General features: G+C 57.6%; 3 protein-coding genes and 1 pseudogene across 3 annotated transcripts; 2 read left to right on the top strand and 2 right to left on the bottom strand.

The window, feature by feature from the left end:
- The first annotated feature begins 6,987 nt into the window (after nt 1-6,987).
- Nucleotides 6,988-10,620, top strand: LOC138099862 (serine/threonine-protein kinase pim-1-like). Its single transcript, XM_068997455.1, has 6 exons — nt 6,988-7,050; nt 8,572-8,739; nt 8,857-8,907; nt 9,113-9,479; nt 10,128-10,240; nt 10,561-10,620. The coding sequence occupies exons 1-6, from the start codon at nt 6,988-6,990 to the stop codon at nt 10,618-10,620; spliced, it is 822 nt and encodes a 273-aa protein (XP_068853556.1).
- Nucleotides 10,621-22,457: 11,837 nt separating this feature from the next.
- Nucleotides 22,458-26,095, top strand: LOC138099861 (serine/threonine-protein kinase pim-1-like). The gene is made up of 6 exons (XM_068997454.1): nt 22,458-22,520; nt 24,047-24,214; nt 24,332-24,382; nt 24,588-24,954; nt 25,603-25,715; nt 26,036-26,095. The coding sequence occupies exons 1-6, from the start codon at nt 22,458-22,460 to the stop codon at nt 26,093-26,095; spliced, it is 822 nt and encodes a 273-aa protein (XP_068853555.1).
- Nucleotides 26,096-41,954: 15,859 nt separating this feature from the next.
- Nucleotides 41,955-51,718, bottom strand: LOC138099860 (zinc finger protein 34-like; annotated as a pseudogene).
- A 7,624-nt stretch (nt 51,719-59,342) lies between these two features.
- On the bottom strand, nt 59,343-61,856 carry LOC138099814 (zinc finger protein 70-like). The gene is made up of 3 exons (XM_068997331.1): nt 61,820-61,856; nt 60,954-61,032; nt 59,343-60,767 (listed from the first exon to the last, which is right to left on the bottom strand). The coding sequence occupies exons 1-3, from the start codon at nt 61,826-61,828 to the stop codon at nt 59,845-59,847; spliced, it is 1,011 nt and encodes a 336-aa protein (XP_068853432.1). The 5' UTR covers nt 61,829-61,856; the 3' UTR covers nt 59,343-59,844.
- Nucleotides 61,857-68,295: the final 6,439 nt, after the last annotated feature.

Below are 68,295 nucleotides of genomic sequence, written 5' to 3'. Positions count from 1 at the left end.
CTTTTTGACCAAAGTAATGCTGCTAACATGGACCTGGCTGAATCCTGGAATTACAGAATCCTTTCTGTTGGAAAAGACCTCTGAGCTCATCAAGTCCAACTGTTAATCCAGCACTGTCAAGCCCAGTACTAAACCACATCCCTGAAGTGCCAAGGCCTGGACAAGAGGCCTGACTGAGGCCTGAACAACAGGCCCTGAGCCAAAGGTGACCTCTGGATGAACCTTCCAACCAAAGGTTCTTTGTATCTCCTCATTACTGAAATTTGCATGATCATTAGCGCTGTGATTGATGTATCCCCTCATTAGTGAAACATGTATTGACCTTTCTGTGTTTAGAAGCCAGACAAGGCCATGAAATCCAACATCTGGCCTTGTTTGGGGCTGTATGGTCAAAGTCAGCTCCCTTGGCTCCTCCTTGAGCCCTGGCCAGGCTTAGGAGGAAGCCAAGAGGAGGATGAAAGCAGATGTTCCCGCACTAGAAGTGCTGTCAGTTTGTTTCTCCAGCACTGTCAAAGCTGGGCCCTCTCCCAGCGGGGTTGGAGCCTCAGCTGTGGCTGGAGGCAGCTGCAGGAATTCCCAGTGTCCGGGAGTGGCTCTCCAGTCCTTGGCTGGGACAGCTTCCCCCAGCTGATGGGTGGCTCTGGGGGATGGTAAAGTCTGAGGGTCACTGGGGCTGGATCTTGGTTAATCACTGCAGGCAATCTTTGGCACTGATGATTGGGGGCATTGCTGAGCTGCTCCTGCTGTGATTCTTTGCTAATGATTATGTTCTTTGCTGAGCTTATGCTTCTGTGACTTTTTGCAGATTTGCATTTTATAAATTGCACAGTTCCTTCAGTTGGTGTCTGTGTCTTTGGTGCTGACCCTGCCCACCAGCAAATCAGGGCCCTGTCCTGCCTGAGTGTTACCTGGGAAGACAAAAACCCTCACTCCAAATGTCCCCCCTTCCTCCTTGTTCCCCCCACTTTATACACTGAGCATGGTGTCCTGTGGTCTGGGATATCCCTGGGGTCAGTTGGAGTCACCTGTCCTGGCTGTGACCCCTGCCAAGCTCCCCCGCACCCCCAGCCCCTCCCCAGCGTGGCCGAACGAGGGGCAGGAAAGGCCTTGGCTCTGTGCAAGCTCAGCAAGAACAAAACCATCTCTGTGTGAGCAACGCTGTGCTCAGCACAGAGCCAAACACAGCCCCAGAGAAAGGCCTGGCAAGGAAATTCCCTCTGCCCCAGCCCACAGCAGCACCCCATGGCCACCCACCATCACCACGGCTCCACGGGTTCCTTTCCATGGCCCCGGCCCTGGCCATGGGACGTTGGGCTGGTGGCCACGGCAGCCGACTGTGGCCCAGGGCTCCATGCCCGTGTCCATGGCAGCAGTGCCCGGCCACGGGCCCTGAGTGCAGGTGACCGTGCCAATCCCCATGGCAGCGGGGCCAAGCGTTGGTGTCGGTGGCACCAAAGTGAGGAACGGGTCCCTGTGGCCGCTGCCGTGGCACCTGAGGGCATCAGCGAGTGTCAGTGCAATTGTAGCTGGCACCAGCCCCGGCACCGCTCTGTCCTGAGGGCTGCCATGGCAGCCGAGGGCAGCCACAGGTCTGCGGGCAAGTGGCCACGGACCCTGAGTGCAGCAGTGGGTCCTGGGGGGGTTTCCAAGGGAACTGGAACTGATGAGGGTTGCCATGGCATCCAACCCCCTGGGATGTCACACAGCCACCCTGGGATGTCACACAGCCAACCTGTGATGTCACAACTCATTCTGTGATGTCACATAGACGACACTCTGTGATGTCACAGCTGACTCTATGATGTTGTACAGCTCCCCTGTGATGTCACACAAGCACCCCATGATGTCACAGTCCTATCTGTGATGTCACACCAGCACCCTGTGATGTCACAGCCGTCTCTGTGATGTCATAGTCTGCCCTGTGTTCAGAGCCCAATCCCAGGCACAGAGGTGTTACCAAAACTTCAGTGAAACAAAACCTCCTCAGCACCAGCGCAGCACGAAGCAGCAGCATTCTTTATTGGGCCGGATGCACAAGGGGAGAGCCCCTCCCAAGGTCGTGTGTGCCGAGTTCAGGAATGTTCCTGTTTGCAGACTGTGTTTCACACACACATTCCCAGATTGTCCCACAAGAAACACACACACGATAATAATTTCCCCAAAATCATTGCATATTTCCCCCACCCCTTTGCACATCCATTCTTCTGCCCTGGGGGTCTCTTTGGGGGTCCCTGGTGGTCGGTGACCCCAAAGCCAGCCCTGACTGCCCGGTGAACTGGTGAAAGTTGGCACACCTGGGCTGGTTGCTGCCTACAGAATCAGCCTTGTGCGGTTCCATGGCCAGTGGCTTTTGGAGAAGAAGCATTGTATGAACCCACCAGGTGCAAACGGTTTTTCATCTGGCAAATTTCCCCCCCTTGGAGGGTTGGGAAGCTTCTCTTCCCTTCAAGCCTTCGTAAGCCGCACTCTGCTCCTTTACTCACATCCCGCGAGTTCCTCAGCTGCTTTCACAACCATGTTCTTTACACAGCTCAAAGCAAGTGTCATAAGCACAAGTATTGCTGTGATCCCAGTTAGACTTTGCAAAAGTCAGGCCAACCATCAGTCAGAGAAAATCCAAGTCCTTGAAATATTTTATCCAGTTACTGTCTAACCCTCCCCTTAAATCCCTGCTGGATGCAGCAACTGATTTTATCCTCGCTCCCTGATCACCCAATCCAGCATCACATTTGGAATGTGCACACAACAAGTGTTGCTGTTCCAGTTCAAGAATCCACATACTCCCTGTCCATGTCACAGCAATAGGGCTAAAGCCAATCTGCTCTGTAAGGTCATTTTAGCTGTGGCTGGCAATTGTTCCTTTATTTCAGCAAACCCCAAAGGAGCTGCATTCCCTCAAGTTTCCATCTGCAGAGCCCAATGGTGTGTGGCTGGTCTGTTCCTAAAGGCAGATCTTTGCGGAGCAGAGATGGATTCTAAAATCCATCCCGCTGTAGTTCCCGCACTGGGATGTTTCCAAGTTCCATCCCCTTTAACCTTTCCCCACAGTCGGGTTCCCGGTAGTGACTCCTTGCACGAGGGACGGAACGTTAATACCCCCAGTGTCCATGGTGCTCCTGATTCTCCCAGGGCCAAAAGTGTGCTCCAAATTCCATCACTTCCCACCCATCCTGGGGCTCCTAAGGATCTGACCGCATCCTGCTGACACTCTGTGCCTCTCCAAGGCTCGTTGGTTGTTGGCTGAGCCCAGGTGTCACTGAGAAAGGCAGAATCATTTCTACAAACACAGCCCAGCCTCAGAGCCTGGGCCACAGCCAGGAGCCGCTGGACCTCAGGATTCCAAACAGCTCAAGTGTCTGTCCCAGGGCAATCCCGCTTTTCCTTTGTCCTGGGATCCTTTGGCCTTGACCTTGTTAAATCAGGATATTTTATACCCACCTGTAAGGGGTCCCGTGGAAGGCCTGGGCTCCCTTCCCAGCCCAGACACCCCTGAACTGGCTGGAAACATTCCCATTGTCCTGTCTGAGGGTGATTCCATACTGCTGGAATTTGACAGCCCCAGGGGGTATCAGTGCAATCTGTCAGCTGATCAATATTCCCTGAGGTAATTTCCAGATCCAGTTTGGAAATGTTACAATTCTCAGCAGTATCGTTCTTATGTGCCCATGGTAAGGAATATTCTCCTTCCATCCCTGTCCAGGTGCCCTGGGTGCTATTTCCTTCCCACAAGTGTTCCCAGATTTTTGTCAAATTGCTGACTGAAGCTCCCCACGGAACTGGATTTTCTGCACAGGTTGGTGTTGGCAAACAAGCTGTTACAGGGGTCACATTCTGTCATCTGCCAACATCTTGCACTGACTTTGAAAACCGCATTTCCCTTCCCAGAAGTCAGGAACATCGTTTCTATTTTTATTATAGATACACAATTATTGATCATCTTCATCTAGATCCAATAAATAGTATCCCCTTAGAAAATCCTATTCAATACCTAAAACAATAGGATTGATGTAAAACCCCAAACCCCACGGTGTCAGTCTTGTTTCTGCTGTGTTTCATGTGTACTCGCTGGTTTTACCCGCATGTGATGAACCCTGAGTTTGATTCCTTCTACCTTGAGTGCAGGGTAGGTTACCAGGAGGACTTGAGATGGTCCCTTCCACTTTGGCTGGATTGTTCCAAAATTCCAGGTTCTGATGCACACCGCATCTCCTGGTTGGAAAGGATGTACAGGCGAGTCCAGCCCCAATGATCTGTTGAGAACCATGCACCTTTTAAGGCTTACAAGAGTTAGTCCCAGTGCTATTAAATATTCATTGCAGCAAAACTTCTGAGCCTTCCCTTGTCTTGTTGGTGCCACATGGGAAAGCTTCTGGCCATCCAGAAAAAGTATCCACCAATGCCAAAATGTACCAGTCCCCCTTCTGCCTGGGCAGTTCTGCAAAATCAGTTGGCCAAGATCACCTGGTGATTCCCATGTAACGAGCCCTGGAGGCAGCCTTCTTCCTTCAAAACCAATCACATCTTTCTCAACAACTGATCTATTATTTTTTGCCATTTTTGTGCTTACAAGATGCCTTTGTAAACTGGCCACCATATTCTCCATTTCCTAATGTGTTTCCTGATGGTTTAGTTCCATTATACATTAATTGTGGAGCTACAATTACCTGCCCACACGGGGTTACCGATCACCTGCTGGGATTTTCCGTAGCTGCTGCTGATGGGGCTGACTGCCTGTCCTGATCACTGGAATCTGGCTTTTGTTGCAGAACATTCCAGTTTTTGCTAGGTATTAGTGCAAGGAGAGCTTTTTCAGCACCCTCTTGAGCTGTTTGGTCAGCCAATGGATTCCCTGGATTAACTGGGGAGTCTCCAAACCCATGGGCTTTACAAGGGCATCAGGGCCACTTCTTTTGGCTTTGGCACACTCTGCAGTAGGTGACTGATTTCTTTTTGTACTCACTGGAGACCTCTGTGTCCTTTCCTTCCATGTGGCTCCCTAGGCGTCTATTATTCCAAACCCAGATTTCAAATCAGTCCATATGTTCACCCTTTTTCCTTCAGTGATTTCTAGGAAAGGTCATTCATTCTGCTTTTTGTGCTGCTGTGTTCAAAGCTAAAGCCTGGGCTTCTATGACCTGGGTTGAGGTTCCCACTGCACACCCAGCTGCCCGTTTTCCACCCGTACCACGCTGCTCCCACCAGGGTGCAGGTCCAGTGCTGGCTCCTGGATGGGATTGCTGTGGAGGTCCCAGAGTCTGCCAGAACACACTTGTTCCATGGATCCCAGGCAGTCATAGCACAAAGACTCCAACCCTTCTCTTAGAAGGGACTCGAACACTTCCCTGTTCCAACCTTGGGTACCTTGAACCAAACCCTGCAAAGCTTTTGCTGCACCTTACAGGCAGGTCAACAGTTTACACCGGGAAAGGAAAAGGTGCCTTTATCTTACCAGGGGTCTTTCTCTGCCCTCTGTGCACAAGGACCCCCAGCCCGGGGCGGCCGTGCCAGCACCCCCAGGAACACCCAGATCTGGCAGCACTTTGCTCAGCTGCCCTTTCCAGAAACGGAACCATCTCCTTCCCGAGACAATTCAACCTCTACCTCTACCCAAGATCATTTTCTACACACTGCTGATCAGAAATGTTCCTCTGCACTTCCTCCACCACAAACATCCCCACAGCCCTGGAAGAGATAGCAGGGGCATCATTAAAGCCTCCACAAACACTGCACAGGCACCCAGCATCATCAGCTTTCCTTCTTTGGCATTCAGGCTCCGTGCACTGCTCCTGTTCATGTCCTCCTCCTCTCTCCAGAACGGTGGCAACCGCAGAGCTCCCAGGCAATCCCAAGGCCAGTGCCTTCCATGGCTTGTTGGACACGCGCATGGCTGATGGCCCTGTTGTTCCCAGGGAAGCTGCAGAGTGCCAGAGGGGGCCATGAAGTTGCTGAGGGCACTGGAGCACCTCCCTTGTGGGGAAAGGCTGAGCAAGTTGGGGCTGTTGAGGCTGGAGAAGAGAAGCTTGTGTGGAGAGCTCAGAGCCCCTTCCCAGTGTGTGAGGGGGCTACAGGGAAGCGGGAGAGCGACTCTTCCTCGGGAGCTGTAGGGACAGGACAAGGAGTAATGGGATGAAAATGAAAGAGACTTGGAATAGATTTGATGATGGGAAGAAGTTCTTTACTGCCAGGGTGGTGGTCCCTGGCACGGGCTGTGCAGAGAGGCTGAGGACGCCCCATCCCTGGGAACATCCAAGGCCAGGCTGGACAAGCTCCGCAGCAACCTGCTCAGCTGGGAGGTTGTTCAGCTTGGAAGCAGATGATCTTGAGGGTCACTTCCAAGCCAAACCATTCAAGGATTGGATCACTCTATGATCCCCATGTCCCACCATGGAGTGGCCCTGAAACTTCTGCGACATCACAGACTGTTCCAGATGGAACATGCAGGACCTGGAAACGAACACAGTGGACAATGCACCCGCTGCCAGTGGTCAGTTCTCACTCGCTCTTCGCTACATCTGTCGGTGCTGAGCTGTTCCCGCTGCCTGGACTTCTCCTGCCTGCACTGAAGCACCAATCGCAGCAGGATGTCCACTCCTGTCCCAGCCAAGGTACAGTGCCATTCCAGGGAGGTGGACACGCCCTGAGCGAGTGGGTGGACTGCAGCCCTGTGGGGATGGGGTGGGACAGGGAGCCCACTGAGAGCTTGTGCTCCCTGATGCAGCGTGCCAGAGACACCGTAGAGGACATGGAAGTGGCCATGGTGGTGGATAGGGAAGAAATGATGGAGGTGGATGTGGAAGAGTCTATTGAGGATATGGAGGTGGATGTGGAGGACGTCATCGAGAATATGGAGGTTGATGTGGAGGATGAAATTGAGGACATGGACGTTGATGTGGAGGACAACATCGAGGACATGGACATTGATGTGAAGGACAACATCAAGGATGCGGAGGTCAATGAGAAAGAGAAGGAGCAGCCCATGATCCTGCGATGAAAATGGACCCTCCAGCAGCCGGACAGGCAGATGTTGGCCATGCCCTGCCCACAGGCAGAGTGGGTCCCCTGCCGCCAGGCTGGGGCTGGGCTGGCCGGCCCCGCTCAGGAACACACCAGCCCTATGCCAGTGCTTGGGGCCCAGCTCCCAGCCCCAGCCAGGCTCAGTGCTCAGGGGAGTCCTGCTCTGCCAGCGTGTGCCAGCCTGGGGACACAGGCAACAGCCCGCAGTGACCATGCTGCTTCCTTTTTACCAGGACTGACAGAGACTATGGCCACAGCTCTGTAAATACGTTCTGGATGTTAGCAAATAGTAAAGGCTAGAAAACAAGGGATACTGCTCAAGCCAAATGATCTCTAAAAAAAGGAATCGGGATGTATTGTTATGGACGTATTGTGATGTTGACTTTTCACATGTTACTTAATGTGAGATAAACTTCACCTGGATTCTGTAATGTAATACATGACATCGAATGTATATTGTTTATGTCGTCAATTAAGAAAAGATAGGCAGAGAATGTCTTCACTCTCCTTGTGTATCCTATAAGAGAAGAAGAAAACCAGAAACCAGAGAGAAGAATTCATGGAGAGAGCAGAGACATAGTGGAGCCAAGGAGGAAGATAAGGCTGATGGGATGATACATAGAAAAGCCGAAGAATTTATGAATCATGCATGACTGTAATGAATATGCAATAAGAGATGTACTTTTAAAGACGATCTTTTGGATGTAGAGGTGTGCCTTTGGCTCTCTACCAAAGCACCCGGCCGTAATACCCTTTTTGCTATTGTCTCCTAATTGTCCCTTTTATTTATTTATTTTTTTTTTTAAATTTTTACAAAGAGTGAACCTCGTTTTTCACAGTGACTCCGGTTCAGCCCCGGAGCGGAGCGGCCCGTGCTGCCCCGGGGCGCGCGGGGCTCGGCCGTGGGGCGCGCGGGGGGGAACGGACACACGGGCACCGGACACACGGACACGCGGACAAACGCTCCCAGCGCCTCAGCGGCAGCAGCGGCAGCAGCAGCAGCAGCGGCAGCAGCGGCAGCAGCGCAAAAGCAGCGAGTCCACGAACCCTCTGCGTCCCTTCTCCTGCTCCTCCTCTCCCTCTCCCAGTGTCTCGCACCCTCTCCCGCTCTCCCTTTCGTCCCCCAACCCCCCCTCCCGCGGCCTCCCTCTCCCCAGGCCCGGCCGGGCCATGCCCCCGGCCCGCCCCCGGCCCCGGGCGGGGCTGCCCCCTCCCCGCCCCCGGCCGTCCCGCCGCGGTCCCGCCTCCGCCCGGCTCTCGCCGTCCTGGCTGTGGCGCTGCTGGGCGGGCATCAGTGCCTGGCTCCTGGGCAGCATCGCCAGCCCCTGGCTCCGGCTGGCCCGACCCCTACCCCGGCCCCGGTCCCGGTCCCGGTCCCGGCCTCGGCTCCTCCCGGGGCCCGCCGGGGACACAGGCGGCGCGGCCGCTCCCGCCGCCTCCGCAGCGTCTTCCCCGCTCCGAGCTCCGCCGCTCTTGAGCGCGGCCGCCGGCCCCGAGCCGCCGGTGGCCCTTCCAAAAGAGCCCCCATGTGGGGATGGCCGGCCCGGGGCGGTTGAGCGGCGCTCGGGGGCCGTTCCTGGCCCCGGGCCGAGCGCTGACGGCCGCGTCTCGCCGGCAGGGAATGCGCTGCAGGGCCTGAAGGAGCCGTACCGGCTGGGTTCGCTGCTGGGGCGCGGCGGCTTCGGCAGCGTCTTCGCGGCCACGCGGCTCTCGGACGGCGCCCCGGTGAGTGGCGGGGCCGGCGGCGGGCGCAGGAGGCGGGGGGCAAAGGAGGAGGAGAAGGAGCATGGGGCTCGGCACGGCGGGCGGCGAGCTCAGCCCGCTGCTCCCCTTGCCTTGCAGGTGGCCATCAAACGGGTGCCGCGGAACCGCATCGGCCATTGGGGCGAGCTGGTGAGTGAGCGAGGGGCAGCGGGAGAAGCCGGGGCGCGACGGGCGGGGATGAGCCGAGGCCCGGCAGGGTGGAAGCCGCCAGAACGCCTCGAGGGAGAGCGGCCGTGGGGCCAGCGGAGGGCGCCGAGCGTCCCCGGCTGGCTGAGGACTTCCCGAGGTCTGGCACGGCATCAGCCCCACTGACGGCATCGTGCTCCTCCCGCAGCCCGACGGCACCAGCGCACCACTCGAGGTCGTGCTGCTGCACAAGGTGTCCACCGGCTTCCCTGGCATCGTCCAGCTCCTCGAGTGGCTTGAGCTCCCCAACAACGTGGTGCTGGTGCTGGAGCGTCCGGAGCGGTCCCAGGACCTCCTTCATTTCATTCGGGCACGGGGCTTCCTGTGCGAGGAGGTGGCGCGGCACCTGTTCCGCCAGGTGCTGGAGGCCGTGCGGCACTGCACCAGCTGCGGGGTCCTGCACCGGGACATCAAACCAGAGAACATCCTGGTTGACCTGGCCACCGGGCAGGCCAAACTCATTGACTTTGGCTGTGGCACCTACCTGCAAGCTGCAGCCTACACCAGCTTTGCAGGTGAGCCCACACAGGGGGAGGCTCCTGGTGGCAGCGTCTCGCGGTCCAACATCTCGCAGCCGAACCTGGCTGTGGCAGCAGGGATTCTCCCTTTTGCTGCCTGTTCTGGCAGTCTGAGTCTTCAGCCAAGTTGCTTGTGAGCTGGGGTGGCTGGGGGGCCATATTCCAGCCCTGCTGGCAGCCTTCGCCAGCCCCTCTGCCCAGGACTGGTGCTGGGGCAGCCAGCATGACAAAAACACGCCGGGTGGGCGTAGCAGAGAAGGGGGGGCCAGAACCTGTGCAGCAGCTGGTTTGGTGTGCAGGAAAGAAAGGGCTTGGACTGCTCCGCTCGCCTTGTTTGCCTTGGCTTAAGAACGTTTTCTGGGGCAGTGCAGGCAGGGAGGACGAAGGCATGGGTTTTCCCCAGCATGGAGTGGGTTTTCCCTTTGCATGGAATGCTGGGGTCTTTTTCAGGGCTTCCGCTGCCCTCTTGCAACACCAGTGGTTTCTTTTCCAACCCCCAGTTTGTACACAAGTCACAGGCGCTGGCGAGAGGGCAGCGGGTCACACCGCGTGCCGCTGCTGCGGCCCCCGCATGCCCAGGGATGCTGGGGCGAGGCTCTGGGAGCAGGCAGCGTCCCCCTGAAGAACTCCATCTCTATTCCATAGGAACACCGTCCTACAGCCCCCCGGAATGGACCCTGTTAGGCTGGTACCACGGCGAGGCAGCGACCGTCTGGTCCCTGGGCATCGTGCTGCACCAGATGGTCTGCGGGGAGCACCCTTTCCGGAGGGGCTGGCACAGCACCTGGGGCCGGCTCTCGCTCCCACGACGGCTCTCTCCAGGTGGATCCTCGTCTCTGCAGCACGGGGGGAATAGCAGTGCTGGGAGGCAGCAGCGGGCTCAGGAGCATCCCGCACTGGCAGCTGCTGAGGAGGTGGCAATGTCCTGCTCTCCTGCTCTCCTCCAAAAGAAAGAATTGATGGCAAAGTTTAGGCACAGCCCTGAGCACACGCAGCATGGCCTGGCCATGGCAAGAGTGGGGCAAAGCGGACAGGAGCCTTCTGCAACTGACTGGCGCTTTCTGCTTTCTCTCCGCAGAGTGCCAGAATCTCATCCAACGATGTTTATCTGTGCTCTCCTCGGAAAGGCCCTCATTAGAAGACCTGTTGTGTGATCCTTGGATGCATGATATCCATGTGCCATAGGAGAAGGGAGAGAGCCACACGCACGCTTTGACCCAGGGAGCCGGTAAGTTCCAGCTGCACACGCGCCTTGGCAGGAAGCAGCAAAGAAGGGCAGAGATTTTGTCCTGCCTGAATCGCTGCGCAGGGCTCCTCAGCTGGGCACGCTCAGCCCTGCTGCTGGAACTGAGCTGCTCTTCCCAGCACTGGTGGCCCCCATGCCAGCTGCTTTTGCTTGTTCTGCTTCAGCGACAGCCGGGGCCCTGGGCAGAGCACTGACAGCCTGCTCCAGCCCCAGGGAAGAAGGAGCCCCTGGAGAAGCTGTGCCAGGTGCGGCTCCTGCTGCCGGAGACATGGAGGGTGACATCAAGGATGACAAGCTCTTCCTCCACCTGGCAAGCTGAAGATGATGGACTTCAATTGTGGCACCTTCTCCAAAGCCAGGCTCCACAGCGAATTTGCAGATGAGTCCACACGCAGGGGGATGCTCCCAGATTTGTGCATTGCACAGCCTGGCCGGGAAGCAAAGGTTTCCCCCTTTGCTGGGGCGGATGCAACCAATTCTTCAGTCGGCTGCCAAGCTGCTTTTCGGCACAGCTGGCGGGAGGGGCTGGGGTGGTTCCGAAATGGGAGTTGGCTCCTGGCCCTGCCAACAGCCCCGAGCACCCAGCGTGCCGCAGGCTGGGGCTGGGGCAGCCAGCCCGACATAAACAAAGCCCCATGGCGAGCACAGGTGGGACTCCAGAGGCTGTACACACCTTGCTCTGCAGGCAAGGAGGGGCTTGGGCTGCTCCACTGCCCTTGTTGGCTTTGGGCTCAGCATGACTTTTGGGGGGCAGTGCAGGGGGGAAGGGAGAAAGCGTGGGCTTCTCTGGCCCATGGGTGGGTTATTCCTCAGCATGTAGGGCTTGGGCCTTCCTCATACCCCTGATGGAGAGGAGATTTTTTTACATTTTTCCTTGTTTCCCCTTTTTGTCTGTAATCTCTTTTCATTGATGTGTTGTTTGTTTTGTTAAAGGAAGCGTTCTAGGTGGTGTCCGGTCTGGATGGGGAAGCGCTTGGGAGCAGCTGCAGCATGGGTGGGACGTGCCCTTGGAGAAGGCTGAGGATAGCGTTTGGGAGCAGCTTTTCTTCCAGTGGCAGGTGGCGTGAGGTGGGTGCCCGTCCTCTTGGCACGGCTGGGATAAGGGCTTTTGGGAGGTGGCAGCGAGCGCAGCGGCATCCTGCTCTGGGCAGCTGCTGAGGAGGTGGCTGTGCCACGGCCGGCTGCAGGCTGGGCACGTGTCCTGCCCTCCTGCTCTCCTGCCAGAGGCAGCAATGCTGGGCAGCTTTGGGCAGCGCTCTGAGCGCGGCCAGCACGGCCTGGGCACCGCGGGCGGCTGGGACAAGGGGGACGGGAGCCTTCAGCTGACGGGCGCTTTCTGCTTTCTCTCCTTGCAGCCGGGCTCTGTGGATGCTGAGGCTGCTCTGGGCTCTGCCAGGGCTCTGCTGCGGCTCAGCCCCGGGGCCACGAGAAGCCAAAGAAGAAACGCCGTGACCTGCAGCAGAGACGTGCTTGAGCATTCTGGCAGTGCAGCTCAAGTTTGCAGAGCGTGCACCTCCAGGGGAACACATGCCACCCCCAAAAAATAAACTTGTTCAGTAACTTCTGAAATGAAATCAGTCTGGGATGACCCCCAATGCCATTTTTCAGCTTGCTCAAGCTGAAGCTCAGCTCTTCTCTGAACAGTTCTCTCCCCCACCTGCCTTTTGCTCCACAAGTGCTCCCTCTTTCCCCCAGTGAGTTCCCAGCTCACCGCAGTCCCCATTGCACTGTAGCCTTTCTTGATGCCCGTGGCCACGAGGAAGAGTGAGCCCCAGGTTTAGGGACTCATGCTGTCACTGGCTGAAGAACAGCAATGTCTCAGAGGTCTGCTGAGATTTGGGGGTCATTCAGAGCTGCTCTCCAGGCCTCAGCTCTGCTCACTGCTGGGTTCCCACTTCCTTTTCCTCGTTCTTCACAGAGCAGGATGAGCTCTGGGAATGCCCTTGACCCTCGCCACTCTTCCCAGCCCAGCCACCCAGCCCAGTTAGGCTTAAGCTGGAGCTTCTCTGTCTCCTCTGGCACCCCAGTGCAGTCCCCTCTGCGGGGAGCAGCAGCCCCAGAGCACAGCACACAACAGTGCAGGCCGCAGCCGGAGCAGCTCCCCTGCAGCCATGGCTTGGCTCTTTGTGGCAACCAAATGCTCCCTGTGTGCAGCTGTCCCTGGAGGATGGCCCCAGGGCAGAGCCCAGCCGGGCTCCCAGTGCATCCCCTGAAGCTTGGTGCAGCGCTCCCAGAGCTGAGCTTAACGCTGAGCACCCAGAGCTGTGGCTCGCAGTCGGTGTTTGCAAGCGTTGTGTTCTCATCTCCTGCAACCTGTGGGCAAAAGGAGCTGTGCGGCCGGGCCAGCACCGCCCCTCTGGCCAGTGACACGGCTGAAGGTCTTTGCTGTTGCAGAGGAGCCGGCATTAAGCCTTAGCAGGGCCTGGCACCTGTGGAGCCGGATCTCGCTCGCTGTCCGGGACTCGCTGCCCACCAACCGCCCCCACCCGCCGCGCTCCGTTCTGCAGGGACAGAAGGCTCTGGCTGTTCCAGGCTTTCCATCACGTCTGTGTACCCGTGGATGTGGAATGCACATGGAGAGGGAAAGTGTCAGTCCCGGTGCTTGTGCACTCCTTCTTCAGATACCAGACACATCTATGGGCAGCCCCTATGTGCACAGATGGATTAAAAGGATGGGCATGGATAGAGATTTCCCACAGAGCTCTTGCTTTGGCGGAACTCACCTTGTAAGCTGGCGGCCAGGGGATGTTTTTTCCCAGCTCTGTGTCAGTAGGTGTCCAAGAGCTGAAGGGAGCAGCATTTAGAAGCAGTTTCCAGACTTCTAAGGCAGGAAGCAGAGCTGACAAACATCCGTGGAACTCGCTGTATTCATCGGGAGGGGCTGCTGCTTCTTTAGGAATATGGCACAAGGGAGACATGAGACTAGGAGAAATCCCAGCTCTCTGTGGATTTGTGCAAAGGGGGAGCAGCAGAAACACTTTGTGTCTGCTTTTGGGGACACAAGGTCCAAGGAGCTGCGGTGGCAGAGGGTGACCTGGGCTGGTGGCCAGTGAGGTCCTGTTTCAGGACATCCTGGAGGGGCACAGGACAAAGCTCCAAGCACCCACAGCCACACTGCTGAAGTCTCTGGGATGCTGCACATCCTCCAGGAAAAGCTGCTGTCACACATCCCACTGGGGTTGATAATCTCTATTTGTGAGATTTTAGGTCCATGTTACAAACTGCAATAGTTTTACCCTCAAGACACAAGTCATGCCCAATTCATATTTCAATTTCCTATTGCTTCAGCCACAATTTAAATTTACAATATTGGAAACAAACCTCATAATCTTTAAAAAAGGCTGAAGAGCTCAGTTAGATGGATCCACACCATCAGCACATTTGCAAAGTAAATACCTCAGTTCTCTTTGTAAAAAGACCTCTTAATCCAGAGTTACAGAAGATTTTCCACTACACATTTGGGGTTTGATTTTATCTTTTTCTTTTATTTATTTAGTTTTTTCCCCATTATTTTAAACGGAAAACATGTCCTAAAAAAGGAGTATCCTTTACTCCTTGTTCCCGTGTGGAGCAGCTCCCTTCCCGCTGGCTGAGCTGCTCAGGCAGAGCCCGGCAGCTCCTGACCCTGCAGGGTTGAGGCTTTTCCCCGTTGCTGTGCACAGAGTGATGGAGCAGCACTGCTGAACACGAGGCCACACAGAGGGACCAGAAGCAGCTGCCTTTGTCCCCCTGCAGCTCCAAGGCCCAATCTCAGAGCAGACACGGCTGGCAGAGACTCGCAGGCTCCCTGTTTGCTGTGCTGCCCCACTTGTGAGCGGCCCAGCTTTGCGTGAGGCACAGGGAGAACAAGGGGCAGCTCCCTGCCAGCCCCGCAGCCCAGGCACCCCTCGGGCCCCGGGGCTTGGGGCACTGTCAGCACCCGCTGCTCCAGCGCCCGCTCCTGCTGGCACTGACAGCAACACCCAAACTGTGGCTGATCCCGAGGGAGCAGCAGCAGGGCCTGGAGCTGATCCCTGACTCTGGGGCAGGGCTGGACAAATGACCCCCACAGCAGCAGCAGCAGCAGCAGCAAATGGAGCTGACTTTCAGCACAGCCCCTGCCGCTGTTCCCTCCCGTTGGCAGCGGTGTCACAGCAGCCTGGGGCACCTGGGAGCCCTCAGTGCCAGCAGGGACTGGAGATGGCAGCCCTGGGCTCCTGGAGGGTGTGCAAGGAGCAGAGGTGGGCACTCCCTGTCCATGTGGAGCTTGCAGGTGGAAAAGGCTGCTGTGAGCAGGCAGCTCGGAGGGCAGGGAAAGGAGGGTCTCGAGCACTGGAGCTGTGCCAGTGCCACAGCCCTGGGCAGCAGCCACCGAGCCCCGGGGCCACAGAGGGCACAGCAAGAGGGACAAAAGCAGTCAAGGGCACAGACTGGGAAGGGCGAGAGCTGGGAGCAGGAACAGCTGCTTCATTGCACTCTTGGAGAAAGCTCTTGGCTGTTTCAAAGCGCTGAAAGGCGTGAAGAGCACAGAGGAGGCCACAGCAAACAATGCTTCTGTTTTCACAGCCTCCCCTCTCCGTGTGCCAGAAGGAATTGGATGAACTGTATTCTTGTCTCCGAGTCGTCTCGTTCAGCATGAGCAGCTCAGCACCAGGAGCTGAAGGAGCTGAAGCCTTAGGCCACAAGCTGAAGCCTTAGGCCACAAGCCTTAGGCTGAGCAAGAGGAGCCTTTTTGACCAAAGTAATGCTGCTAACATGGACCTGGCTGAATCCTGGAATTACAGAATCCTTTCTGTTGGAAAAGACCTCTGAGCTCATCAAGTCCAACTGTTAATCCAGCACTGTCAAGCCCAGTACTAAACCACATCCCTGAAGTGCCAAGGCCTGGACAAGAGGCCTGACTGAGGCCTGAACAACAGGCCCTGAGCCAAAGGTGACCTCTGGATGAACCTTCCAACCAAAGGTTCTTTGTATCTCCTCATTACTGAAATTTGCATGATCATTAGCGCTGTGATTGATGTATCCCCTCATTAGTGAAACATGTATTGACCTTTCTGTGTTTAGAAGCCAGACAAGGCCATGAAATCCAACATCTGGCCTTGTTTGGGGCTGTATGGTCAAAGTCAGCTCCCTTGGCTCCTCCTTGAGCCCTGGCCAGGCTTAGGAGGAAGCCAAGAGGAGGATGAAAGCAGATGTTCCCGCACTAGAAGTGCTGTCAGTTTGTTTCTCCAGCACTGTCAAAGCTGGGCCCTCTCCCAGCGGGGTTGGAGCCTCAGCTGTGGCTGGAGGCAGCTGCAGGAATTCCCAGTGTCCGGGAGTGGCTCTCCAGTCCTTGGCTGGGACAGCTTCCCCCAGCTGATGGGTGGCTCTGGGGGATGGTAAAGTCTGAGGGTCACTGGGGCTGGATCTTGGTTAATCACTGCAGGCAATCTTTGGCACTGATGATTGGGGGCATTGCTGAGCTGCTCCTGCTGTGATTCTTTGCTAATGATTATGTGCTTTGCTGAGCTTATGCTTCTGTGACTTTTTGCAGATTTGCATTTTATAAATTGCACAGTTCCTTCAGTTGGTGTCTGTGTCTTTGGTGCTGACCCTGCCCACCAGCAAATCAGGGCCCCGTCCTGCCTGAGTGTTACCTGGGAAGACAAAAACCCTCACTCCAAATGTCCCCCCTTCCTCCTTGTTCCCCCCACTTTATACACTGAGCATGGTGTCCTGTGGTCTGGGATATCCCTGGGGTCAGTTGGAGTCACCTGTCCTGGCTGTGACCCCTGCCAAGCTCCCCCGCACCCCCAGCCCCTCCCCAGCGTGGCCGAACGAGGGGCAGGAAAGGCCTTGGCTCTGTGCAAGCTCAGCAAGAACAAAACCATCTCTGTGTGAGCAACGCTGTGCTCAGCACAGAGCCAAACACAGCCCCAGAGAAAGGCCTGGCAAGGAAATTCCCTCTGCCCCAGCCCACAGCAGCACCCCATGGCCATCCACCATCACCACGGCTCCACGGGTTCCTTTCCATGGCCCCGGCCCTGGCCATGGGACGTTGGGCTGGTGGCCACGGCAGCCGACTGTGGCCCAGGGCTCCATGCCCGTGTCCATGGCAGCAGTGCCCGGCCATGGACCCTGAGTGCAGGTGACCGTGCCAATCCCCATGGCAGCGGGGCCAAGCGTTGGTGTCGGTGGCACCAAAGTGAGGAACGGGTCCCTGTGGCCGCTGCCGTGGCACCTGAGGGCATCAGCGAGTGTCAGTGCAATTGTAGCTGGCACCAGCCCCGGCACCGCTCTGTCCTGAGGGCTGCCATGGCAGCCGAGGGCAGCCACAGGTCTGCGGGCAAGTGGCCACGGACCCTGAGTGCAGCAGTGGGTCCTGGGGGGGTTTCCAAGGGAACTGGAACTGATGAGGGTTGCCATGGCATCCAACCCCCTGGGATGTCACACAGCCACCCTGGGATGTCACACAGCCAACCTGTGATGTCACAACTCATTCTGTGATGTCACATAGCCACCCTGTGATGTCATAGACACTCTGTGATGTCATAGACACTCTGTGATGTCACAGCTGACTCTATGATGTTGTACAGCTCCCCTGTGATGTCACACAAGCACCCCATGATGTCACAGTCCTATCTGTGATGTCACACCAGCACCCTGTGATGTCACAGCCGTCTCTGTGATGTCATAGTCTGCCCTGTGTTCAGAGCCCAATCCCAGGCACAGAGGTGTTACCAAAACTTCAGTGAAACAAAACCTCCTCAGCACCAGCGCAGCACGAAGCAGCAGCATTCTTTATTGGGCCGGATGCACGAGGGGAGAGCCCCTCCCAAGGTCGTGTGTGCCGAGTTCAGGAATGTTCCTGTTTGCAGACTGTGTTTCACACACACATTCCCAGATTGTCCCACAAGAAACACACACACGATAATCATTTCCCCAAAATCATTGCATATTTCCCCCACCCCTTTGCACATCCATTCTTCTGCCCTGGGGGTCTCTTTGGGGGTCCCTGGTGGTCGGTGACCCCAAAGCCAGCCCTGACTGCCCGGTGAACTGGTGAAAGTTGGCACACCTGGGCTGGTTGCTGCCTACAGAATCAGCCTTGTGCGGTTCCATGGCCAGTGGCTTTTGGAGAAGAAGCATTGTATGAACCCACCAGGTGCAAACGGTTTTTCATCTGGCAAATTTCCCCCCCTTGGAGGGTTGGGAAGCTTCTCTTCCCTTCAAGCCTTCGTAAGCCGCACTCTGCTCCTTTACTCACATCCCGCGAGTTCCTCAGCTGCTTTCACAACCATGTTCTTTACACAGCTCAAAGCAAGTGTCATAAGCACAAGTATTGCTGTGATCCCAGTTAGACTTTGCAAAAGTCAGGCCAACCATCAGTCAGAGAAAATCCAAGTCCTTGAAATATTTTATCCAGTTACTGTCTAACCCTCCCCTTAAATCCCTGCTGGATGCAGCAACTGATTTTATCCTCGCTCCCTGATCACCCAATCCAGCATCACATTTGGAATGTGCACACAACAAGTGTTGCTGTTCCAGTTCAAGAATCCACATACTCCCTGTCCATGTCACAGCAATAGGGCTAAAGCCAATCTGCTCTGTAAGGTCATTTTAGCTGTGGCTGGCAATTGTTCCTTTATTTCAGCAAACCCCAAAGGAGCTGCATTCCCTCAAGTTTCCATCTGCAGAGCCCAATGGTGTGTGGCTGGTCTGTTCCTAAAGGCAGATCTTTGCGGAGCAGAGATGGATTCTAAAATCCATCCCGCTGTAGTTCCCGCACTGGGATGTTTCCAAGTTCCATCCCCTTTAACCTTTCCCCACAGTCGGGTTCCCGGTAGTGACTCCTTGCACGAGGGACGGAACGTTAATACCCCCAGTGTCCATGGTGCTCCTGATTCTCCCAGGGCCAAAAGTGTGCTCCAAATTCCATCACTTCCCACCCATCCTGGGGCTCCTAAGGATCTGACCGCATCCTGCTGACACTCTGTGCCTCTCCAAGGCTCGTTGGTTGTTGGCTGAGCCCAGGTGTCACTGAGAAAGGCAGAATCATTTCTACAAACACAGCCCAGCCTCAGAGCCTGGGCCACAGCCAGGAGCCGCTGGACCTCAGGATTCCAAACAGCTCAAGTGTCTGTCCCAGGGCAATCCCGCTTTTCCTTTGTCCTGGGATCCTTTGGCCTTGACCTTGTTAAATCAGGATATTTTATACCCACCTGTAAGGGGTCCCGTGGAAGGCCTGGGCTCCCTTCCCAGCCCAGACACCCCTGAACTGGCTGGAAACATTCCCATTGTCCTGTCTGAGGGTGATTCCATACTGCTGGAATTTGACAGCCCCAGGGGGTATCAGTGCAATCTGTCAGCTGATCAATATTCCCTGAGGTAATTTCCAGATCCAGTTTGGAAATGTTACAATTCTCAGCAGTATCGTTCTTATGTGCCCATGGTAAGGAATATTCTCCTTCCATCCCTGTCCAGGTGCCCTGGGTGCTATTTCCTTCCCACAAGTGTTCCCAGATTTTTGTCAAATTGCTGACTGAAGCTCCCCACGGAACTGGATTTTCTGCACAGGTTGGTGTTGGCAAACAAGCTGTTACAGGGGTCACATTCTGTCATCTGCCAACATCTTGCACTGACTTTGAAAACCGCATTTCCCTTCCCAGAAGTCAGGAACATCGTTTCTATTTTTATTATAGATACACAATTATTGATCATCTTCATCTAGATCCAATAAATAGTATCCCCTTAGAAAATCCTATTCAATACCTAAAACAATAGGATTGATGTAAAACCCCAAACCCCACGGTGTCAGTCTTGTTTCTGCTGTGTTTCATGTGTACTCGCTGGTTTTACCCGCATGTGATGAACCCTGAGTTTGATTCCTTCTACCTTGAGTGCAGGGTAGGTTACCAGGAGGACTTGAGATGGTCCCTTCCACTTTGGCTGGATTGTTCCAAAATTCCAGGTTCTGATGCACACCGCATCTCCTGGTTGGAAAGGATGTACAGGCGAGTCCAGCCCCAATGATCTGTTGAGAACCATGCACCTTTTAAGGCTTACAAGAGTTAGTCCCAGTGCTATTAAATATTCATTGCAGCAAAACTTCTGAGCCTTCCCTTGTCTTGTTGGTGCCACATGGGAAAGCTTCTGGCCATCCAGAAAAAGTATCCACCAATGCCAAAATGTGCCAGTCCCCCTTCTGCCTGGGCAGTTCTGCAAAATCAGTTGGCCAAGATCACCTGGTGATTCCCATGTAACGAGCCCTGGAGGCAGCCTTCTTCCTTCAAAACCAATCACATCTTTCTCAACAACTGATCTATTATTTTTTGCCATTTTTGTGCTTACAAGATGCCTTTGTAAACTGGCCACCATATTCTCCATTTCCTAATGTGTTTCCTGATGGTTTAGTTCCATTATACATTAATTGTGGAGCTACAATTACCTGCCCACACGGGGTTACCGATCACCTGCTGGGATTTTCCGTAGCTGCTGCTGATGGGGCTGACTGCCTGTCCTGATCACTGGAATCTGGCTTTTGTTGCAGAACATTCCAGTTTTTGCTAGGTATTAGTGCAAGGAGAGCTTTTTCAGCACCCTCTTGAGCTGTTTGGTCAGCCAATGGATTCCCTGGATTAACTGGGGAGTCTCCAAACCCATGGGCTTTACAAGGGCATCAGGGCCACTTCTTTTGGCTTTGGCACACTCTGCAGTAGGTGACTGATTTCTTTTTGTACTCACTGGAGACCTCTGTGTCCTTTCCTTCCATGTGGCTCCCTGGGCGTCTATTATTCCAAACCCAGATTTCAAATCAGTCCATATGTTCACCCTTTTTCCTTCAGTGATTTCTAGGAAAGGTCATTCATTCTGCTTTTTGTGCTGCTGTGTTCAAAGCTAAAGCCTGGGCTTCTATGACCTGGGTTGAGGTTCCCACTGCACACCCAGCTGCCCGTTTTCCACCCGTACCACGCTGCTCCCACCAGGGTGCAGGTCCAGTGCTGGCTCCTGGATGGGATTGCTGTGGAGGTCCCAGAGTCTGCCAGAACACACTTGTTCCATGGATCCCAGGCAGTCATAGCACAAAGACTCCAACCCTTCTCTTAGAAGGGACTCGAACACTTCCCTGTTCCAACCTTGGGTACCTTGAACCAAACCCTGCAAAGCTTTTGCTGCACCTTACAGGCAGGTCAACAGTTTACACCGGGAAAGGAAAAGGTGCCTTTATCTTACCAGGGGTCTTTCTCTGCCCTCTGTGCACAGGGACCCCCAGCCCGGGGCGGCCGTGCCAGCACCCCCAGGAACACCCAGATCTGGCAGCACTTTGCTCAGCTGCCCTTTCCAGAAACGGAACCATCTCCTTCCCGAGACAATTCAACCTCTACCTCTACCCAAGATCATTTTCTACACACTGCTGATCAGAAATGTTCCTCTGCACTTCCTCCACCACAAACATCCCCACAGCCCTGGAAGAGATAGCAGGGGCATCATTAAAGCCTCCACAAACACTGCACAGGCACCCAGCATCATCAGCTTTCCTTCTTTGGCATTCAGGCTCCGTGCACTGCTCCTGTTCATGTCCTCCTCCTCTCTCCAGAACGGTGGCAACCGCAGAGCTCCCAGGCAATCCCAAGGCCAGTGCCTTCCATGGCTTGTTGGACACGCGCATGGCTGATGGCCCTGTTGTTCCCAGGGAAGCTGCAGAGTGCCAGAGGGGGCCATGAAGTTGCTGAGGGCACTGGAGCACCTCCCTTGTGGGGAAAGGCTGAGCAAGTTGGGGCTGTTGAGGCTGGAGAAGAGAAGCTTGTGTGGAGAGCTCAGAGCCCCTTCCCAGTGTGTGAGGGGGCTACAGGGAAGCGGGAGAGCGACTCTTCCTCGGGAGCTGTAGGGACAGGACAAGGAGTAATGGGATGAAAATGAAAGAGACTTGGAATAGATTTGATGATGGGAAGAAGTTCTTTACTGCCAGGGTGGTGGTCCCTGGCACGGGCTGTGCAGAGAGGCTGAGGACGCCCCATCCCTGGGAACATCCAAGGCCAGGCTGGACAAGCTCCACAGCAACCTGCTCAGCTGGGAGGTTGTTCAGCTTGGAAGCAGATGATCTTGAGGGTCACTTCCAAGCCAAACCATTCAAGGATTGGATCACTCTATGATCCCCATGTCCCACCATGGAGTGGCCCTGAAACTTCTGCGACATCACAGACTGTTCCAGATGGAACATGCAGGACCTGGAAACGAACACAGTGGACAATGCACCCGCTGCCAGTGGTCAGTTCTCACTCGCTCTTCGCTACATCTGTCGGTGCTGAGCTGTTCCCGCTGCCTGGACTTCTCCTGCCTGCACTGAAGCACCAATCGCAGCAGGATGTCCACTCCTGTCCCAGCCAAGGTACAGTGCCATTCCAGGGAGGTGGACACACCCTGAGCGAGTGGGTGGACTGCAGCCCTGTGGGGATGGGGTGGGACAGGGAGCCCACTGAGAGCTTGTGCTCCCTGATGCAGCGTGCCAGAGACACCGTAGAGGACATGGAAGTGGCCATGGTGGTGGATAGGGAAGAAATGATGGAGGTGGATGTGGAAGAGTCTATTGAGGATATGGAGGTGGATGTGGAGGACGTCATCGAGAATATGGAGGTTGATGTGGAGGATGAAATTGAGGACATGGACGTTGATGTGGAGGACAACATCGAGGACATGGACATTGATGTGAAGGACAACATCAAGGATGCGGAGGTCAATGAGAAAGAGAAGGAGCAGCCCATGATCCTGCGATGAAAATGGACCCTCCAGCAGCCGGACAGGCAGATGTTGGCCATGCCCTGCCCACAGGCAGAGTGGGTCCCCTGCCGCCAGGCTGGGGCTGGGCTGGCCGGCCCCGCTCAGGAACACACCAGCCCTATGCCAGTGCTTGGGGCCCAGCTCCCAGCCCCAGCCAGGCTCAGTGCTCAGGGGAGTCCTGCTCTGCCAGCGTGTGCCAGCCTGGGGACACAGGCAACAGCCCGCAGTGACCATGCTGCTTCCTTTTTACCAGGACTGACAGAGACTATGGCCACAGCTCTGTAAATACGTTCTGGATGTTAGCAAATAGTAAAGGCTAGAAAACAAGGGATACTGCTCAAGCCAAATGATCTCTAAAAAAAGGAATCGGGATGTATTGTTATGGACGTATTGTGATGTTGACTTTTCACATGTTACTTAATGTGAGATAAACTTCACCTGGATTCTGTAATGTAATACATGACATCGAATGTATATTGTTTATGTCGTCAATTAAGAAAAGATAGGCAGAGAATGTCTTCACTCTCCTTGTGTATCCTATAAGAGAAGAAGAAAACCAGAAACCAGAGAGAAGAATTCATGGAGAGAGCAGAGACATAGTGGAGCCAAGGAGGAAGATAAGGCTGATGGGATGATACATAGAAAAGCCGAAGAATTTATGAATCATGCATGACTGTAATGAATATGCAATAAGAGATGTACTTTTAAAGACGATCTTTTGGATGTAGAGGTGTGCCTTTGGCTCTCTGCCAAAGCACCCGGCCGTAATACCCTTTTTGCTATTGTCTCCTAATTGTCCCTTTTATTTTTTTTTTTTTTTTTTTTTTTTTAATTTTTACAAAGAGTGAACCTCGTTTTTCACAGTGACTCCGGTTCAGCCCCGGAGCGGAGCGGCCCGTGCTGCCCCGGGACGCGCGGGGCTCGGCCGTGGGGCGCGCGGGGGGGAACGGACACACGGGCACCGGACACACGGACACGCGGACAAACGCTCCCAGCGCCTCAGCGGCAGCAGCGGCAGCAGCAGCAGCAGCGGCAGCAGCGGCAGCAGCGCAAAAGCAGCGAGTCCACGAACCCTCTGCGTCCCTTCTCCTGCTCCTCCTCTCCCTCTCCCAGTGTCTCGCACCCTCTCCCGCTCTCCCTTTCGTCCCCCAACCCCCCCTCCCGCGGCCTCCCTCTCCCCAGGCCCGGCCGGGCCATGCCCCCGGCCCGCCCCCGGCCCCGGGCGGGGCTGCCCCCTCCCCGCCCCCGGCCGTCCCGCCGCGGTCCCGCCTCCGCCCGGCTCTCGCCGTCCTGGCTGTGGCGCTGCTGGGCGGGCATCAGTGCCTGGCTCCTGGGCAGCATCGCCAGCCCCTGGCTCCGGCTGGCCCGACCCCTACCCCGGCCCCGGTCCCGGTCCCGGTCCCGGCCTCGGCTCCTCCCGGGGCCCGCCGGGGACACAGGCGGCGCGGCCGCTCCCGCCGCCTCCGCAGCGTCTTCCCCGCTCCGAGCTCCGCCGCTCTTGAGCGCGGCCGCCGGCCCCGAGCCGCCGGTGGCCCTTCCAAAAGAGCCCCCATGTGGGGATGGCCGGCCCGGGGCGGTTGAGCGGCGCTCGGGGGCCGTTCCTGGCCCCGGGCCGAGCGCTGACGGCCGCGTCTCGCCGGCAGGGAATGCGCTGCAGGGCCTGAAGGAGCCGTACCGGCTGGGTTCGCTGCTGGGGCGCGGCGGCTTCGGCAGCGTCTTCGCGGCCACGCGGCTCTCGGACGGCGCCCCGGTGAGTGGCGGGGCCGGCGGCGGGCGCAGGAGGCGGGGGGCAAAGGAGGAGGAGAAGGAGCATGGGGCTCGGCACGGCGGGCGGCGAGCTCAGCCCGCTGCTCCCCTTGCCTTGCAGGTGGCCATCAAACGGGTGCCGCGGAACCGCATCGGCCATTGGGGCGAGCTGGTGAGTGAGCGAGGGGCAGCGGGAGAAGCCGGGGCGCGACGGGCGGGGATGAGCCGAGGCCCGGCAGGGTGGAAGCCGCCAGAACGCCTCGAGGGAGAGCGGCCGTGGGGCCAGCGGAGGGCGCCGAGCGTCCCCGGCTGGCTGAGGACTTCCCGAGGTCTGGCACGGCATCAGCCCCGCTGACGGCATCGTGCTCCTCCCGCAGCCCGACGGCACCAGCGCACCACTCGAGGTCGTGCTGCTGCACAAGGTGTCCACCGGCTTCCCTGGCATCGTCCAGCTCCTCGAGTGGCTTGAGCTCCCCAACAACGTGGTGCTGGTGCTGGAGCGTCCGGAGCGGTCCCAGGACCTCCTTCATTTCATTCGGGCACGGGGCTTCCTGTGCGAGGAGGTGGCGCGGCACCTGTTCCGCCAGGTGCTGGAGGCCGTGCGGCACTGCACCAGCTGCGGGGTCCTGCACCGGGACATCAAACCAGAGAACATCCTGGTTGACCTGGCCACCGGGCAGGCCAAACTCATTGACTTTGGCTGTGGCACCTACCTGCAAGCTGCAGCCTACACCAGCTTTGCAGGTGAGCCCACGCAGGGGGAGGCTCCTGGTGGCAGCGTCTCGCGGTCCAACATCTCGCAGCCGAACCTGGCTGTGGCAGCAGGGATTCTCCCTTTTGCTGCCTGTTCTGGCAGTCTGAGTCTTCAGCCAAGTTGCTTGTGAGCTGGGGTGGCTGGGGGGCCATCTTCCAGCCCTGCTGGCAGCCTTCGCCAGCCCCTCTGCCCAGGACTGGTGCTGGGGCAGCCAGCATGACAAAAACACGCGGGGTGGGCGTAGCAGAGAAGGGGGGTCCAGAACCTGTGCAGCAGCTGGTTTGGTGTGCAGGCAAGAAAGGGCTTGGACTGCTCCGCTCGCCTTGTTTGCCTTGGCTTAAGAACGTTTTCTGGGGCAGTGCAGGCAGGGAGGACAAAGGCATGGGTTTTCCCCAGCATGGAGTGGGTTTTCCCCTTGCATGGAATGCTGGGGTCTTTTTCAGGGCTTCCGCTGCCCTCTTGCAACACCAGTGGTTTCTTTTCCAACCCCCAGTTTGTACACAAGTCACAGGTGCTGGCGAGAGGGCAGCGGGTCACACCGCGTGCCGCTGCTGCGGCCCCCGCATGCCCAGGGATGCTGGGGCGAGGCTCTGGGAGCAGGCAGCGTCCCCCTGAAGAACTCCATCTCTATTCCATAGGAACACCGTCCTACAGCCCCCCGGAATGGACCCTGTTAGGCTGGTACCACGGCGAGGCAGCGACCGTCTGGTCCCTGGGCATCGTGCTGCACCAGATGGTCTGCGGGGAGCACCCTTTCCGGAGGGGCTGGCACAGCACCTGGGGCCGGCTCTCGCTCCCACGACGGCTCTCTCCAGGTGGATCCTCGTCTCTGCAGCACAGGGGGAATAGCAGTGCTGGGAGGCAGCAGCGGGCTCAGGAGCATCCCGCACTGGCAGCTGCTGAGGAGGTGGCAATGTCCTGCTCTCCTGCTCTCCTCCAAAAGAAAGAATTGATGGCAAAGTTTAGGCACAGCCCTGAGCACACGCAGCATGGCCTGGCCATGGCAAGAGTGGGGCAAAGCGGACAGGAGCCTTCTGCAACTGACTGGCGCTTTCTGCTTTCTCTCCGCAGAGTGCCAGAATCTCATCCAACGATGTTTATCTGTGCTCTCCTCGGAAAGGCCCTCATTAGAAGACCTGTTGTGTGATCCTTGGATGCATGATATCCATGTGCCATAGGAGAAGGGAGAGAGCCACACGCACGCTTTGACCCAGGGAGCCGGTAAGTTCCAGCTGCACACGCGCCTTGGCAGGAAGCAGCAAAGAAGGGCAGAGATTTTGTCCTGCCTGAATCGCTGCGCAGGGCTCCTCAGCTGGGCACGCTCAGCCCTGCTGCTGGAACTGAGCTGCTCTTCCCAGCACTGGTGGCCCCCATGCCAGCTGCTTTTGCTTGTTCTGCTTCAGCGACAGCCGGGGCCCTGGGCAGAGCACTGACAGCCTGCTCCAGCCCCAGGGAAGAAGGAGCCCCTGGAGAAGCTGTGCCAGGTGTGGCTCCTGCTGCCGGAGACATGGAGGGTGACATCAAGGATGACAAGCTCTTCCTCCACCTGGCAAGCTGAAGATGATGGCCTTCAATTGTGGCACCTTCTCCAAAGCCAGGCTCCACAGCGAATTTGCAGATGAGTCCACACGCAGGGGGATGCTCCCAGATTTGTGCATTGCACAGCCTGGCCGGGAAGCAAAGGTTTCCCCCTTTGCTGGGGCGGATGCAACCAATTCTTCAGTCGGCTGCCAAGCTGCTTTTCGGCACAGCTGGCGGGAGGGGCTGGGGTGGTTCCGAAATGGGAGTTGGCTCCTGGCCCTGCCAACAGCCCCGAGCACCCAGCGTGCCGCAGGCTGGGGCTGGGGCAGCCAGCCCGACATAAACAAAGCCCCATGGCGAGCACAGGTGGGACTCCAGAGGCTGTACACACCTTGCTCTGCAGGCAAGGAGGGGCTTGGGCTGCTCCACTGCCCTTGTTGGCTTTGGGCTCAGCATGACTTTTGGGGGGCAGTGCAGGGGGGAAGGGAGAAAGCGTGGGCTGCCCTGGCCCGTGGGTGGGTTATTCCTCAGCATGTAGGGCTTGGGCCTTCCTCATACCCCTGATGGAGAGGAGATTTTTTTACATTTTTCCTTGTTTCCCCTTTTTGTCTGTAATCTCTTTTCATTGATGTGTTGTTTGTTTTGTTAAAGGAAGCGTTCTAGGTGGTGTCCGGTCTGGATGGGGAAGCGCTTGGGAGCAGCTGCAGCATGGGTGGGACGTGCCCTTGGAGAAGGCTGAGGATAGCGTTTGGGAGCAGCTTTTCTTCCAGTGGCAGGTGGCGTGAGGTGGGTGCCCGTCCTCTTGGCACGGCTGGGATAAGGGCTTTTGGGAGGTGGCAGCGAGCGCAGCGGCATCCTGCTCTGGGCAGCTGCTGAGGAGGTGGCTGTGCCATGGCCGGCTGCAGGCTGGGCACGTGTCCTGCCCTCCTGCTCTCCTGCCAGAGGCAGCAATGCTGGGCAGCTTTGGGCAGCGCTCTGAGCGCGGCCAGCACGGCCTGGGCACCGCGGGCGGCTGGGACAAGGGGGACGGGAGCCTTCAGCTGACGGGCGCTTTCTGCTTTCTCTCCTTGCAGCCGGGCTCTGTGGATGCTGAGGCTGCTCTGGGCTCTGCCAGGGCTCTGCTGCGGCTCAGCCCCGGGGCCACGAGAAGCCAAAGAAGAAACGCCGTGACCTGCAGCAGAGACGTGCTTGAGCATTCTGGCAGTGCAGCTCAAGTTTGCAGAGCGTGCACCTCCAGGGGAACACATGCCACCCCCAAAAGATAAACTTGTTCAGTAACTTCTGAAATGAAATCAGTCTGGGATGACCCCCAATGCCATTTTTCAGCTTGCTCAAGCTGAAGCTCAGCTCTTCTCTGAACAGTTCTCTCCCCCACCTGCCTTTTGCTCCACAAGTGCTCCCTCTTTCCCCCAGTGAGTTCCCAGCTCACCGCAGTCCCCATTGCACTGTAGCCTTCCTTGATGCCCGTGGCCACGAGGAAGAGTGAGCCCCAGGTTTAGGGACTCATGCTGTCACTGGCTGAAGAACAGCAATGTCTCAGAGGTCTGCTGAGATTTGGGGGTCATTCAGAGCTGCTCTCCAGGCCTCAGCTCTGCTCACTGCTGGGTTCCCACTTCCTTTTCCTCGTTCTTCACAGAGCAGGATGAGCTCTGGGAATGCCCTTGACCCTCGCCACTCTTCCCAGCCCAGCCACCCAGCCCAGTTAGGCTTAAGCTGGAGCTTCTCTGTCTCCTCTGGCACCCCAGTGCAGTCCCCTCTGCGGGGAGCAGCAGCCCCAGAGCACAGCACACAACAGTGCAGGCCGCAGCCGGAGCAGCTCCCCTGCAGCCATGGCTTGGCTCTTTGTGGCAACCAAATGCTCCCTGTGTGCAGCTGTCCCTGGAGGATGGCCCCAGGGCAGAGCCCAGCCGGGCTCCCAGTGCATCCCCTGAAGCTTGGTGCAGCGCTCCCAGAGCTGAGCTTAACGCTGAGCACCCAGAGCTGTGGCTCGCAGTCGGTGTTTGCAAGCGTTGTGTTCTCATCTCCTGCAACCTGTGGGCAAAAGGAGCTGTGCGGCCGGGCCAGCACCGCCCCTCTGGGCAGTGACACGGCTGAAGGTCTTTGCTGTTGCAGAGGAGCCGGCATTAAGCCTTAGCGGGGCCTGGCACCTGTGGAGCCGGATCTCGCCCGCTGTCCGGGACTCGCTGCCCACCAACCGCCCCCACCCGCCGCGCTCCGTTCTGCAGGGACAGAAGGCTCTGGCTGTTCCAGGCTTTCCATCACGTCTGTGTACCCGTGGATGTGGAATGCACATGGAGAGGGAAAGTGTCAGTCCCGGTGCTTGTGCACTCCTTCTTCAGATACCAGACACATCTATGGGCAGCCCCTATGTGCACAGATGGATTAAAAGGATGGGCATGGATAGAGATTTCCCACAGAGCTCTTGCTTTGGCGGAACTCACCTTGTAAGCTGGCGGCCAGGGGATGTTTTTTCCCAGCTCTGTGTCAGTAGGTGTCCAAGAGCTGAAGGGAGCAGCATTTAGAAGCAGTTTCCAGACTTCTAAGGCAGGAAGCAGAGCTGACAAACATCCGTGGAACTCGCTGTATTCATCGGGAGGGGCTGCTGCTTCTTTAGGAATATGGCACAAGGGAGACATGAGACTAGGAGAAATCCCAGCTCTCTGTGGATTTGTGCAAAGGGGGAGCAGCAGAAACACTTTGTGTCTGCTTTTGGGGACACAAGGTCCAAGGAGCTGCGGTGGCAGAGGGTGACCTGGGCTGGTGGCCAGTGAGGTCCTGTTTCAGGACATCCTGGAGGGGCACAGGACAAAGCTCCAAGCACCCACAGCCACACTGCTGAAGTCTCTGGGATGCTGCACATCCTCCAGGAAAAGCTGCTGTCACACATCCCACTGGGGTTGATAATCTCTATTTGTGAGATTTTAGGTCCATGTTACAAACTGCAATAGTTTTACCCTCAAGACACAAGTCATGCCCAATTCATATTTCAATTTCCTATTGCTTCAGCCACAATTTAAATTTACAATATTGGAAACAAACCTCATAATCTTTAAAAAAGGCTGAAGAGCTCAGTTAGATGGATCCACACCATCAGCACATTTGCAAAGTAAATACCTCAGTTCTCTTTGTAAAAAGACCTCTTAATCCAGAGTTACAGAAGATTTTCCACTACACATTTGGGGTATGATTTTATCTTTTTCTTTTATTTATTTAGTTTTTTCCCCATTATTTTAAACGGAAAACATGTCCTAAAAAAGGAGTATCCTTTACTCCTTGTTCCCGTGTGGAGCAGCTCCCTTCCCGCTGGCTGAGCTGCTCAGGCAGAGCCCGGCAGCTCCTGACCCTGCAGGGTTGAGGCTTTTCCCCGTTGCTGTGCACAGAGTGATGGAGCAGCACTGCTGAACACGAGGCCACACAGAGGGACCAGAAGCAGCTGCCTTTGTCCCCCTGCAGCTCCAAGGCCCAATCTCAGAGCAGACACGGCTGGCAGAGACTCGCAGGCTCCCTGTTTGCTGTGCTGCCCCACTTGTGAGCGGCCCAGCTTTGCGTGAGGCACAGGGAGAACAAGGGGCAGCTCCCTGCCAGCCCCGCAGCCCAGGCACCCCTCGGGCCCCGGGGCTTGGGGCACTGTCAGCACCCGCTGCTCCAGCGCCCGCTCCTGCTGGCACTGACAGCAACACCCAAACTGTGGCTGATCCCGAGGGAGCAGCAGCAGGGCCTGGAGCTGATCCCTGACTCTGGGGCAGGGCTGGACAAATGACCCCCACAGCAGCAGCAGCAGCAGCAGCAAATGGAGCTGACTTTCAGCACAGCCCCTGCCGCTGTTCCCTCCCGTTGGCAGCGGTGTCACAGCAGCCTGGGGCACCTGGGAGCCCTCAGTGCCAGCAGGGACTGGAGATGGCAGCCCTGGGCTCCTGGAGGGTGTGCAAGGAGCAGAGGTGGGCACTCCCTGTCCATGTGGAGCTTGCAGGTGGAAAAGGCTGCTGTGAGCAGGCAGCTCGGAGGGCAGGGAAAGGAGGGTCTCGAGCACTGGAGCTGTGCCAGTGCCACAGCCCTGGGCAGCAGCCACCGAGCCCCGGGGCCACAGAGGGCACAGCAAGAGGGACAAAAGCAGTCAAGGGCACAGACTGGGAAGGGCGAGAGCTGGGAGCAGGAACAGCTGCTTCATTGCACTCTTGGAGAAAGCTCTTGGCTGTTTCAAAGCGCTGAAAGGCGTGAAGAGCACAGAGGAGGCCACAGCAAACAATGCTTCTGTTTTCACAGCCTCCCCTCTCCGTGTGCCAGAAGGAATTGGATGAACTGTATTCTTGTCTCCGAGTCGTCTCGTTCAGCATGAGCAGCTCAGCACCAGGAGCTGAAGGAGCTGAAGCCTTAGGCCACAAGCTGAAGCCTTAGGCCACAAGCCTTAGGCTGAGCAAGAGGAGCCTTTTTGACCAAAGTAATGCTGCTAACATGGACCTGGCTGAATCCTGGAATTACAGAATCCTTTCTGTTGGAAAAGACCTCTGAGCTCATCAAGTCCAACTGTTAATCCAGCACTGTCAAGCCCAGTACTAAACCACATCCCTGAAGTGCCAAGGCCTGGACAAGAGGCCTGACTGAGGCCTGAACAACAGGCCCTGAGCCAAAGGTGACCTCTGGATGAACCTTCCAACCAAAGGTTCTTTGTATCTCCTCATTACTGAAATTTGCATGATCATTAGCGCTGTGATTGATGTATCCCCTCATTAGTGAAACATGTATTGACCTTTCTGTGTTTAGAAGCCAGACAAGGCCATGAAATCCAACATCTGGCCTTGTTTGGGGCTGTATGGTCAAAGTCAGCTCCCTTGGCTCCTCCTTGAGCCCTGGCCAGGCTTAGGAGGAAGCCAAGAGGAGGATGAAAGCAGATGTTCCCGCACTAGAAGTGCTGTCAGTTTGTTTCTCCAGCACTGTCAAAGCTGGGCCCTCTCCCAGCGGGGTTGGAGCCTCAGCTGTGGCTGGAGGCAGCTGCAGGAATTCCCAGTGTCCGGGAGTGGCTCTCCAGTCCTTGGCTGGGACAGCTTCCCCCAGCTGATGGGTGGCTCTGGGGGATGGTAAAGTCTGAGGGTCACTGGGGCTGGATCTTGGTTAATCACTGCAGGCAATCTTTGGCACTGATGATTGGGGGCATTGCTGAGCTGCTCCTGCTGTGATTCTTTGCTAATGATTATGTGCTTTGCTGAGCTTATGCTTCTGTGACTTTTTGCAGATTTGCATTTTATAAATTGCACAGTTCCTTCAGTTGGTGTCTGTGTCTTTGGTGCTGACCCTGCCCACCAGCAAATCAGGGCCCCGTCCTGCCTGAGTGTTACCTGGGAAGACAAAAACCCTCACTCCAAATGTCCCCCCTTCCTCCTTGTTCCCCCCACTTTATACACTGAGCATGGTGTCCTGTGGTCTGGGATATCCCTGGGGTCAGTTGGAGTCACCTGTCCTGGCTGTGACCCCTGCCAAGCTCCCCCGCACCCCCAGCCCCTCCCCAGCGTGGCCGAACGAGGGGCAGGAAAGGCCTTGGCTCTGTGCAAGCTCAGCAAGAACAAAACCATCTCTGTGTGAGCAACGCTGTGCTCAGCACAGAGCCAAACACAGCCCCAGAGAAAGGCCTGGCAAGGAAATTCCCTCTGCCCCAGCCCACAGCAGCACCCCATGGCCATCCACCATCACCACGGCTCCACGGGTTCCTTTCCTTGGCCCCGGCCCTGGCCACGGGACCTTGGGCTGGTGGCCATGGCAGCCGACTGTGGCCCAGGGCTCCATGCCCGTGTCCATGGCAGCAGTGCCCGGCCATGGACCCTGAGTGCAGGTGACCGTGCCAATCCCCATGGCAGCGGGGCCAAGCGTTGGTGTCCGTGGCACCAAAGTGAGGAACGGGTCCCTGTGGCCGCTGCCGTGGCACCTGAGGGCATCAGCGAGTGTCAGTGCAATTGTAGCTGGCACCAGCCCCGGCACCGCTCTGTCCTGAGGGCTGCCATGGCAGCCGAGGGCAGCCACAGGTCTGCGGGCAAGTGGCCACGGACCCTGAGTGCAGCAATGGGTCCTGGGGGGGTTTCCAAGGGAACTGGAACTGATGAGGGTTGCCATGGCATCCAACCCCCTGGGATGTCACATAGCCACCCTGGGATGTCACACAGCCAACCTGTGATGTCACAACACATTCTGTGATGTCACACAGCCACCCTGGGAAGTCACAACCACTCAGTGATGTCATAGCCTGCTCCATGATGTCAGACCTCTGCCCTGTGATATCACAGCCATATCTGCGATTTCACAGCTCACTCTGTGATGTCACATAACAACCCTGTGATGTCATATCTGCTGTGATGTCACACCACCTGTGATGTCACAGTCCTCTCTGTGACATCACACAGCTGCTCTGTGATGTCACAGCTGACTCTGTGATGTCATACAGCCACCCTGTGATGTCAGAATCCACTCTGTGATGTCCAAGCCTGTTCCTGGATGGCCCAGCCCCCCCGTGACATCACACCAATACTCTGTGATGTCACAGCACCACTCTGTGATGTCACAGAGCTGCTCCATGATGTCACCCTAGACTCTCTGATGTCATACAGCCACCCTGTGATGTCACAACCCACTCTGTGATGACAAAGCCTGTTCCTGGATGGCCCAGCCCTCTCTGTGACATCACACCAATACCCTGTGATGTCTTAGCCCACCCTGTGATGTCACACAGCGCCTTTCTGACATCACAGCTGCTCTGTGGCTCTGTGACACAGGCACAGAGGTGTTACCAAAACTTCAGTGAAACAAAACCTCCTCAGCACCAGCGCAGCACGAAGCAGCAGCATTCTTTATTGGGCCGGATGCACGAGGGGAGAGCCCCTCCCAAGGTCGTGTGTGCCGAGTTCAGGAATGTTCCTGTTTGCAGACTGTGTTTCACAGACTCATTCCCAGATTGTCCCACAATAAACACACACACGACAATCATTTCCCCAAAATCATTGCATATTTCCCCCACCCCTTTGCACATCCATTCTTCTGCCCTGGGGGTCTCTTTGGGGGTCCCTGGTGGTCGGTGACCCCAAAGCCAGCCCTGACTGCCCGGTGAACTGGTGAAAGTTGGCACACCTGGGCTGGTTGCTGCCTACAGAATCAGCCTTGTGCGGTTCCATGGCCAGTGGCTTTTGGAGAAGAAGCATTGTATGAACCCACCAGGTGCAAACGGTTTTTCATCTGGCAAATTTCCCCCCCTTGGAGGGTTGGGAAGCTTCTCTTCCCTTCAAGCCTTCGTAAGCCGCACTCTGCTCCTTTACTCACATCCCGCGAGTTCCTCAGCTGCTTTCACAACCATGTTCTTTACACAGCTCAAAGCAAGTGTCATAAGCACAAGTATTGCTGTGATCCCAGTTAGACTTTGCAAAAGTCAGGCCAACCATCAGTCAGAGAAAATCCAAGTCCTTGAAATATTTTATCCAGTTACTGTCTAACCCTCCCCTTAAATCCCTGCTGGATGCAGCAACTGATTTTATCCTCGCTCCCTGATCACCCAATCCAGCATCACATTTGGAATGTGCACACAACAAGTGTTGCTGTTCCAGTTCAAGAATCCACATACTCCCTGTCCATGTCACAGCAATAGGGCTAAAGCCAATCTGCTCTGTAAGGTCATTTTAGCTGTGGCTGGCAATTGTTCCTTTATTTCAGCAAACCCCAAAGGAGCTGCATTCCCTCAAGTTTCCATCTGCAGAGCCCAATGGTGTGTGGCTGGTCTGTTCCTAAAGGCAGATCTTTGCGGAGCAGAGATGGATTCTAAAATCCATCCCGCTGTAGTTCCCGCACTGGGATGTTTCCAAGTTCCATCCCCTTTAACCTTTCCCCACAGTCGGGTTCCCGGTAGTGACTCCTTGCACGAGGGACGGAACGTTAATACCCCCAGTGTCCATGGTGCTCCTGATTCTCCCAGGGCCAAAAGTGTGCTCCAAATTCCATCACTTCCCACCCATCCTGGGGCTCCCAAGGATCTGACCGCATCCTGCTGACACTCTGTGCCTCTCCAAGGCTCGTTGGTTGTTGGCTGAGCCCAGGTGTCACTGAGAAAGGCAGAATCATTTCTACAAACACAGCCCAGCCTCAGAGCCTGGGCCACAGCCTGGAGCTGCTGCACCTCAGGATTCCAAACAGCTCAAGTGTCTGTCCCAGGGCAATCCCGCTTTTCCTTTGTCCTGGGATCCTTTGGCCTTGACCTTGTTAAATCAGGATATTTTATACCCACCTGTAAGGGGTCCCGTGGAAGGCCTGGGCTCCCTTCCCAGCCCAGACACCCCTGAACTGGCTGGAAACATTCCCATTGTCCTGTCTGAGGGCGATTCCATACTGCTGGAATTTGACAGCCCCAGGGGGTATCAGTGCAGTCTGTCAGCTGATCAATATTCCCTGAGGTAATTTCCAGATCCAGTTTGGAAATGTTACAATACTCAGCAGTATTGTTATGTGTCCATGGTAAGGAATATTCTCCTTCCATCCCTGTCCAGGTGCCCTGGGTGCTATTTCCTTCCCACAAGTGTTCCCAGATTTTTGTCAAATTGCTGACTGAAGCTCCCCACGGAACTGGATTTTCTGCACAGGTTGGTGTTGGCAAACAAGCTGTTACAGGGGTCACATTCTGTCATCTGCCAACATCTTGCACTGACTTTGAAAACCGCATTTCCCTTCCCAGAAGTCAGGAACATCGTTTCTATTTTTATTATAGATACACAATTATTGATCATCTTCATCTAGATCCAATAAATAGTATCCCCTTAGAAAATCCTATTCAATACCTAAAACAATAGGATTGATGTAAAACCCCAAACCCCACGGTGTCAGTCTTGTTTCTGCTGTGTTTCATGTGTACTCGCTGGTTTTACCCGCATGTGATGAACCCTGAGTTTGATTCCTTCTACCTTGAGTGCAGGGTAGGTTACCAGGAGGACTTGAGATGGTCCCTTCCACTTTGGCTGGATTGTTCCAAAATTCCAGGTTCTGATGCACACCGCATCTCCTGGTTGGAAAGGATGTACAGGCGAGTCCAGCCCCAATGATCTGTTGAGAACCATGCACCTTTTAAGGCTTACAAGAGTTAGTCCCAGTGCTATTAAATATTCATTTCAGTAAAACTTCTGAGACTTCCCTTGTCTTGTTGGTGCCACATGGGAAAGCTTCTGGCCATCCAGAAAAAGTATCCACCAATGCCAAAATGTGCCAGTCCCCCTTCTGCCTGGGCAGTTCTGCAAAATCAGTTGGCCAAGATCACCTGGTGATTCCCATGTAACGAGCCCTGGAGGCAGCCTTCTTCCTTCAAAACCAATCACATCTTTCTCAACAACTGATCTATTATTTTTTGCCATTTTTGTGCTTACAAGATGCCTTTGTAAACTGGCCACCATATTCTCCATTTCCTAATGTGTTTCCTGATGGTTTAGTTCCATTATACATTAATTGTGGAGCTACAATTACCTGCCCACACGGGGTTACCGATCACCTGCTGGGATTTTCCGTAGCTGCTGCTGATGGGGCTGACTGCCTGTCCTGATCACTGGAATCTGGCTTTTGTTGCAGAACATTCCAGTTTTTGCTAGGTATTAGTGCAAGGAGAGCTTTTTCAGCACCCTCTTGAGCTGTTTGGTCAGCCAATGGATTCCCTGGATTAACTGGGGAGTCTCCAAACCCATGGGCTTTACAAGGGCATCAGGGCCACTTCTTTTGGCTTTGGCACACTCTGCAGTAGGTGACTGATTTCTTTTTGTACTCACTGGAGACCTCTGTGTCCTTTCCTTCCATGTGGCTCCCTGGGCGTCTATTATTCCAAACCCAGATTTCAAATCAGTCCATATGTTCACCCTTTTTCCTTCAGTGATTTCTAGGAAAGGTCATTCATTCTGCTTTTTGTGCTGATGTGTTCAAAGCTAAAGCCTGGGCTTCTATGACCTGGGTTGAGGTTCCCACTGCACACCCAGCTGCCCGTTTTCCACCCGTACCACGCTGCTCCCACCAGGGTGCAGGTCCAGTGCTGGCTCCTGGATGGGATTGCTGTGGAGGTCCCAGAGTCTGCCAGAACACACTTGTTCCATGGATCCCAGGCAGTCATGGCACAAAGACTCCAACCCTTCTCTTAGAAGGGACTCGAACACTTCCCTGTTCCAACCTTGGGTACCTTGAACCAAACCCTGCAAAGCTTTTGCTGCACCTTACAGGCAGGTCAACAGTTTACACCGGGAAAGGAAAAGGTGTCTTTATCTTACCAGGGGTCTTTCTCTCATTTCCTTTGGACCAGGGATTAAAGGTTCTCCCCAGAATCCTTCAGTGCTGCCTGCAGGTGCTGCCATCCCTCAGATCTGTTGAAATTCAAGAGGATGAGGCCACGGGGTGTCCCAATGGTCCCTTGGTTCCATGGGCCCCACAGTGTAACCATGGTGTCCTTGGTTCTGCAGTGTCACAATGGACCCTTCATTCCATGAGGCCCCACAGTGTGGCAATGGTCCCTTGAGTCCATGAGGCCCCACAAGGTCACAATGGTCCCTTGGTTCCATGGCCCCACACTCTCACAATGCTCTCCTTGGCTGCACAAGGTCCCGGAGTGGCACAAGGTTTACATTTTCTTCTTGATTTCTTTTAGCTTTCTTTCTTTCTTCATTCTTTCATCTTTTTTCTTTCTTTTTCCTATTTTTTTTTGTTGCTTTCTTTCTTCTCTCTTTCTTTTCTTCTTTTATTTTTTCTTGTCTTTCTTTTTTTTTCTTTTCTCTTTCTTTTTTGGTTCTTTCTTTCCTCCTTTTTTAAAAGTTCTTTTGTTTCATGTTACTTAGTCTTTTTTTCTTCTCTTTTTGTTCACTATTAAAATTTTCTTGTTGATTTCTTTTTGTTTTCTTTCCTTCTTTTTTCTTTCGTTCATTTTTTTACCTTTTTTCTTTTTCTTTCTTTTTTGTTGCTTTCTGTCTTTCATCTTTCTTTCTCATGTACTTTTATTTTTTCTCGTGTCTTTCTTTCTTCATTTTCTTTCTTCCTTGTTTCTTTCTTTCTGCTTCTTTTCACTTTTCTTAACATTTATTTTCTTCTTGGTTTCATGTTTTCAGTCTTTCTTTTTTTCTTCCTTTCCTTCTTTCATTTTTATTATCTTTTTGCTTTTTTCTTTCTGAATTTTTGATTATTTTTCTTGGTTTTCTATTGTTTCTTGCTGCTTTCTTCTTCATTTCTTTTTTTTGTTGTTTTTCTTCTTGGTCTCACGTTATTGAATCTTTCTTTTATCTTTTACTGTTGTTTGCTTTTTAAATTTTCGTGTTGATTTCTTTTAGCTTTCTTTCTTCATTATTTTATATTTTTTCTTTCTTTTAAATTTTTATTGCCGCTTTCTGTCTTCTTTCTCTTTTTGCTTTCTTTCTTTTCTTCTTTAGTTTCATTCTTGTGTCTTTCTTTCTGTTCTTTTTTTCTTTTTTCCTTGCTTCTTTCTTTCTTCTTTTTTTCCTTTTTCTTTTATTTTCCTGTTGGTTTCATGTTATGTACTCTTGCTTTCATTGTTTCTTTGTTTCTTCTTTTCTGTTTTCTTCACTTTTTTCATTTTCTTGTTAATTTTTCTTCTTTCTTTCTTTCTCTTTCTTTCTTTCTTTCTTTTTCTTTCCTCTTTTCTTTCTTTCCTTCATTTTTATTATCTTTTAATGTGCTTGCTTCATTTTTTAATGATTTTTCTTTGTTTTTTAATAATTTTTTTCTTGTTGGTTTCATGTTATTTAGTCTTGCTTTCTTTCTTTTTCTTCTCTTCTTTCATCATTTTCATTTTCTTTTTTATATCTGTCTTTTGATTTTCTTCCTTTCTTCTTTTCTTTCTTTAATTTTTATTATATTTTGCTTGCTTCCTTACTTCATTTTTAAATGCTTTTATTTCTTTTTTTTTTCTTTATTATTTCTTGTTGCTTTCTTTCTTTTTTTCTTTCTTCTATTTTACTTTTCATCTTCCTTCCTTCCTTCCTTCCTTCCTTCCTTCCTTCCTTCCTTCCTTCCTTCCTTCCTTCCTTCCTTCCTTCCTTCCTTCCTTCCTTCCCTCACAAGCCGCTTCCCAACCCATTGAAGGGGTGCAAAGCAGCAGGATCCCCTCCCAATTAGGGTTCTCTCACCCTCCCAAAATGTGGGGATTTCACCTCAGCCACCCAAATTGTGGGGGGCTTACGGCACCTTCCCCAAATTCACTGCAACCTCCCAGAAGCCACTTAAAGGCCCCAAAATTGTCAAAAAGCAGCAGGAGCCTCCCCAAAAGCAGCTCCTGGTTTTCCTCCCTGGAGTGCCCCACTCCAAGTGTTCAAACCACCCCATCAATCCCAAACTTCATCCCACCCCCATGATGCCACCCCCATCCCATCCCATCCCATCCCATCCCATCCCATCCCATCCCATCCCATCCCATCCCTCCTGGACACCAATTCCCCTTCTGTGGCTCCTGACTCCCCACAGCCAGGCCTTGGGGCTGACGGATCGAGCCATTTGGGGCTGCCATCGACACATTGGGGCTGGGATTGAGTTTATTGGAGGCACCTGCTCAATCCCTCCATCCCAAATGGGAGCTTGGAACCTCTCCTCAGCCCTTGCTGTGCCCATGGGCTCACCTCAAGTCCCAAAATGACAGCCAGGGCACCACAGCCCATTCAGAACCTCTCAACATTGCCAGAAACAGCAGCATCCTTCCCAAAATGGGCTCCCCGGCTCCCTGACAATAGCTCCCCCTTCCAAGCACCAGAGCCCCCCTCTCAGAACCCCTCCCTAAGCATTGGGGGGACCCCAAAACTACCGCAGGAATGGGACATACCCTAAAATCCCTTCAGGAATGTGGGATACCCCAGAACCCACTCAGCAACGGGGTCCCCCCGGCCTCATCATGCGCAGCCTTCAGCTGGCTCAGCCAGAGCCCATCCCGCCCTCAGCAGCCCCAGCCCAGCCCAGCCCTCCTGGGCAGGAAGCCCCAATGGCCGAGCCGGCCTGGGACACTTGCAGGGATGCGGGGGCAGCCGCAGCTTCTCGGGCCAGCCTGTGCCAGGCCCTGAGCGCCCTGCCAGGGAACCATTGCTGCCCCACATCCCATCTCAGCCTGCCCTCGGGCAGCGGGAAGCCGTTCCCTGGGGCCCGGCCCCGCAGGCCCTTGGCAAGAGTCTCTCTCCCCCAGCAATTGCTGCTCCTCCCTGCTGCGGGGCCCAAGCTGCAAGTTGATTTTCTGCCGCTGGCCCCGGCCCAGCCCCGAGCCAGGGCCAGCACCTTGCCCTGGAGCTCTGCGGGCGCTGCGTTTGTGCGGCCGCAGCGCAGCGGCCGCAGCTCGGAGCTGCCCTTTGTGTCCCCGCCGGCAGCTGGCAGAGCTGGCGGGGCCGGGCCAGGGCCGGGCCAGCCCCGGCCTTCCCGGCTCTGCGACACAGCGGCGGCAGCCCCAGCCTTCCAGCCCTGCACACGCTCCCACACAAGCGTCCAGAGCCGCGGCCACGCAACGCAACTGACCGGCCGCTGACCCCCCAGCCTGGCCTGATGGCCATTCCTCTGCCCACACCTCGGACAAGCTCCCCTTGGCCACCTCCTGAGCCACAGTGCCACAGACAAGTGGCACATACAGCTACAGAGCTCTGCCCGGAGCTGGCAGGGAACGTTCATTCAACATAAAAACCACCAAGAAAAAGAGACCTGCCCCCGGCAGAGCTGTTCCCTCCTGCAGTAGTTACACCTGCACACCCACAGCGCCTGAGACTGCAAGCAATGAGCATTCCCTGGGCACATGTGCAGCCCAAGCAGCTCGAGGACAGCCTTGCAGCAGGACTGCTCTCAGCTGAGCCAAAAAGGCCCCTCTGGCAGCTGCAGGGCCATTGCAAAGGGCAAGGGCCAGAGCCTGGGCCCACGGGGGAGGAAAGGGCTCTGAATTCCCCTGCCCTGGCACCTCAACCCTGTTCCCAGGCTGCTTCCCACACAGGATTCCTCTGGAGGACTGCGGAAAGCGGAGAGGCAGCTCTGGCTTCTCCACTTTCCATGTCCTAGAGCTGCCTGGCAGAAGAAATGGAGGGACAGCTCTGGTGGCACAATCCCTCCCGGCCCAGGGCACAGCGCTGGGAAGGTCTTTCCATGCTGAGGCTTTGCTGCAGCCAAGGAAAGCTCCTGGCTCAGGGTCACCTTTCCTGCTGGGCCAGACCCCCCGAGTGGCCCAGCAGCAGCAGAGAATTCCAGCACAGCCCCGGCATGGGCAGGGCGGCCCTGGGCGGGCTGCGGGAGCCGGCAGCGGCTGAGCTCAGAGCAGCTGAGCCCGGGGGCTCTTGGCCAAGGCTGAGGCCCAGCGAGCATTTCTCAGGTCGCAGGGCGGCCTGGAAAGGTGCTGGGGGGGATAATTCACCCCTCAGTGCGGTCCCAGTGGCTCCCAGTATTTCCATGTCCCTGGTCCCAGTGCTGCTCCCAGCCCTGATCCGTGGGGATGGGAATGTCCCGCTCCCTTCCTGGGGCAGGCTCACACCTGAGACAGGTGTGCAGGGCAGGACCTTGCCCTGAGCCCAAGCCCTGTCCCCCCTGCAGGATCTGCTTCCCATCGGCCTCTTCCTCCTGCGGCCCCAAGCCCAGCTCGGTGCTGAACGAAGGGCGCTGGGCCGGGGTCATCCCCCGGCGGGGGCTGCGCACCCCCTCTGCCCCCTCCCCAAATTCCCTCCCGGGGCAGCAGGGGCTGGCTCAGGAGCCCTGTGGGCAGGGAAAAGGGGGTGACACCGGGATGGGGGGGGGGTCACACACACTCTGGGGGGGACACACACGTCCTCTGGGGACCCCCCTCACCTTCTGCAGTGCCAGGAGGATGAACCCCAACATGGAACCCCCGACCCCCGGCAGCATCTTGGGGGTGAGGTCTGGTGGCAGCTTTGGGGGTCTGGAGAGGTCACATCTGCCCTAAAACCACCTCCCAGCCCTACAGCCACTCCCAGACCCCTCAAACCACCCCACAGCTCTCAGCCAGGACTCTCCCAACCACTCCCTGCAATAGAAATGGCTCCAAGAGCCACCAAATCCCCTTCCCATCCCCCCAACACCCACCCAAATTCTCCCAAAGCCACAAAGCCATGCCAGGACCACAAAACTCCCTCACAGATTGCCCCAAAAGCCCCCAAATCCCATCCCACCCAGTCCCCCCAGACCCTCTCCCAGCCCCCATAGCACCGACCAGGACAGGCTGGGGGACAGGAACATCCAAAGCCTGGAGCAGCTCAGGCACTTCAGTAGCAATTTGGGCACTTTGGGGGGGACACCCCCGATGGGCAGACCCAGGCCAGGGACTGGGACAGACAACCGGAATTCCTGGAGAACAGACGGGCTCAGGAGGACACGTTCTGCCCCCACAACTGTGAGATTGTGGCCCCAATCTGCCTGGCTTCGCAGCCCTGCAGCACTCAGATCCTCCCAAATATTTCCCTGAACCACAAATTCATCCTCAAATTCCGGGAAAATGGTGGAGCTTTAGATCTCTTTGTTTAATTTCTTTAATTTTACCCCAATTTTGTTTGTTTTGACAGGATAAACATGGAAATTACTTAGGTTGGAAAAGACCTCCAAGATCATCCAGGGTGGCTTGATGCCAGCAGAAGAAACATTTGGATAGAGTAGATGAAATTTTTTAGGGTGTAAAGTTAAAAAATCAGCTCTTCCCAATGAATTTCCAATGTTGATCTGAGTCCTGATGGATGTTCCTGCCCCTGTGTTCACCCAGGTGCCTACGGGGATCCAGGAGAATGTGGAGAGCACCAGCCAGGGGTCTTCCCAACACAGATCACAGGGAATGTGGGTCACCAGGGCTCTTCCCAGCGTGGGTGCTCTAATGGGGGATGAATTTGGAGCAGAGGACAAAGCCCTTCCCGCAGTCGGGGCACTCGCAGGGCTTCCCTTAGTGGTGCCTCCATTGGTGTTGGGTCAAGTTAGAGCTGTCTGAGAAGCTCTTCCCACACTGGGGACACTCGTAGGGCCTCTCCCCGGTGTGGATGCGCCGGTGGGTGACGAGGTGGGAGCTGCGGTTGAAGCCCTTCCTGCAGTCAGGGCAGCGGAAGGGCCTCACATCCATGTGAATCCGCTCGTGCCGGAGGAGAGTGGAGCTGGTGTGAAACCTCTTCCCACACTCAGAACACTCGTAGGGCCTCTCCCTGGTGTGGATGCGCTGGTGGACGATCAAGTGAGACCTCTGAGAGAAGCTCTTCCCACACTGGGGACACTCGTAGGGCCTCTCCCTGGTGTGGATGCGCTGGTGGATGATCAAGTTAGAGCTCCAGGAGAAGCTCTTCCCACACTGGGGACACACATAGGGCCTCTCCCCAGTGTGGATGCGCCGGTGCCTGACGAGGGTGGAATTGCGGTTGAAGCCCTTCCTGCAGTCGGGGCAGCGGAAGGGCCTCTCATCCGTGTGAATCCGCTCGTGCCGGAGGAGAGTGGAGCTGGTGTGAAACCTCTTCCCACACTTGGAACACTCCTAGGGCCTCTCCCTGGTGTGGACCCTCTGGTGGTCGATCAGGTTGGAGTTACATCTGAAGCTCTTCCCACATTCCCCACACTTGTGGGGCTTCTCCCCATCGTGAAGCTGCTCATGAACCACCAGCTCTGACCTCTGGCTGGATCTCCGGCCGCCTTCCCGGCACAGGGTGGGTCTTCCCTCCTCAGAGCACCCTGGGCTGCGTTTGCAGCCCTTTCTCCTGTGGGATCTCCAGGGCTTTTCCTCCCCGTTGGATTCCTGCGCCGTGGAGCCGCTCAAAACGGCCTCTTCCACCAGGTTCTGCCGCGGGGATTTGTCCTCCCTGGGCTCCGTGCTCAGCTCCTTGTCTGGAGAGGAAGGACAAGGAGAGGATGGGATTTGCCTCTGTGCCACAGGGAAGGGCAAGGAGATCCCCCCAGTCTGTCCCCGGCAGGACGGCGTCGGCAGCGGGGTTGTCCTGCAGCCAGGGGTGATGCTGGGCTGGGAGATGGAGCAGGAGAGAGGGGGAAAGGGGCACTGACTTCCTCCTCACCTGCCTGGGGGTCCCGGGGCATCTTCCTCCTCCTCACAGCCACCTCCTCCATCCGGCCAAGGGTTGGGAATGGGAAATCCTGGTTTATGGAGAAACAAGGGATGAGTGTGTTGGGTTGGGGCTTCCTCCTGCCCAAGTCCACCTCTAGAAGTCACCGGGTACCAGGTGTCCATAAAACCAACAAAAAATTGACAGTGAGTCCAAAAAAAGCCTCCAGGAGTTCCCCCTTTCCAGTCTCCTCACTTTGGGTTCTGGGGGACCCCCTTGTCAGGGCTGCTGGGGGTCCCGTGGGTCCTGGGGATCCCCCTCTCCGGGGTCCTGCTTAGGGATGCTGGGGGGTTTTGGGGGTCCCACAGGCCCCTTTTTCCTGATTCTGCTTTGGCTCCCAGAGGTCCCAGGGTCTCCCTCTTCAGCCTCCCTCCACTCCAGGCACTCAGGGCTCCCCCCTCTCCTCACTGCCCCTTTCAGGGATGACGGGTCCCAGCCCTGCCTCATCTCCAGGCCCCCCCCCACCCCTCCAGGCTCTTGGGGGTCCCCCAGCTCTGGTATCGTCCCTCTCTGCTCTCCCTGCTCCAGGGGTCCCGTGTTCCAGCTCCCAGCTCTCCTGGGGATCCCCAAAGCCAATGTCCAAACCCGCCAGGACCAGGCGATCCTCACATGGACTCCCCAAGACCCCCAAGGGGCAATTATGGCTCAGCTTTGGAGTCCTGCAAGATCCACATATCCCCTCTGGCCCAAAAATCCCTCCCAGGGACATGCAAGGACATCTGGGGCTTGATTCCAGAATCTGCAAGCTCCAAACACCCCTCCAAAAAAACCCCTCCTGGTGACCCCCCGATAGATTTGGGGTGAGCTCCCCCTCCCCGCTCACCTGCAGGATGGGGGGAAGATGCTACCGGGGCTGGGGGTGCTGCGGACACAGTGGGCGGGCGGTGGAACCTCGTGGTTCTCCAGCTCCTCCTCCTCCTCTCTCCCTCCTCTTCCTCCCGCTCCTCCTCCACTCCCACCCTGCCCCCCCTTTCCCACCCCCTCTGCCCCACGGCTGCCGCAGCACCAGCTGCTGTGTGGGGGGAGCTCCCCGATCAGCCCCAGGGATGGACAGGGGGGTTGGGGACCCCCCCAGTGTGGATCCCTCCCTTCCCCAGAGCCCCAGGGAATCGCTCCAGGGCTCAGGTGCTGGGGGACAGGGCTGCACCCCCATGGAACCGCTCTTCTTCTGTCCCAACCCCACCTTTCCCTCCCCTCTCCTCCCCTTTCTCAGCGTTCCCCCAGTCCACAGCCCCATTCCAGCTCAATTTGGGTGTCCCATCCCCATCCCGCTTTCTTTGGGGGTCCCAGCCCCCTCTTCCCCTCTTCCCCTCCTCCTTCTGCACCTTCCCCGTCCCCAATCCCCACCTCCCCTCCCCCGGCCTTGGTTTTGGGGGTTCCAGGCCCCTCCTGCTCACTTTGGGGGTTCCATTCCCCATTTCGCTCAATTTGGGGTCTCAGCTCCGCCCCCCTTCTCACCGCTCACCCCGCGCCCGGGGGGGCTCCCAGCACCACCAGTGCCACCAGTGCGGCCCCAGCTGCCCCCACACGCCCCATGCCCAGCGCCGGGCGCTGCCGACAGCCCCAAAGCAGCCGCGCTGTGCCCTGGGGGGTCCCCAGAGCGGCCCCGCCCCGCACGGCACTGGGAGCACCAGTCCGGACCAGTGCGGAGCGCGGGCGGGCGGCATCAGCCGTGCCCGGGCAGGGCCGGGCCCCGCGGGGCTCCCGCCCGCACTCGGCCCCCGCCGGGACAGCGCAGGGGGGCCCGGCCTGGCCGCCCCCACCTCCCCCTCCCCAAATTCCTCTCCGGGGGGCGCTGGGGGCGGGGGGGGCTCAGGTGGGGCCAGAGGTGCCGGAGCCACGTGTCCCCCGCTGCCAGCACCACCCCCTCAGGATTAGGGGTGCCCCAAAACTCCCTCAGAGCTGGCGGATACCCCGCAGGCCCCTGAGGACTGGGGTCCCCCCGGCCTCATCATCCCCAACCTTCGCCTGCCTCATCCCAGGCCCCATCCCGCCCATCCCCCTCCGCCACACTTCATCCCACATCCCACCCTTCCCGGGCCCCATCCCGCCCCATCCCATTTCTCCCGGCAGCCGCCACCGGGACCCCAAAACCCCGCGTGCCGGGGACTCCCCAATATCCCCCAACGGGCATTTGCGACTCACATTCGGAGTCCTGTAAGATCCAAACATCCGCCTCCCCCCCGCCGCACTAAACCCCCCTTCCCCCAGGAACCAAAAAAGATATTTGGGGCTCAGTGCTGGAATCCTCCAAGCTCCAAAAATCCCCTCTCCCAAAACAACCCCAGGCACCGCCCAAGATATTTGGGGCGAGCTGCCAGTCCCCGGTCACCTGCGGGATGGGGGGAGCGGTGTTCCCGAGGCCCAGAGCTGCGGACACAGAGAGAGATGGATGCACATGGAGGCTCCTCTTCCTGCCCCCTCCGTCCCGCCTCTTCCTCCCGCTCCTCCCCCTTTATCCCTCCTCTTCCTCTCGCTCCTGCTCCTCCAGCCGTCCTCCGTCCAGCAGCTCCGCTGCCGCCCCCAAACCTCGGGCTGGAGCGTGGGGTCTGGGACACAGCCCCGTGCTGGGGGGCAGAGCCGCTGCTGGGGCAATCGCTGTGTCCAGGGCATCCTTTGTGCCCTTCGGGCAGCTCCAGGCTCCCGAGGGCTCCCCGAGGGTTTCTGTGGCTGTCCCTGCTCCCCAAATCTGTCGCGTTTAATGCCCAAGCGCGGCAGCCCCGTGCCCTGGGGCAGCAGCCGGTGCCGGGACACAGCCCCGGGAGCTGCGCTAATGCCCGGCCGTGCCCAGGAGGGACTGAGGGGAGGGGACTCCATAAGGATTCCCCCTCTGCGCCCCTGGCTGCGCACGGAAAGGTTCTTTAGTGCATGGCAGCGATGTTCCGGGGTTTCTGGGCTCGGCGGGGCAGAGGCGGCGGCAGCGGGAGCCGCGGGGCCCGGCCCGTGGGGGCGGCCGGGCTGGAAAAGTGCGCGGGGCCCCAGCGCGGTGCCCGAGGGCTGAGCGGAGCTGACGGGAACAAGCCCCGGAACCCCCCGGTGCCCGAGGGCTGAGCGGAGCTGACGGGAACAAGCCCCGGAACCCCCCGGTGCCCGAGGGCTGAGCGGAGCTGACGGGAACAAGCCCCGGAACCCCCCGGTGACCGAGGCCTGAGCGGAGCTGACGGGAACACCCCGCTCGTCTCCGCCGCTCCAAGCCGCTTCCCCGGCTCCGGCTGCCGCCGCCGCCCGGCCCCGGCGCGGTCCCGCGGGGTCGCCGCTCTTGGCGCAGCTGGAGGGCTCGATCCGAGCCGCGCCCCGCCCGTCCCTCGCTGCGGCTCTTTCGGTCACACGGAGCGGCCGAGACCCCGCGCTGCTGCCCCGACGCTCCCTCGCTGCAGCTCTTTCAGTCGCTGCGCGGCCGCCGCTCCCCGGGCACTTCTTCTATAATTTATGATTCCATTCTCCTTACTTTATTCCATTCGCATCTCCCATCCCACGCCCTCCGCTGCGGCTCTTTCAGCGCCGGGCTCCTCGCCGGTGTCTCGGTGCAGCTCCTTCAGTGCCACGGGCCGGCGGAGACGCCCCTCGGTGCGGCTCTTTGATCGGATTCTCTTCTTTCCTCGGGGTTTTCTCTCGTTCCCAGCTCGCCCGTCCCGCCGAGCGGCTCCTTCAGGGGCCGGGGGCGGCACCGAGCCCTCGGGGCGGCTCCAAAGGGCCCCGCCCGCCGCCGCTGCCCGAGGCCTCCCCGCTGCTGCCGGGGATCGGACACCGCAGGCGGCCCCGGCCCCTTCCTCTCCTTCTTCTTCTTCCTCTTCTCCCTCCTCGCTGCTGCCGGGATTCAGCCCCCGCCGCCGCCCGGCTCCTTCTGCCGCTCCTGCCCGGCACGAAGCGGCGCTGCCGCTGACGGGGCCGGAGCGCGGCTGCCCCGCGACTGCCCCGCGCCTCAGGCCCGGGCCGGGGAGTGACCGCACGGCTGGGGAGGGACCCCCGCTGGCCAGGGCAGGGACTGACCCCATGGGAGGGTCCCCCCGCTGGCCAGGGCAGGGACTGACCCCATGGGAGGGACCCCGCTGGCCAGAGCAGGGAAGGATTCCTGTCCCCGAGGGGGAAGCAGCGGCACGAACTGAGCGCGACTCCCATCCCTTCTCCCTGCCCCGCTGGGCACAGCAGGGAGGAGCCGGGGATAAAGTGAACTCCGGCAAGGAGAAAGAGGTCGGGGGACGGTTCTGTACCAGGGTTTATTTTCCTCCTCACTCTCCTGTTCTGATCCGCTCCGTCCCAAATCCAGTTCATTCCCCACGTCGGGGCACTTGTGGCCGCGATGGCGATCCCTGAGTGACCTCTCCCTGCCCTTAGCCTGAGCCACGAGGATTCGCATCTGTTCCAGTTCCGTGCAATTCACGGGCATTTGGGGCAGCTGGAGCGAAGCAGCTGCAAACCACAGCGGGCTCGAGAGGGACTCAAGCAGGGCAGGAGCCGGGGCTGCCCCGAGGGAGCTCTCCCGACACGAACCTTGCCGGGCTCTTTCGACGGGAATTGCGGGGAATGTTTCCATTCATCGCTACAAAGCAGAGTCACAAGTGGAGCTGAGCTTTCAGCTTGAAATGAGGGAATCGAACGTGTGCGCGGGGACTGCTGGAACCTCCAGGTGCCACTTAATACTTTAGTTTCGGAAATATTCAGCCCCTCAGCAGCGATGTCTCTCCCAGCCCACCGGCTCCTGGCTCAGACCCGGCTCGGAGCTCGGAGAAGAGACCCAAGGTCCCAACAGAAGAAGTTCTGCTGTTATTTTCTTTTATTCATAATTATTTTATGCTCTTTTACTGTAAAATCTATTTTACTTTTTCTTCCATTTCATCGTCTTTTTCGCTATTTTCACCTAACGCAGCCTTTGTTCCCCTCCCGGAGGTTTGTGGTGAGGTGCTGTCCCACCGGTTCTCCCCCGGAAAACAACGAAATCAATCGAAATAATGATGAATTGTTGAACTCTTCCCTCTGCTGTTTCCAGAAGGCTCCGGGAGGAGCCGGGGGCGGGAGCCGGGCGGATCCCGGTGGCTGTCCCTGTGCCGGGGCAGTCACCGCTCGCCGGGCGGATCCCGGTGGCGCAGCTTGGGAGCCGCGGAAGTGCCTGAGGGAGCGCGGGGCGGGGGAAGAGGGGGTGCGAGGGGGTATCGGTGCGGGATAAGGGGGCTCGGGGGGGTCTCAGCGCCGGGGATGGAGGTGCCGGGCGGTCCCCGTGCACGGGAGTGGGGGTTCAGACCTGGATATGGGGGTGCAAGGAGGTCCCGGTGCCCGGAATGGGGGGGTCAGGTGGTTCCGGTGCCGGGACCGGGGCGGACGGCGGAGTCCTCGGCCCGGAGATAGAGTTTCAGGAGGGTCCCGGGACCCAGAAACAGTGGCTCAGGGGGTTTTCCTGAGACGGGGAATGTGGGTCCAGGGAAGTCCCCTTGCCGGGAACGGGGCTTCAGGGACGTCCTCGTGCCAGGTAAGGGGAACAGGGGGTCCCGGTGCTGGGCAGGGGGATGCAGGGGGTCACAGCACCCGGGAATGGTGGTTCAGGGGGTTTCACGGAGGCCCCCGGGGCTAGACAAGGGGGAACAGGGGGGTCCCGGTGCTGGGGAAGGGGATGCAGGGGGGTCACAGTGTCTGGGAATGGCGGTGGAGGGTGTTCTAGTACCCGGAAATGGGAGCTCAGGAGGTTCCCGTGCCCGGGAGTTGCGGTTCGGGGGTTCCCGTGCCGGGGGTCCCACTCGCCCCTCGCCCCCCCAGGAGCGCCCCCGGCCCCAGCGCTGGAGCCATCGCGCGGCTCCGCTGGGCCCCGCCCCCAGCCCGGCCCCGCCCCCAGAGCCGCCTCCGGCCCCGCCATTGGCGCCGCTCTTTCCTGCCCGCCAATGGCAGCTCGGGCTGCTCGTGACGTCACCAGTCGCCGGGCAGATCCCGGCGGCGCAGGGCATGAGACGGAGAAGCCAAAGGGACCGAGGGAGCGCGGGGGAGGGGACGGGGCAATTCCAGGGAATTCCCCTGGATCCCCTCCTGGCATCCCCCGGACCCTCCTCGGCCGCGCCCTGCGGGACCCCCGGGCCAGGCTGGGCTGAGCTCCCGGGCCCCGCGGCCAAACTCTGCCTGGAACCCGCTGGGTTCGGCCCGAAGCGGGGCAAGCACCGGGACCCGCGGATCCATTTTGTCCTGCGGCTGCGGGGCCCCAGCCCCGGCGGAGCAGGACTGGGCGCTGGGACCCTGATCCCTGACTCCCAATCTCCTTCTCTCTCTCTCTCCTCTCCTGTCCCTTTCCTTTGGGTGATCATAAATCCCAGAGCGGCTGCAGAGCCCCGTGCCCAGCTCGGGTTTCCCAGGAAAGGGAGGCCTGGGGCTGAGGTGCCCCGGGATGGCCGGGAATGGGGGTCCGGGGGTCCAGGGGTCAGGGAAAAAGGGGAGGCAGGGGCTGGGAGAGGAGGATACCCGGGACAGGGGGTGCAGGGGGTGTTGGTGCAGGATGAGGGGTGCAGGGAGGTCCCGGAGCTGGGGAAGGAAATGCAGAGGGTTCCCAGTGCCCAGGAATGGGATTCAAGGGGGTTCCAGGGGGGCTCCCAAAGCCCCTCCCAGGGGGGAGCAGGAGCTGGGTCAGGAGCGCTGTGGGAGAGAAAAGGGGGTGACCCCGGCATGGGGGGACATCGGGGAGTCACACGCGCTCCGAGGGGGGGGACACGACCCCCGGGGACCCTCCGTCACCTTCTCCCAGAGGTGGAGGCCGAGCCCCAGCCCAGGAGGGCGAAGCCCAACACGAAGCCCCCGGCCCCCGTCAGCATCTTGGGGGGCGTCCGGCGGCAGCTCCGGGGGCGGGAGGGGCAGGATCCGGGAAACGGCGGCGGCTGCCGGGAAGGGACCGGGACGGACTGGGACAGACTGGGACACCGGGATACACCAGGACCAGAACCAGGACCGGAACCCACTGGGACCAGAACTGGGTAACACAGGTCACACTGCGAGCAACAGGGACCACTCTGAGGGCGACTTGGAGAAATTGGGAGCGTGCTGAGTGCAGCTGGCAGCGGCTGGGAGCGGCTGGGAGCGTGCGGGAGCAAACTGGGCGAACATGGAACACCCGGGGGACGCGGAACAGCCGAGGGACACGGGATGTCCACGGGCAGTGGAAGGTCCGAGGAATGCTGAGCGTCGCTGCCACGGCTGGAAAAGCCTAAATGGAGTTTTCATCCCGTGACGTTCCCGGGGAGCAGCGGCAGCTCCGCGCCCCCAGCCCGGGGGTGGGAGCAGGGGAGCCGCGGGCAGCACCTTCGGGGCACAGCCGGGGGCTGGGGGGCTCCTCCCCGCAGTTCATTTTCTCTCCCCTTCATTCACATTTTCTCCCCAGAATTGAAGTGTTTCTCGCCCCAATTAAACTGTTCTCCCCAATTAAGCCCTGAGGCACCTCCCCGCGCCCGGGTCTTCCTGGCAGGACCCGGCCGGGACCTTCTAGAAACAGCGGCGGGAAGACTTCAAAAATCCATCATTATTTCGATTGAATTCGTTGGTTTCCGGGGAAGAAACGGTAGGGCAGCATCTCACCACAAACCTCCGGGAGGGGAACAAAGGCTGTGTGGGTGAAGTAGAGAAAAAACCCGATGTAATAGAAGAAGAAAAAAAAATTGAAAAAAAAAAGAAACTAAGAATAAAAGAAAAAAAAAAAAGAGTGTTATAGATTATAAAATAGAATAGCATAAAATAAATATGAACGAAGAAAAAACCTGCAGAGCTTCTTCTGTTGGGACCTTGGGTCTCTTCTCCAAGCTCTGAGCTGGGTCTGAGCCAGGAGCCGGTGGGCTGAGAGAGACATCGCTGCTGAGGGGCTGAATATTTCCGAAACTAAAGGATCAAGAGGCACCTGGAGGTTCCAGCAGTCCCCGCGCACACGTTCGATTCCCTCATTTCAAGCTGAAAGCTCAGCTCCACTTGTGACTCTGCTTTGTAGCGGTGAATGGAAACATTCCCCGCAATTCCCGTAGAAAGAGCCCGGCAAGGTTCGTGTCGGGAGAGCTCCCTCGGGGCAGCCCCGGCTCCTGCCCTGCTTGAGTCCCTCTCGAGCCCGCTGTGGTTTGCAGCTGCTTCGCTCCAGCTGCCCCAAATGCCCGTGAATTGCACGGAACTGGAACAGATGCGAGTCCTCGTGGCTCGGGCTAAGGGCAGGGAGAGGTCACTCAGGGATCGCCATCGCGGCCACAAGTGCCCCGACGTGGGGAATGAACTGGATTTGGGACGGAGCGGATCAGAACAGGAGAGTGAGGAGGAAAATAAACCCTGGTACAGAACTGTCCCCCGACCTCTTTCTCCTTGCCGGAGTTCACTTTATCCCCGGCTCCTCCCTGCTGTGCCCAGCGGGGCAGGGAGAAGGGATGGGAGTCGCGCTCAGTTCGTGCCGCTGCTTCGCCCTCGGGGACAGGAATCTTTCCCTGCTCCGGCGCGGGGTCCCTCCCATGGGGTCAGTCCCTGCCCTGGCCAGCGGGGGGACCCTCCCATGGGGTCAGTCCCTGCCCTGGCCAGCGGGGGTCCCTCCCCAGCCGTGCGGTCACTCCCCGGCCCGGGCCTGAGGCGCGGGGCAGTCGCGGGGCAGCCGCGCTCCGGCCCCGTCAGCGGCAGCGCCGCTTCGTGCCGGGCAGGAGCGGCAGAAGGAGCCGGGCGGCGGCGGGGGCTGAATCCCGGCAGCAGCGAGGAGGAAGAAGAGGAAGAAGAGGAAGAAGAGGAAGAAGAGGAAGAAGAGGAAAAAGAGGAAAAAGAGGAAAAAGAGGAAGGGGCCGAGGCCGCCTGCGGTGTCCGATCCCCGGCAGCAGCGGGGAGGCCTCGGGCAGCGGCGGCGGGCGGGGCCCTTTGGAGCCGCCCCGAGGGCTCGGTGCCGCCCCGGGCCCCTGAAGGAGCCGCTCGGCGGGACGGGCGAGCTGGGAACGAGAGAAAACCCCGAGGAAAGAAGAGAATCCGATCAAAGAGCTGCACCGAGGGGCGTCTCCGCCGGCCCGTGGCACTGAGGGAGCTACACCGAGAGACCGGCGAGGAGCCCGGCGGTGAAAGAGCCGCAGCGGAGGGCGTGGGATGGGAGGTGCGAATGGAATAAAGTAAGGAGAATGGAATCATAAATTATAGAAGAAGTGCCCGGGGAGCGGCGGCCGCGCAGCGACTGAAAGAGCTGCAGCGAGGGAGCGTCGGGGCAGCAGCGCGGGGTCTCGGCCGCTCCGTGTGACCGAAAGAGCCGCAGCGAGGGACGGGCGGGGCGCGGCTCGGATCGAGCCCTCCAGCTGCGCCAAGAGCGGCGACCCCGCGGGACCGCGCCGGGGCCGGGCGGCGGCGGCAGCCGGAGCCGGGGAAGCGGCTTGGAGCGGCGGAGACGAGCGGGGTGTTCCCGTCAGCTCCGCTCAGCCCTCGGGCACCGGGGGGTTCCGGGGCTTGTTCCCGTCAGCTCCGCTCAGCCCTCGGGCACCGGGGGGTTCCGGGGCTTGTTCCCGTCAGCTCCGCTCAGCCCTCGGGCACTGGGGGGTTCCGGGGCTTGTTCCCGTCAGCTCCGCTCAGCCCTCGGGCACCGGGGGGTTCCGGGGCTTGTTCCCGTCAGCTCCGCTCAGCCCTCGGTCACCGGGGGGTTCCGGGCCTTGTTCCCGTCAGCTCCGCTCAGCCCTCGGGCACCGGGGGGTTCCGGGGCTTGTTCCCGTCAGCTCCGCTCAGCCCTCGGGCACCGGGGGGTTCCGGGGCTTGTTCCCGTCAGCTCCGCTCAGCCCTCGGGCACCGCGCTGGGGCCCCGCGCACTTTTCCAGCCCGGCCGCCCCCACGGGCCGGGCCCCGCAGCTCCCGCTGCCGCCGCCTCGGCCCCGCCGAGCCCAGAAACCCCGGAACATCGCTCCCATGCACTAAAGAACCTTTCCGTGCGCAGCCAGGGGCGCAGATGGGGGATCCTTATGGAGTCCCCTCCCCTCAGTCCCTCCTGGGCACGGCCGGGCATTAGCGCAGCTCCCGGGGCTGTGTCCCGGCACCGGCTGCTGCCCCAGGGCACGGGGCTGCCGCGCTTGGGCATTAAACGCGACCGATTTGGGGAGCAGGGACAGCCACAGAAACCCTCGGGGAGCCTTCGGGAGCCTGGAGCTGCCCGAGGGGCACAAAGGATGCCCTGGACACAGCGATGGCCCCAGCAGCGGCTCTGCCCCCCAGCACGGGGCTGTGTCCCAGACCCCCCGCTCCAGCCCGAGGTTTGGGGGCGGCAGCGGAGCTGCTGGACGGAGCTTCCAGCCCCGCCAGCCGCAGCTCCGATCCCTTGGGCCGTGACGCCGCTGACGGGTGTCCGTCGGCGCTCGGGGTCTGTCTGTCAGCTTTTGCAGTCCAGATTCCAATTATGATAAATGAGTGAATGATAAATGTTGTCTTTCGCATCTCTGATTTTAACATTTAGAAGTGATGATGTGCTATGTAGAAATAGTGTTAAGGCAAAATGTAGTTAAGTAGAAACGAGATTAAGGTAAATTGTAACTTCGAAATAGTTGTAATACGCTAAGAAATGTATTAATAAACACATGACAATAAATGTCTTTTGAGCTGAGAAACTACAGAGCCAGGAGCCGAGATATCTTAGAGAAACAAAGAAGATAAGCCGCATGCATCCCAGGAAGACTGTTCTCTCCTCAGAACTCACACCTTCCAAGGGAACTGGCAGCTGCAAATGAGGCTGGAGACTGGGGAGGCACCGGAGGGGGGTGCCTGCCTTCAGTTCTGAAGCGATCCCGAGCACCGAGGCGGCGGCGTGCTGGGGGAAGGGGCAGAGACCGGAGAGGGGGAAAGTTGAGTGAAGTGTAAATGACTTTCTGGGCTTAATGAATATGTAACAGTTTAAGAGAGTCCTTAAGTCCACAGTAAAATGAATGGAGGGCGCCTCTGGCGATATTGTCAAGCGCCCCAGCGCTGTGATTTGGTTTTGTTCGACTAATAAATGTTCAATATTATATTGCTAAAAAATTTAGCTTTTGTATTCATTTTCTTCAGAGAGCGAATAAAGAGAGAGAAAAGAGAGAGAAAGGAGAGAGGGTAAAGAGAGAGAGAGTAAAAAGATAGAAAGACACAGAGAGTAAAGAGAGAGGGAATAAAGAGAGAGAGAATAAAGACAAACATTGCTGCTAAAGAACGTCCGTGCAGTCCCAAACGCCTTCGCACACCGGCCCCTGTGTCCGTGCTCGGGGCTTGATTTACCAAGATGTGAATATCGATCTCATATCGATATCCAGCTGAGACAGACAAAAGCTCTCTAACAGTTTAGAGTTAGAAAGTGAATGTTTGATTGGCGCCGGACAGCGGCGTGGAACAGCTTCCTAATGCGCCGTGTCCAGGTATGAACGGTTACAGAGTTCATTTATCCACAAAAGTGATGAATATCCAAAATACAAATACATATTTCTAACAGTGACCCCTCCCATTCTCCGCTTCGTATGGAAATGAGCTTTAATGTCATTTAGCATGTGTAGTGCGTGCTCTGAATTGAGTCGCTGCTCTCGAATTGGGTCGGTGGTCCCAGACAGATGAAGTAAGCTCATCTCCCCCACTTGGACCTTTTTTGCCTTTCTGAACTTTAACAATCTTAATTACTTTAGTGACCTCCCAATTTCCTCTTGCCTGACTTTTGAATAGGTTCCCACAGAGGGAGGAAATTGGGAATTGTCCTTGTTCCCTACACCAACTGATCAATATTTCTGTTCCTCGTTCTAAGCACAGCTAAACAAACATACAAATGACAGAGCATTAATTATTCTGTAATCAATTACTAACATCTTAAAAACCATTTCAAATCTAGCTCTCCAAACTATTTTAATTAACTCTAGTCCAGCTCAACTTCCTTCTAATTCTAACTAATTTCAACACAGCTAGCCTATAACTAAAATCTTTATGTTTCTTTTAAATCTATGTTTCAGGGTGTCACCATGGCCACGGGGCTGCCCCAGGGCAGAAATCCCCTGCGGAGATACCGGGACCGGCTGTGGGAGATGGGACGCCAAACACACCGGCTTTAGTCTCTTTGGGATGATGAAACGTGATTTTTAATCTCTTTGGACAGAAAACTACTTGTGATGGCATCAGTCTGTTGTACATGACGTTCAAAAGTCATAATAAATACTAAAAAGGAATAATGATAAATAGCTGTGGTTCAAAAGGCATAAAGAAGTAGTTGGGCACAACACATCCACTGACAAAAGATTTAATAAAAGAAAAACTATACTGTAATAAAATCTTTCTTCTGCATTTTCATCAGAGGTTGTTCTTGGGTTTTTAAACTTAAATTTCTTGTTTCCTCTGATCTGCTTTGTTTTGCAACCATTGAAGCTCAAATGAGCAACATCAGGACCAAATCAACAGTTGGGTGCAAAACCTCAGAATGAGTGTGGAACTAATGGAGGATTCACGTGCTTTAGACACGTGTGTGCACAGGTGCAGAAAAGCATCGATCCTTTTGGAGGCTGCATTACAGCACACGGGTGGTAAAATCAGATTGACTCCTGTTTTCACAGGCTTCCCGGGCAGCACTTATCAAGGATCTCCTCAAGCCCAGTGAGTGATCGAGGACAGATCAAGGGTGGTTCTGGATAATCTATTTTCACTCACATTTTCCAACTCCTCCCACTGGTTTGAAGTGCCAGTGTCCATTGTTGGAGCCACCACAGTGGAAAGGAGCAGCAGAGCTGAACAGAGAAAGCGACTTTTGCCCTCAGAGCAGAGCAAGCAGGAAGGCACACGGCTTGCACACATGAAGGTCTCTTGTCCATTCCAAGAAAAAGGCATCCACCAAAAGCAAAGATTTGTTGAATTCAGTGTAACAATACAGCGATTTCAGGGAAACATTGAAAGGAATGTGATGAATGTGTCTCTGCAAACAGACCCTGTGAATCTGCTGGTAGGCAGGGCCAGGGACTTGTAGGTAGGGAAGTGACAGAAGCAACTATCAGCTCGAGAGTCTTCCTGAGGTAGAGTGAAGTAGAATCTGCAACCAGAATCAGCATCCATTGAGTACCTCGCACCCAGCATCAGCCCTGGATCCCCCTCAGGTCCCATCATCCAGCCCTGGATCCCCCCAGCTCCCATCACCCAGCCCTGGATCCCCCCCAGCTCCCATCATCCAGCCCTGGATCCCCCCCAGCTCCCAGCATCCAGCCCTGGATCCCCCCCCAGCTCCCAGCATCCAGCCCTGGATCCCCCTCAGCTCCCAGCATCCAGCCCTGGATCCCCCCAGCTCCCAGCATCCAGCCCTGGATCTCCCCCAGCTCCCATCACCCCGCCCTGGATTCCCCCAGCTCCCAGCATCCAGCCCTGGATCTCCCCCAGCTCCCATCATCCAGCCCTGGATCCCCTCAGCTCCCATCATCCGGCCCTGGATACCCCCAGCATCCAGCCCTGGATCCCCCCAGCTCCCAGCATCCAGCCCTGGACCTGCCCAGCCCCCTCACCCAGCTCTGGAACCACCAGCCCTCCACTCCCAGGCCTGGACCCCCAGCTCCCATCAGCCCTGGATCCCAGCCCAGCTCCCATCAGCCAGCCCTGATCCCTGCCCGGTCCCGTCACCCAGCTCTGCACCCTCCAAGCCCCCAGCAGCCAGCTCTGGGCTCCCAGGCACTCCAGCTCCCCCTGCACCCTCACCCCACGGCAGCCTCACTCTTGTGCGGTTTTGGGAGCGGTGCCCTCAACCACCAGCGGTGGAATGACCCTGTGCTGATTTGGGCTCAGCCCAGTTTTTGGTAGTGGGAGAGGCCACGGAGGTGGCTTCTGTGAGAAGCTGCTGGAAGCTTCTGCTCTGTCCGGCAGAGCCAATCTGATGAGGCTGACAGCTGGTCTGGGGGCCCCACAGAGTCAGACTTGAAATTGGTCAGTTTACCCGTGAGAATTTTACAGTGAAATTCTGCAGCTTCAGTGAAAGCCACAGAGAAGGCCAAGAAGATAATCGATGAGAGAAGATGTTCTGGGCACGAGGAGAGGATGTTCTTGTTATGGGACATTGAGAGTGTACAAGGAAGAACTTGTGGATAATATGTAACAACGATACCTTTGCTTGTACAGATGATTGTTTTACTGCCTGAATGGTCATTGCTTGTTAGACAGCCTTGTCACTGTTTGCTAAGCAGCCAATCTCAACAGGGCACAGCCATTGGGAAGAGCTAGAACTGCTAAGAACAGCAGCAGAGAAAATAAAAACATTTTACAGCTTTGGATTACAACAAGGGTGAGCTGTTCTGTCCGTCTCGACAAAGCCACAGGGCCTCGTTCCAAGTACCGTAGCCACCAGGCCCCGCCCTGAGAATGCCCCCCTAAGCAATGGGGTACCCCAAAACTGCCTCAGGAACACGAGATACCCCAAAATCCCTTCAGGCATGTGGGATACCCCAGAACCCGCTCAGGAACGGGGCCCCCTGACGCTGTTGGGCTGCCCACAAATTCAGGGGCGCAGCGTCGTTCCTGCAAACCGCGAGGAACGCAGCGCAGCTGCTGTCGGTGCTGCGGCGATGCCGGCGCTCTGTAAATGGAGCAGGCCCAAACTGCAGGCGGCCAGTGAGCATCTCCCCGAGGGAAAGGAACGATAGGAGTCTTCTGAATGGGCTCCAACCACAACTATTGGGTGGAGGGACCAGGGACAAAAGACAAGGAAAATGGAAGGGTCCAGGGTTCTTATACTCAGGGAAAGGGGATGGAGAGAAGGGGAACAACCAACGGGATACAGCAGAGGGGGTGGAACAATAGGAACAATAACCAATGGGGATAACGCTGAGGTGGGAGCTACAACAGGGAACCAACGGGGTGTTGAACTGGGAAGAACTTTCTAGAGGGAGGCTGTGGCCTTAAACCTCGGTGCCGCCCTCGGATCCGCCCTCTGGGCTGTCCTCAGCCTCCTGGTGTTCCCAGCACTGGATAGCCAGGGTTTGATGGGCATTGGACGGCCACAGCCCACCAGAGGGCTGGGTCCCCACAACAGTCCCCCTCAGCCTCACCATCCCCAGCCTTCAGCTGTCTCATCCAGAGCCCATCCCACCCCTCCTGGGCAGGAAGACCCCCTTCCCAATCCCTATTTCCCCCATCCCACCCACACCCCCCATGTGTATGCCCATCCCACCCCTCCCAATTTGCATCCCACTTCTGCCAGTCCCCTTCCAACCACACCCCACCTTGAAGGGCTGTGGAATCGTGTAAATTTGGGTTGGGATTGAGTCATTTTAGAAGGCAATTGAGACATTTTGGAGTGGGATTGAGACATTTTGGAACAGAATTGAGTCCTTTTCAGTGGAATTGGGTCATTTTTGACACTGTACCATGCCGTAAATCTAGTCCCTCTGGATGGGAGAGAATTTACTGAAAGTCCTTGCAAGGAGTTTCAAAGATAAGGTGAGACTTTTCCTTTCGTTTCAATGCTTCCAGATAGTTGTTTATTAAGTCTTATCAGAGGAACAGAGCCACTAGCGTGACCCAGGTACAGCATAGAAGACAGAAAAGCAGGAGTGAACCCTGATTATCAAGATTTACACAGCTTTTAAAGATATTTTAACCAATAGTTACTGAAAACGTACATTATTTTCACTTTCCTACCAATTATTCAGTAACACGACTAGGAACTGCAGAATTTTCCATCCAATCATTCCAAACTACTTTTACTGCAGAATATGGAGTAGTAGAAGAAGAAGAAGGTTTAGAGAACAATAACAATCCTCCATTTTGATATTTTTTACTCTTATCTATTTACTACAAAGAGAAGCCTAAAACCTCTAAATTTTTCACCCTGTGACAATCTTACATAGTAGTCTATCACCTAATTCACACCACTGTATTTTCTAGTTCCTGTCTGACTGCTGGTAATTTTTTCCAAGGTTTGAAGCTAAAACAGTCTTGTTCAGGGGGGTAAGAACCCTTAAAAACAGGCAGAGAAATATTCTTGGCACTCTGGGTTCCTATAATTTTGAGGTGACGGATTGATCCCTCTTGGCTTTTGGAGTTTGAAGAGATGGAACAAACTCCCTCAAATCCCCATAGAACCCTCAAATCTTCCCAAATATCACCTTGAACCCAAAATTCCCCCCACATACCAGTAAATAAGTGAGACTTTAGATGTCTCTGATCAATTTCTTTATTTTTACCCCAATTTTGGGTGTTTTTAAGGGATGAAGATGGATCAAAAGAAAATTAGGGCCAAAACAAAAGGACTATCAGCCAGGTGTCTTCCCAACACGAATCACCAGGAATGTGGGTCACCAGGGCTCTTCCCAGCGTGGGTCCTCTGATGGGGATGAATTTGGAGCAGAGGACAAAGCTCTTCCCGCAGTCGGGGCACTCGCAGGGCTTCCCTTAGCGGTGCCTCCGTTGGTGCCGGGTCAAGAGAGAGCTGTCTGAGAAGCTCTTCCCACACTGGGGACACTCGTAGGGCCTCTCCCCGGTGTGGATGCGCCGGTGGGTGACGAGCTGGGAGTTGCGGTTGAAGCCCTTCCTGCAGTCAGGACAGCTGAAGGGCCTCTCCCTGGTGTGGGTCATCCGGTGGGAGGTCAGGTTGGAGCTTTGGCTGAAGCTCATCCCACACTCCTCACATTTGTAGGGCCTCTCCCCGGTGTGGATGCGCTGGTGGGCGATGAGATGGGAGTTTTGCCTGAAGCCCTTCCCACAGTCGGGACAGCTGAAGGGCCTCTCCTCTGTGTGTGTTCGCTGGTGCAGGAGGAGATTGGAGCTGGTCTGAAACCTCTTCCCACACTTGGGACACTCGTAGGGCCTCTCCCCGGTGTGGATCCTCTGGTGCCCAGCTAGTGCTGAGCTCTGCCTGAAGCTCTTCCCACACTGCCCACACTCATAAGGCCGTTCCCCGGAGTGCAGGTGCTGGTGCGTGATGAGGCTGGAGCTCCGCCTAAAGCTCTTCCCACATTCCAGGCACTTGTAGGGCCTCTCCCCCGTGTGCACACAGCGGTGGGTGAAGAGGTTGGAAGTGTGGCTGAAGCTCTTCCCACATTCCAGGCACTTGTAGGGCCGCTCCCTGGTGTGAAGCTGCTGCTGGATCACCAGGTTGGAGATCCAGCTGAAGCTCCGGCCACCTTCCCGGCACAGGGTGGGTCTTCCCTCCTCAGAGCACCCTGGGCTGGTTTTGGAGTCCCGCCTCGTGGGGGATCTCCGGGGCTTTTCCTCCCCGTTGGATTCCTGCACCGTGGAGCCGCTCAAAACGGCCTCTTCCACCAGGTTCTGCCGCGGGGATTTGTCCTCCCTGGGCTCCGTCCTCAGCTCCTTGGCTGGGGGAGGAAGGACAAGGAGAGGATGGGATTTGCCTCCGTGCCACAGGGAAGGGGAAGGAGATCCCCCCAGTCCGTCCCCGGCAGGACGGCGTCAGCAGCGGGGTTGTCCTGCAGCCGGGGGCGATGCTGGGCTGGGAGGTGGAGCAGGAGAGAGGGGGAAAGGGGCACTGACTTCCCCCTCACCTGCCTGGGGGTCCCGGGGCATCTTCCTCCTCCTCACAGCCTCCTCCTCCATCCGGCCAAGGGCTGGGAATGGGAAATCCTGGTTTGGGGAGAAACAAGGGATGAGTGTGTTGGGTTGGGGCTTCCTCCTGCCCAAGTCCACCTCTAGAAGTCACCGGGTACCGGGTGTCCATAAAACCAACAAAAAATTGACAGTGAGTCCAAAAAAAGCCTCCAGGAGTTCCCCCTTTCCAGTCTCCTCACTTTGGGTTCTGGGGGTCCCCCTTGTCAGGGCTGCTGGGGGTCCCGTGGGTCCTGGAGATCCCCCCTCTCCGGGGTCCTGCTTAGGGATGCTGGGGGGTTTCAGGGGTCCCACAGGCCCCTTTTTCCTGATTCTGCTTCGGCTCCCAGAGGTCCCAGGGTCTTCAGCCTCCCTCCACTCCAGGCACTCAGGGCTCCCCCCTCTCCTCACTGCCCCTTTCAGGGACGACGGGTCCCAGCCCTGCCTCATCTCCAGGCCCCCCCCCACCCCTCCAGGCTCTTGGGGGTCCCCCAGCTCTGGTATCATCCCTCTCTGCTCTCCCCACTCCAGGGATCCCGTGTTCCAGCCCCCAGCTCTCCTGGGGATCCCCAAAGCCAATGTCCCACCCTGCCAGTACCGGGCGATCCTCACATGGACTCCCCAAGACCCCCAAGGGGCAATTATGGCTCAGCTTTGGAGTCCTGCAAGATCCACATATCCCCTCTGGACCAAAAATCCCTCCCAGGGACATGCAAGGACATCTGGGGCTTGATTCCAGAATCTGCAAGCTCCAAACACCCCTCCAAAAAAACCCCTCCTGGTGACCCCCCGATAGATTTGGGGTGAGCTCCCCCTCCCCGCTCACCTGCAGCATGGGGGGGAAGATGCTACCGGGGCTGGGGGTGCTGTGGACACAGTGGGCGGGCGGTGGAACCTCATGGTTCTCCAGCTCCTCCTCCTCCTCTCTCCCTCCTCTTCCTCCCACTCCTCCTCCACTCCCACCCTGCCCCCCCTTTCCCACCCCCTCTGCCCCACGGCTGCCGCAGCACCAGCTGCTGTGTGGGGGGAGCTCCCCGATCAGCCCCAGGGATGGACAGGGGGGTTGGGGACCCCCCCAGTGTGGATCCCTCCCTTCCCCAGAGCCCCAGGGAATCGCTCCAGGGCTCAGGTGCTGGGGGACAGGGCTGGACCTCCATGGAACCGCTCTTCTTCTGTCCCAACCCCACCTTTCCCTCCCCTCTCCTCCCCTTTCTCAGCGTTCCCCCAATCCACAGCCCCATTCCAGCTCAATTTGGGTGTCCCATCCCCATCCCGCTTTCTTTGGGGGTCCCAGCCCCCTCTTCCCCTCTTCCCCTCCTCCTTCTGCACCTTCCCCGTCCCCAATCCCCACCTCCCCTCCCCCGGCCTTGGTTTTGGGGGTTCCAGGCCCCTCCTGCTCACTTTGGGGGTTCCATTCCCCATTTCGCTCAATTTGGGGTCTCAGCTCCGCCCCCCTTCTCACCGCTCACCCCGCGCCCGGGGGGGCTCCCAGTACCACCAGTGCCACCAGTGCGGCCCCAGCTGCCCCCACACGCCCCATGCCCAGCGCCGGGCGCTGCCGACAGCCCCAAAGCAGCCGCGCTGTGCCCTTGGGGGTCCCCAGAGCGGCCCCGCCCCGCACGGCACTGGGAGCACCAGTCCGGACCAGTGCGGAGCGCGGGCGGGCGGCATCAGCCGTGCCCGGGCAGGGCCGGGCCCCGCGGGGCTCCCGCCCGCACTCGGCCCCCGCCGGGACAGCGCGGGGGGGCCCGGCCTGGCTGCCCCCACCTCCCCCTCCCCAAATTCCTCTCCGGGGGGCGCTGGGGGCGGGGGGGGCTCAGCTGGGGCCGGAGGTGCCGGAGCCACGTGTCCCCCGCTGCCAGCACCACCCCCTCAGGATTAGGGGTGCCCCAAAACTCCCTCAGAGCTGGCGGATACCCCGCAGGCCCCTGAGGACTGGGGTCCCCCCGGCCTCATCATCCCCAACCTTCGCCTGCCTCATCCCAGGCCCCATCCCGCCCATCCCCCTCCGCCACACTTCATCCCACATCCCACCCTTCCCGGGCCCCATCCCGCCCCATCCCATTTCTCCCGGCAGCCGCCACCGGGACCCCAAAACCCCGCGTGCCGGGGACTCCCCAATATCCCCCAACGGGCATTTGCGACTCACATTCGGAGTCCTGTAAGATCCAAACATCCGCCTCCCCCCCGCCGCACCAAACCCCCCTTCCCCCAGGAATCAAAAAAGATATTTGGGGCTCGGTGCTGGAGTCCTCCAAGCTCCAAAAAGCCCCTCTCCCAAAACAACCCCAGGCACCGCCCAAGATTTTGGGGCGAGCTGCCCCTCCCCGGTCACCTGCGGGATGGGGGGAGCGATGCTCCCGGATCCGAGAGCTGCGGACACAGAGAGCGATGGAGGCACGTGGAGGCTCCTCTTCCGGCCTCCTCTGTCCCGCCTCTTCCTCCCGCCCCTCCCCCTTTATCCCTCCTCTTCCTCTCGCTCCTGCTCCTCCAGCCGTCCTCCGCCCAGCAGCTCCGCTGCCGCCCCCAAACCTCGGGCTGGAGCGGGGGGTCTGGGACACAGCCCCGTGCTGGGGGGCAGAGCCGCTGCTGGGGCCATCGCTGTGTCCAGGGCATCCTTTGTGCCCCTCGGGCAGCTCCAGGCTCCCGAGGGCTCCCCAAGGGTTTCTGTGGCTGTCCCTGCTCCCCAAATCTGTCGCGTTTAATGCCCGAGCGCGGCAGCCCCGTGCCCTGGGGCAGCAGCCGGTGCCGGGACACAGCCCCGGGAGCTGCGCTAATGCCCGGCCGTGCCCAGGAGGGACTGAGGGGAGGGGACTCCATAGGGATCCCCCCTCTGCGCCCCTGGCTGCGCACGGAAAGGTTCTTTAGTGCATGGGAGCGATGTTCCGGGGTTTCTGGGCTCGGCGGGGTCGAGGCGGCGGCAGCGGGAGCCGCGGGGCCCGGCCCGTGGGGGCGGCCGGGCTGGAAAAGTGCGCGGGGCCCCAGCGCGGTGCCCGAGGGCTGAGCGGAGCTGACGGGAACAAGCCCCGGAACCCCCCGGTGCCCGAGGGCTGAGCGGAGCTGACGGGAACAAGCCCCGGAACCCCCCGGTGACCGAGGGCTGAGCGGAGCTGACGGGAACAAGCCCTGGAACCCCCCAGTGCCCGAGGGCTGAGCGGAGCTGACGGGAACACCCCGCTCGTCTCCGCCGCTCCAAGCCGCTTCCCCGGCTCCGGCTGCCGCCGCCGCCCGGCCCCGGCGCGGTCCCGCGGGGTCGCCGCTCTTGGCTCAGCTGGAGGGCTCGATCCGAGCCGCGCCCCGCCCGTCCCTCGCTGCGGCTCTTTCGGTCACACGGAGCGGCCGAGACCCCGCGCTGCTGCCCCGACGCTCCCTCGCTGCAGCTCTTTCAGTCGCCGCGCAGCCGCCACTCCCCGGGCACTTCTTCTATAATTTATGATTCCATTCTCCTTATTTCATTCCATTCGCATCTCCCATCCCACGCCCTCCGCTGCGGCTCTATCACCGCCGGGCTCCTCGCCGGTCTCTCGGTGCAGCTCCTTCAGTGCCACGGGCCGGCGGAGACGCACCTCGGTGCAGCTCTTTGATCGGATTCTCTTCTTTCCTCGGGGTTTTCTCTCGTTCCCAGCTCGCCCGTCCCGCCGAGCGGCTCCTTCAGGGGCCCGGGGCGGCACCGAGCCCTCGGGGCGGCTCCAAAGGGCCCCGCCCGCCGCCGCTGCCCGAGGCCTCCCCGCTGCTGCCGGGGATCGGACACCGCAGGCGGCCCCGGCCCCTTCCTCTTTTTCCTCTTTTTCCTCTTTTTCCTCTTTTTCCTCTTTTTCCTCTTTTTCCTCTTTTTCCTCTTTTTCCTCTTTTTCCTCTTTTCCCTCTTTTCCCTCTTCTTCCTCTTCTTCCTCTTCCTCTTCTTCCTCCTCGCCGCCGCCCGGCTCCTTCTGCCGCTCCTGCCCGGCACGAAGCGGCGCTGCCGCTGACGGGGCCGGAGCGCGGCTGCCCCGCGACTGCCCCGCGCCTCAGGGCCGGGCCGGGGAGTGACCGCACGGCTGGGGAGGGACCCCCCGCTGGCCAGGGCAGGGACTGACCCCATGGGAGGGACCCCCCGCTGGCCAGGGCAGGGACTGACCCCATGGGAGGGACCCCGCTGGCCAGAGCAGGGAAGGATTCCTGTCCCCGAGGGCGAAGCAGCGGCACGAACTGAGCGCGACTCCCATCCCTTCTCCCTGCCCCGCTGGGCACAGCAGGGAGGAGCCGGGGATAAAGTGAACTCCGGCAAGGAGAAAGAGGTCGGGGGACAGTTCTGTACCAGGGTTTATTTTCCTCCTCACTCTCCTGTTCTGATCCGCTCCGTCCCAAATCCAGTTCATTCCCCACGTCGGGGCTCTTGTGGCCGCGATGGCGATCCCTGAGTGACCTCTCCCTGCCCTTAGCCTGAGCCACGAGGACTCGCATCTGTTCCAGTTCCGTGCAATTCACGGGCATTTGGGGCAGCTGGAGCGAAGCAGCTGCAAACCACAGCGGGCTCGAGAGGGACTCAAGCAGGGCAGGAGCCGGGGCTGCCCCGAGGGAGCTCTCCCGACACGAACCTTGCCGGGCTCTTTCGACGGGAATTGCGGGGAATGTTTCCATTCATCGCTACAAAGCAGAGTCACAAGTGGAGCTGAGCTTTCAGCTTGAAATGAGGGAATCGAACGTGTGCGCGGGGACTGCTGGAACCTCCAGGTGTCCCTTGATACTTCAGTTTCGGAAATATTCAGCCCCTCAGCAGCGATGTCTCTCCCAGCCACCGGCTCCTGGCTCAGACCCAGCTCGGAGCTCGGAGAAGAAACCCAAAGTCCCAACAGAATCAGCTCTGCCGTTATTTTCTTTTTTTCCCCCATAGTTATTTTATGCTATTTTACTGTAAAATCTATTTTACTTTTAGGGTTTTTTCCCCTTTCTTTCTTCTATTACATCGTTTTTGTTCTCTATTCCCCCTCACGCAGCCTTTGTTCCCCTCCCGGAGGTTTGTGGTGAGGTGCTGTCCCACCGGCTCTCCCCGGAAACCAACGAAATCAATTGAAATAATGATGAATTGTTGAACTCTTCCCTCTGCTGTTTCCAGAAGGCCCCGGGAGGAGCCGGGGGCGGGAGCGGGGTCCCTGTGCCGGGGCAGTCACCGCTCGCCGGGCGGATCCCGGTGGCGCAGTTTGGGAGCCGCGGAAGTGCCCGAGGGGGCGCGGGGCCGGGGGAAGAGGGGGTGCGAGGGGGTATCGGTGCGGGATAAGGGGGCTCGGGGGAGTCTCAGCGCCGGGGATGGGGGTGCCGGGCGGTCCCCGTGCACGGGCGTGGGGGTTCAGACCTGGATATGGGGGTGCAAGGAGGTCCCAGTGCCGGGAATGGGGGGGTCAGGGGGTCCCGGTGCCGGGACCTGGGTGGACGGGGGGGGACGGCGGAGTCCCTGGCCCGGAGATAGAGTTTCAGGAGGGTCCCGGGACCCAGAAACGGTGGCTCAGGGGGTTTTCCTGGGACGGAGAATGTGGGTTCAGGGAAGTCCCCTTGCCGGGAATGGGGCTTCAGGGACGTCCTCGTGCCAGCTAAGGGGAACAGGGGGTCCCGGTGTTGGGCAGGGGGATGCAGGGGGTCACAGTATCGGGAAGAGTGGTCCAGGGGGTTTGGGGGAGGCCCCGGGGCCAGACAAGGGGGAACAGGGGTGTCCCGGTGCTGGGGTAGGCGATGCAGGGAGGTCACAGTGTCTGGGAATGGCGGTGGAGGGTGTTCTAGTGCCCGGAAATGGGAGCTCAGGAGGTTCCCGTGCCCGGGAGTTGCGGTTCGGGGGTTCCTGTGCCGGGGGTCCCACTCGCCCCTCGCCCCCCCAGAAGCGCCCCCGGCCCCAGCGCTGGAGCCATCGCGCTGCTCCGCTGGGCCCCGCCCCCAGCCCGGCCCCGCCCCCAGAGCCGCCTCCGGCCCCGCCATTGGCGCCGCTCTTTCCTGCCCGCCAATGGCAGCTCGGGCTGCTCGTGACGTCACCGGCCGCCGGACCCAGAGGAGAGCAGGTGGCACATGGTGCGCTGGGCTGGGACAGCCAGCTGCAGAGCTCAAGGGAAGAAGCCCAAAGTGTCACAATGGCTCCTTGCCTTCACATGCAACACCTGGGTCACAATGGTCTCCTTGATTCCATGAGGCCCCACTGTGTCACAATGGCTCCTTGGTTCCATCAGGTTCCGCAGTGTCACCATGGTCTCCTTTGATCCGCATTGTCATCATGGACAATTGGTTCCATGAGGCCCCGCAGTGTCACAATGGTCCCTTGCTTCCATAGCTTTTATGTTGTAACAATGGACTCCTTGCTTCTATGAGCTAGCCTGCTTTTTGCAGAGGTGTCTTTGGTTCCCACAAGGCCCCGCTGTGTCTCAGTGCACCCTGGCTTCCATGTGGATCTGGAGTATCACAAAGGCTCCTTGGTTCCACCAGGTCCTGCTGTGTCACAATGGGTCCTGTGGTCCCTGAGGCCCTCCAAAGTCATCATGGAGGCTTGCTTCCATGAGGTTCCATTATGTGCCAGTGGTCATCTTGGTTCCAGGAGTTTCCTTAGTGTCACAATGCTCTCCATGCTTCCATGATTCCCCACAATGTCCCAATGCTCTCCAGGCTTCCATTAGGCCCTGCTTTGCCACAATGGTCCCCTTGTTTCCATGAGGCCCCGCTGTGTCACAATGGACGTACGGTTCCAGGATGTTGCGTGGTGTCACCGTGCTCTTCTTGAATCCGCCGTGTAACCATGGACCATTGGTTCCGTGCGGCCTGGCCGTGTCACAATGGGCTCCTTGATTCCATGATTCCCCACGGTGTCACAATGGAGCCTTGTTTCTAGGAGGTTCTGTACTGTCACAATTGCCTCCTTGATGCCATCAGCCCCTGCAGTGTCACAATGGCTCCTTGGTTCCATGAGGAACACAATAGCTTGGCATAAGCATTGAGCAACAGCTGCTGAACACACCTGGCAACATCTGCTTGCATCAAAAGAGGGCGTCAAGCTGACAATGGCACCAGCAGCTTCCATCTGCAACAGAGACCCAGGAAAGGACAGGCTGTGCCGGTTTGGACAAATTTGGAGGAAAATATCCTCTGATAGAAGGCAGGTTACACCCAGCCCTCCCCCACCAGGTTCGGGAAAAAAGAATTTTCCTGGGAAGAAAGTGAAAGAGATAAAACCTATTTTTTTAACAAACACACAGGAAAAGGATAGCAATGCTAAATATTAAAACCTCTCGCTGTGGAGAGAAACCTGGGATAATTTGAGAGTCCTTCCGTGTTTCGGTGGGGTCTCCC

The sequence above is a fragment of the Aphelocoma coerulescens genome, chromosome 28, assembly GCF_041296385.1.
Source record: "Aphelocoma coerulescens isolate FSJ_1873_10779 chromosome 28, UR_Acoe_1.0, whole genome shotgun sequence".
Taxonomy (NCBI): domain Eukaryota; kingdom Metazoa; phylum Chordata; class Aves; order Passeriformes; family Corvidae; genus Aphelocoma; species Aphelocoma coerulescens.
Note: the sequence above shows the minus strand (reverse complement) of the source record. Positions and strands in the feature narration are given on the sequence as shown.

Bases quoted from the DNA above. Each gene is read 5' to 3' on its own strand.
- LOC138099862 (XM_068997455.1), top strand. From the start codon at position 6,988: ATGAAAATGGACCCTCCAGCAGCCGGACAGGCAGATGTTGGCCATGCC. The intron at 8,740-8,856 runs GTGAGTGGCGGG...CTTGCCTTGCAG, and splicing joins GGCTCTCGGACGGCGCCCCG to GTGGCCATCAAACGGGTGCC. The intron at 10,241-10,560 runs CCTTTCCGGAGG...TTCTCTCCGCAG, and splicing joins AGATGGTCTGCGGGGAGCAC to AGTGCCAGAATCTCATCCAA.
- LOC138099861 (XM_068997454.1), top strand. From the start codon at position 22,458: ATGAAAATGGACCCTCCAGCAGCCGGACAGGCAGATGTTGGCCATGCC. The intron at 24,215-24,331 runs GTGAGTGGCGGG...CTTGCCTTGCAG, and splicing joins GGCTCTCGGACGGCGCCCCG to GTGGCCATCAAACGGGTGCC. The intron at 24,955-25,602 runs GTGAGCCCACGC...TCTATTCCATAG, and splicing joins AGCCTACACCAGCTTTGCAG to GAACACCGTCCTACAGCCCC.
- LOC138099814 (XM_068997331.1), bottom strand. The intron at 60,768-60,953 runs GTGAGGGGGAAG...TTCCTCCCCCAG, and splicing joins GCCCCGGGACCCCCAGGCAG to CCAAGGAGCTGAGGACGGAG.